Source organism: Lathyrus oleraceus, chromosome 5 (assembly GCF_024323335.1).
Source record: "Lathyrus oleraceus cultivar Zhongwan6 chromosome 5, CAAS_Psat_ZW6_1.0, whole genome shotgun sequence".
Lineage (NCBI taxonomy): Eukaryota > Viridiplantae > Streptophyta > Magnoliopsida > Fabales > Fabaceae > Lathyrus > Lathyrus oleraceus.
Genome location: NC_066583.1, coordinates 512594327 through 512666415, shown reverse-complemented (window position 1 = coordinate 512666415; position 72089 = coordinate 512594327). Strand labels below are relative to the sequence as shown.

The following is a 72089-nucleotide window of genomic DNA, read 5'->3' as shown; positions in this document are numbered from 1 at the left end:
TTAATTTTTTAATTTCATCTAACTCCCTCTGTACCCCATTAAAATGGAAAAAGTTCATTTTAAGAGTATATTTTGTATTTTCAATTAGAATAATCGTCAACTACAATTTCCTACATGAAATGATATAATTAAATAGTTTATGTGGTGCCCATAACAAATATTCGACCTTACAACCTTATTACGAATCCCATTAAGTGACTTCCTCAAATGAGATCATTGTTTTAAACGAGTTTTTAACGCCTTTTTTCTATTATTATCTTGTTTCTTAACCGGCAAATTGAATAATATAGCCTCCAACAAAATAGATTTAGAACTCCGTATGAATTCTACATGTTCTTTTTACATTAGTTTTTTTTCTTCATGTCAATAGAGAAAGCACTGTGAAGAAAGTTTAAATAGGTACGTAAAGTGGTCGCTTAAATAATTAAATATAAATAAGACAAAACAAGCAATATTAATTTCTATCACGATTTGGATCTAGAAAATAAGTATCTTATAGTTTTCATGATTATTACGTATCGAAGAAACAATTTTCTAAGGGACATTATATAACAATGCCACATGATAACTTTTTTCTTCTTCAACTAAAATGTGTACTTATTGTAAAATTATATTTGGAGGGTATTTAAATTTAATACTCATAAAAACAAAATATATGGACTTATCTCTTAAGCTTCAAATAAAATAATATGGTAGATTATAAAGTTAGAGGTCAAAATAGGAAAATAAAGCAGGTAAAAATAACATATTTTATATAATAAACTTTCATACATAAATGAAAAGTCCTCTTCTCCCTTTCCCATTAAATGACTTCCTTTCCCCGTGTTCTCTATACTCCCAACAAATTAATGTTAAAGTAAAATAAAAGAAATGTGTTATCTTATGTTTTCCATGCAAGAAATGAAGTCAAAATGAAAACTTATGAGATAGGGAGATATAGGGAGATTGTTGTAATATATTATTATGTACAAACCCACTCATCTCCAAGAGCAAAGTAAAATAAAACATAACCCAAACTATATGTGAATGTGTTTTCGATCTTTGCCTTACTAGAAACTTGCATAATATCATTTTATAAACGAACTAACATGCATATCTTAAATGAAAATGTATTAATACAGTTAATATATAATAATTTTCTATAATAAGTCTTAAAATTTTCTACTACAAAACATAAAATGGTTATTAACTTGCTTGTCAAATTCAGAGATGTTACAACATAAAATATCTACAATTTATTTGAATAATATATAGTCTTTACCTTAACAATTTTCATATTAACATTTAAATAATTATAAATAAAATAATATGTAATCATCGAAAATAGATCTATCAACATTAAGCAACTAAATAATTTTTTTCATTGCACTCTGAAGGAAAATAAATAGGACCAATATGCATTCTCTATTTAAACTATATCTATATTTATTTGGAAATTTTATAAATAAATAGAGAATATGAAAATGTTTAGAGCACACTTTGTAGCAATACATCCACATGTTTTATCTCCTAAAGAAGAATTAAGTATATATTTCAATTTTATAATGTTTTTAAATTATATTTTTTTACGTAAGGACAATGTCATGAATTTTAAATATAAAGTGTTTCCATCCAAGTTTAATTTTAATTTTTCAATTTCATTTTATTATTTTTAATTTAGTAACCAACAAGAAAATCATAATCGACAAACAAACTTTATAAGTAGCCACTAACAAGCAAAACTGAAGCGGCTGCACTTACCCATAAGCAGTTTAACACCGCTAACACATGATAACAGAAAAATAATTTTCTAAAAGAGGGGAATCGGTTTTAAATCCAAATATAATTTCCTTAATTGAAAAAATAAAAAATAAATTTATTTGGCCTAAAATTGTTTCGAAACAAATATAAGGTATAACTTAAACAAATTAGCAAGTTTTTAATAATCTTCACACCTTCCGCATGTAACTACCTCCTTAAATATCCAAGCTAACCGTGTTCCATTGAACTAACATAATACAATAAAAAATTGGTGTTTATATATAAATATCTCTCATTTAACAATCACTTTCAATAACAAAGTTACTTCACCATATTTCTCAATCTCTCTATTAAAACAAAATGCAGAAAACAAACTCAAATATAGACGTTAAGGGTGCAAGCACTATCAATCCTTTGTACACCTCACCCTTTCCTTGATTTTTCTTGCTTATCTCCTATTCAAGATAAAGTTGATCCATGTTGTGGCACAAATGACCAAATAAGTGACGATGCTTCTTTTGATTTTGATAACTTTGCTTTCATCCAAGATAATCTTGACCCATATTGTAGCACAAAAAACACATAAACAACGACACTGTATTAGATTTTGAAGTCTTTGCTCCCGCTCAAGATAACTCTCAATGCATTGTAGCACAAATCAACAAATTCAAAAAAGCGACGAAGAAAATGAAGAACAAGAATTTAGTTTTGCATGCACCATGTCAAAGGAATGCATATATTTGCCGATGACATATTTGAAAATGGAAAAATGAGAGCATTACTGCCTACTTTTGACCAATCGCTTCAATTATTCCCCACCATAAATAACAATGCTTCACATATTCGACATCCTCTAAAGAACATCTTTATTAAGAATTATTTAAGTCCACGGTCAATATCGAGTGGTATTTCTAAAGAAACTCAAAATGAGATATTGCAAAATATTACAATGAAGGCTTCAAGTGAGTGTTACGAGAAAAGCAACTCAACAGGATCATCAAATCTCTGGAGATTTAGACAAAATTTGGATCTTCGAAGTAACAGTGACCATAAGGATTCTTTTGTTATATTGAATCCTTCAGAGTCAAAAACGTCAATAAAGCCCAATGTAGAAAACATCATTATTAAAAAGAGGAAAGGTGAAAAACCCAAAAATACATTAACGGCTTATGAGAAGCTTTATGTGACAAATAAAGCAAGAAAAGGGAGCAATAAACGAAGATCACTTTTGCCATACAAACACGGGCTATTCGGATTCTTTACCAACATGCATGAATTGAGTAGAAACCTGCACCCCTTTTGAGATCGAATTACCAACTTTTTTCATTGTTGAGGATTCATCTTATTTTGACAATGTAGATTAATTTATATGTACATAATCATTAGGTAGTTATCATTAGGATTTATTTTTCTCTTGATAAAAATCAAGTGCTTGTACTTCCCCTTATGACAATGAGGAGAGAATGATTAAATCTTTTATGATAGAATCCATATTCGCATATGTGTATTATTAAAGGGTAACACTTGGTACACATATATTTTTCTCATTTCCAGTTATGATGGATCAAATCGTGAAACATGAGCATAAATTTTAATTTTTAATTTCATCTAACTCCCTCTGTACCCCATTAAAATGGAAAAAGTTCATTTTAAGAGTATATTTTGTATTTTCAATTAGAATAATCGTCAACTTCAATTTCCTACATGAAATGATATAATTAAATAGTTTATGTGGTGCCCATAACAAATATTCGACCTTACAACCTTATTACGAATCCCATTAAGTGACTTCCTCAAATGAGATCATTGTTTTAAACGAGTTTTTAACGCCTTTTTTCTATTATTATCTTGTTTCTTAACCGGCAAATTGAATAATATAGCCTCCAACAAAATAGATTTAGAACTCCTATGAATTCTACATGTTCTTTTTACATTAGTTTTTTTCTTCATGTCAATAGAGAAAGCACTGTGAAGAAAGTTTAAATAGGTACGTAAAGTGGTCGCTTAAATAATTAAATATAAATAAGACAAAACAAGCAATATTAATTTCTATCACGATTTGGATCTAGAAAATAAGTATCTTATAGTTTTCATGATTATTACGTATCGAAGAAACATTTTTCTAAGGGACATTATATAACAATGCCACATGATAACTTTTTTCTTCTTCAACTAAAATGTGTACTTATTGTAAAATTATATTTGGAGGGTATTTAAATTTAATACTCATAAAAACAAAATATATGGACTTATCTCTTAAGCTTCAAATAAAATAATATGGTAGATTATAAAGTTAGAGGTCAAAATAGGAAAATAAAGCAGGTAAAAATAACAAATATTTTATATAATAAACTTTCATACATAAATGAAAAGTCCTCTTCTCCCTTTCCCATTAAATGACTTCCTTTCCCCGTGTTCTCTATACTCCCAAACAAATTAATGTTAAAGTAAAATAAAAGAAAAATGTGTTATCTTATGTTTTCCATGCAAGAAATGAAGTCAAAATGAAAACTTATGAGATAGGGAGATATAGGGAGATTGTTGTAATATATTATTATGTACAAACCCACTCATCTCCAAGAGCAAAGTAAAATAAAACATAACCCAAACTATATGTGAATGTGTTTTCGATCTTTGCCTTACTAGAAACTTGCATAATATCATTTTATAAACGAACTAACATGCATATCTTAAATGAAAATGTATTAATACAGTTAATATATAATAATTTTCTATAATAAGTCTTAAAATTTTCTACTACAAAACATAAAATGGTTATTAACTTGCTTGTCAATTCAGAGATGTTACAACATAAAATATCTACAATTTATTTGAATAATATATAGTCTTTACCTTAACAATTTTCATATTAACATTTAAATAATTATAAATAAAATAATATGTAATCATCGAAAATAGATCTATCAACATTAAGCAACTAAATAATTTTTTCATTGCACTCTGAAGGAAAATAAATAGGACCAATATGCATTCTCTATTTAAACTATATCTATATTTATTTGGAAATTTTATAATAAATAGAGAATATGAAAATGTTTAGAGCACACTTTGTAGCAATACATCCACATGTTTTATCTCCTAAAGAAGAATTAAGTATATATTTCAATTTTATAATGTTTTTTAAATTATATTTTTTTACGTAAGGACAATGTCATGAATTTTAAATATAAAGTGTTTCCATCCAAGTTTAATTTTAATTTTTCAATTTCATTTTATTATTTTTAATTTAGTAACCAACAAGAAAATCATAATCGACAAACAAACTTTATAAGTAGCCACTAACAAGCAAAACTGAAGCGGCTGCACTTACCCATAAGCAGTTTAACACCGCTAACACATGATAACAGAAAATAATTTTCTAAAAGAGGGGAATCGGTTTTAAATCCAAATATAATTTCCTTAATTGAAAAAAAAAAAAATAAATTTATTTGGCCTAAAATTGTTTCGAAACAAATATAAGGTATAACTTAAACAAATTAGCAAGTTTTTAATAATCTTCACACCTTCCGCATGTAACTACCTCCTTAAATATCCAAGCTAACCGTGTTCCATTGAACTAACATAATACAATAAAAAATTGGTGTTTATATAAATATCTCTCATTTAACAATCACTTTCAATAACAAAGTTACTTCACCATATTTCTCAATCTCTCTATTAAAACAAAATGCAGAAAACAAACTCAAATATAGAGACGTTAAGGGTGCAAGCACTATCAATCCTTTGTACACCTCACCCTTTCCTTGATTTTTCTTGCTTATCTCCTATTCAAGATAAAGTTGATCCATGTTGTGGCACAAATGACCAAATAAGTGACGATGCTTCTTTTGATTTTGATAACTTTGCTTTCATCCAAGATAATCTTGATCCATATTGTAGCACAAAAAAACACATAAACAACGACACTGTATTAGATTTTGAAGTCTTTGCTCCCGCTCAAGATAACTCTCAATTGCATTGTAGCACAAATCAACAAATTCAAAAAAGCGACGAAGAAAAATGAAGAACAAGAATTTAGTTTTGCATGCACCAATGTCAAAGGAATGCATATATTTGCCGATGACATATTTGAAAATGGAAAAATGAGAGCATTACTGCCTACTTTTGACCAATCGCTTCAATTATTCCCCACCATAAATAACAATGCTTCACATATTCGACATCCTCTAAAGAACATCTTTATTAAGAATTATTTAAGTCCACAGTCAATATCGAGTGGTATTTCTAAAGAAACTCAAAATGAGATATTGCAAAATATTACAATGAAGGCTTCAAGTGAGTGTTACGAGAAAAGCAACTCAACAGGATCATCAAATCTCTGGAGATTTAGACAAAATTTGGATCTTCGAAGTAACAGTGACCATAAGGATTCTTTTGTTATATTGAATCCTTCAGAGTCAAAAACGTCAATAAAGCCCAATGTAGAAAACATCATTATTAAAAAGAGGAAAGGTGAAAAACCCAAAATACATTAACGGCTTATGAGAAGCTTTATGTGACAAATAAAGCAAGAAAAGGGAGCAATAAACAAAGATCACTTTTGCCATACAAACACGGGCTATTCGGATTCTTTACCAACATGCATGAATTGAGTAGAAACCTGCACCCCTTTTGAGATCGAATTACCAACTTTTTTCATTGTTGAGGATTCATCTTATTTTGACAATGTAGATTAATTTATATGTACATAATCATTAGGTAGTTATCATTAGGATTTATTTTTCTCTTGATAAAAATCAAGTGCTTGTACTTCCCCTTATGACAATGAGGAGAGAATGATTAAATCTTTTATGATAGAATCCATATTCGCATATGTGTATTATTAAAGGGTAACACTTGGTACACATATATTTTTCTCATTTCCAGTTATGATGGATCAAATCGTGAAACATGAGCATAAATTTTAATTTTTAATTTCATCTAACTCCCTCTGTACCCCATTAAAATGGAAAAAGTTCATTTTAAGAGTATATTTTGTATTTTCAATTAGAATAATCGTCAACTTCAATTTCCTACATGAAATGATATAATTAAATAGTTTATGTGGTGCCCATAACAAATATTCGACCTTACAACCTTATTATGAATCCCATTAAGTGACTTCCTCAAATGAGATCATTGTTTTAAACGAGTTTTTAATGCTTTTTTCTATTATTATCTTGTTTCTTAACCGAAAATTGAATAATATAGCCTCCAACAAAATAGATTTAGAACTCCTTATGAATTCTACATGTTCTTTTTACATTAGTTTTTTTTCTTCATGTCAATAGAGAAAGCACTGTGAAGAAAGTTTAAATAGGTACGTAAAGTGGTCGCTTAAATAATTAAATATAAATAAGACAAAAAGCAATATTAATTTCTATCACGATTTGGATCTAGAAAATAAGTATCTTATAGTTTTCATGATTATTACGTATCGAAGAAACATTTTTCTAAGGGACATTATATAACAATGCCACATGATAACTTTTTTCTTCTTCAACTAAAATGTGTACTTATTGTAAAATTATATTTGGAGGGTATTTAAATTTAATACTCATAAAAACAAAATATATGGACTTATCTCTTAAGCTTCAAATAAAATAATATGGTAGATTATAAAGTTAGAGGTCAAAATAGGAAAATAAAGCAGGTAAAAATAACAAATATTTTATATAATAAACTTTCATACATAAATGAAAAGTCCTCTTCTCCCTTTCCCATTAAATGACTTCCTTTCCCCGTGTTCTCTATACTCCCAAACAAATTAATGTTAAAGTAAAATAAAGAAAAATGTGTTATCTTATGTTTTCCATGCAAGAAATGAAGTCAAAATGAAAACTTATGAGATAGGGATATAGGGAGATTGTTGTAATATATTATTATGTACAAACCCACTCATCTCCAAGAGCAAAGTAAAATAAAACATAACCCAAACTATATGTGAATGTGTTTTCGATCTTTGCCTTACTAGAAACTTGCATAATATCATTTTATAAACGAACTAACATGCATATCTTAAATGAAAATGTATTAATACAGTTAATATATAATAATTTTCTATAATAAGTCTTAAAATTTTCTACTACAAAACATAAAATGGTTATTAACTTGCTTGTCAAATTCAGAGATGTTACAACATAAAATATCTACAATTTATTTGAATAATATATAGTCTTTACCTTAACAATTTTTCATATTAACATTTAAATAATTATAAATAAAATAATATGTAATCATCGAAAATAGATCTATCAACATTAAGCAACTAAATAATTTTTTTCATTGCACTCTGAAGGAAAATAAATAGGACCAATATGCATTCTCTATTTAAACTATATCTATATTTATTTGGAAATTTTATAAATAAATAGAGAATATGAAAATGTTTAGAGCACACTTTGTAGCAATACATCCACATGTTTTATCTCCTAAAGAAGAATTAAGTATATATTTCAATTTTATAATGTTTTTTAAATTATATTTTTTTACGTAAGGACAATGTCATGAATTTTAAATATAAAGTGTTTCCATCCAAGTTTAATTTTAATTTTTCAATTTCATTTTATTATTTTTAATTTAGTAACCAACAAGAAAATCATAATCGACAAACAAACTTTATAAGTAGCCACTAACAAGCAAAACTGAAGCGGCTGCACTTACCCATAAGCAGTTTAACACCGCTAACACATGATAACAGAAAAATAATTTTCTAAAAGAGGGGAATCGGTTTTAAATCCAAATATAATTTCCTTAATTGAAAAAAATAAAAAATAAATTTATTTGGCCTAAAATTGTTTCGAAACAAATATAAGGTATAACTTAAACAAATTAGCAAGTTTTTAATAATCTTCACACCTTCCGCATGTAACTACCTCCTTAAATATCCAAGCTAACCGTGTTCCATTGAACTAACATAATACAATAAAAAATTGGTGTTATATATAAATATCTCTCATTTAACAATCACTTTCAATAACAAAGTTACTTCACCATATTTCTCAATCTCTCTATTAAAACAAAATGCAGAAAACAAACTCAAATATAGAGACGTTAAGGGTGCAAGCACTATCAATCCTTTGTACACCTCACCCTTTCCTTGATTTTTCTTGCTTATCTCCTATTCAAGATAAAGTTGATCCATGTTGTGGCACAAATGACCAAATAAGTGACGATGCTTCTTTTGATTTTGATAACTTTGCTTTCATCCAAGATAATCTTGATCCATATTGTAGCACAAAAAAACACATAAACAACGACACTGTATTAGATTTTGAAGTCTTTGCTCCCGCTCAAGATAACTCTCAATTGCATTGTAGCACAAATCAACAAATTCAAAAAAGCGACGAAGAAAATAATGAAGAACAAGAATTTAGTTTTGCATGCACCAATGTCAAAGGAATGCATATATTTGCCGATGACATATTTGAAAATGGAAAAATGAGAGCATTACTGCCTACTTTTGACCAATCGCTTCAATTATTCCCCACCATAAATAACAATGCTTCACATATTCGACATCCTCTAAAGAACATCTTTATTAAGAATTATTTAAGTCCACGTCAATATCGAGTGGTATTTCTAAAGAAACTCAAAATGAGATATTGCAAAATATTACAATGAAGGCTTCAAGTGAGTGTTACGAGAAAAGCAACTCAACAGGATCATCAAATCTCTGGAGATTTAGACAAAATTTGGATCTTCGAAGTAACAGTGACCATAAGGATTCTTTTGTTATATTGAATCCTTCAGAGTCAAAAACGTCAATAAAGCCCAATGTAGAAAACATCATTATTAAAAAGAGGAAAGGTGAAAAACCAAAAATACATTAACGGCTTATGAGAAGCTTTATGTGACAAATAAAGCAAGAAAAGGGAGCAATAAACGAAGATCACTTTTGCCATACAAACACGGGCTATTCGGATTCTTTACCAACATGCATGAATTGAGTAGAAACCTGCACCCCTTTTGAGATCGAATTACCAACTTTTTTCATTGTTGAGGATTCATATTATTTTGACAACGTAGATTAATTTATATGTACATAATCATTAGGTAGTTATCATTAGGATTTATTTTTCTCTTGATAAAAATCAAGTGCTTGTACTTCCCCTTATGACAATGAGGAGAGAATGATTAAATCTTTTATGATAGAATCCATATTCGCATATGTGTATTATTAAAGGGTAACACTTGGTACACATATATTTTTCTCATTTCCAGTTATGATGGATCAAATCGTGAAACATGAGCATAAATTTTAATTTTTAATTTCATCTAACTCCCTCTGTACCCCATTAAAATGGAAAAAGTTCATTTTAAGAGTATATTTTGTATTTTCAATTAGAATAATCTTCAACTTCAATTTCCTACATGAAATGATATAATTAAATAGTTTATGTGGTGCCCATAACAAATATTCGACCTTACAACCTTATTATGAATCCCATTAAGTGACTTCCTCAAATGAGATCATTGTTTTAAACGAGTTTTTAATGCTTTTTTTCTATTATTATCTTGTTTCTTAACCGGCAAATTGAATAATATAGCCTCCAACAAAATAGATTTAGAACTCCTTATGAATTCTACATGTTATTTTTACATTAGTTTTTTTTCTTCATGTCAATAGAGAAAGCACTGTGAAGAAAGTTTAAATAGGTACGTAAAGTGGTCGCTTAAATAATTAAATATAAATAAGACAAAACAAGCAATATTAATTTCTATCACGATTTGGATCTAGAAAATAAGTATCTTATAGTTTTCATGATTATTACGTATCGAAGAAACATTTTTCTAAGGGACATTATATAACAATGCCACATGATAACTTTTTTCTTCTTCAACTAAAATGTGTACTTATTGTAAAATTATATTTGGAGGGTATTTAAATTTAATACTCATAAAAACAAAATATATGGAATTATCTCTTAAGCTTCAAATAAATTTAATATGGTAGATTATAAAGTTAGAGGTCAAAATAGGAAAATAAAGCAGGTAAAAATAACAAATATTTTATATAATAAACTTTCATACATAAATGAAAAGTCCTCTTCTCCCTTTCCCATTAAATGACTTCCTTTCCCCGTGTTCTCTATACTCCCAAACAAATTAATGTTAAAGTAAAATAAAAGAAAAATGTGTTATCTTATGTTTTCCATGCAAGAAATGAAGTCAAAATGAAAACTTATGAGATAGGGAGATATAGGGAGATTGTTGTAATATATTATTATGTACAAACCCACTCATCTCCAAGAGCAAAGTAAAATAAAACATAACCCAAACTATATGTGAATGTGTTTTCGATCTTTGCCTTACTAGAAACTTGCATAATATCATTTTATAAACGAACTAACATGCATATCTTAAATGAAAATGTATTAATACAGTTAATATATAATAATTTTCTATAATAAGTCTTAAAATTTTCTACTACAAAACATAAAATGGTTATTAACTTGCTTGTCAAATTCAGAGATGTTACAACATAAAATATCTACAATTTATTTGAATAATATATAGTCTTTACCTTAACAATTTTTCATATTAACATTTAAATAATTATAAATAAAATAATATGTAATCATCGAAAATAGATCTATCAACATTAAGCAACTAAATAATTTTTTCATTGCACTCTGAAGGAAAATAAATAGGACCAATATGCATTCTCTATTTAAACTATATCTATATTTATTTGGAAATTTTATAAATAAATAGAGAATATGAAAATGTTTAGAGCACACTTTGTAGCAATACATCCACATGTTTTATCTCCTAAAGAAGAATTAAGTATATATTTCAATTTTATAATGTTTTTTAAATTATATTTTTTTACGTAAGGACAATGTCATGAATTTTAAATATAAAGTGTTTCCATCCAAGTTTAATTTTAATTTTTCAATTTCATTTTATTATTTTTAATTTAGTAACCAACAAGAAAATCATAATCGACAAACAAACTTTATAAGTAGCCACTAACAAGCAAAACTGAAGCGGCTGCACTTACCCATAAGCAGTTTAACACCGCTAACACATGATAACAGAAAAATAATTTTCTAAAAGAGGGGAATCGGTTTTAAATCCAAATATAATTTCCTTAATTGAAAAAATAAAAAAATAAATTTATTTGGCCTAAAATTGTTTCGAAACAAATATAAGGTATAACTTAAACAAATTAGCAAGTTTTTAATAATCTTCACACCTTCCGCATGTAACTACCTCCTTAAATATCCAAGCTAACCGTGTTCCATTGAACTAACATAATACAATAAAAAATTGGTGTTTATATATAAATATCTCTCATTTAACAATCACTTTCAATAACAAAGTTACTTCACCATATTTCTCAATCTCTCTATTAAAACAAAATGCAGAAAACAAACTCAAATATAGAGACGTTAAGGGTGCAAGCACTATCAATCCTTTGTACACCTCACCCTTTCCTTGATTTTTCTTGCTTATCTCCTATTCAAGATAAAGTTGATCCATGTTGTGGCACAAATGACCAAATAAGTGACGATGCTTCTTTTGATTTTGATAACTTTGCTTTCATCCAAGATAATCTTGATCCATATTGTAGCACAAAAAAACACATAAACAACGACACTGTATTAGATTTTGATGTCTTTGCTCCCGCTCAAGATAAATCTCAATCGCATTGTAGCACAAATCAACAAATTCAAAAAAGCGACGAAGAGAATAATGAAGAACAAGAATTTAGTTTTGCATGCACCGATGTCAAAGGAATGCATATATTTGCCGATGACATATTTGAAAATGGAAAAATGAGAGCATTACTGCCTACTTTTGACCAATCGCTTCAATTATTCCCCACCATAAATAACAATGCTTCACATATTCGACATCCTCTAAAGAACATCTTTATTAAGAATTATTTAAGTCCACGGTCAATATCGAGTGGTATTTCTAAAGAAACTCAAAATGAGATATTGCAAAATATTACAATGAAGGCTTCAAGTGAGTGTTACGAGAAAAGCAACTCAACAGGATCATCAAATCTCTGGAGATTTAGACAAAATTTGGATCTTCGAAGTAACAGTGACCATAAGGATTCTTTTGTTATATTGAATCCTTCAGAGTCAAAAACGTCAATAAAGCCCAATGTAGAAAACATCATTATTAAAAAGAGGAAAGGTGAAAAACCCAAAAATACATTAACGGCTTATGAGAAGCTTTATGTGACAAATAAAGCAAGAAAAGGGAGCAATAAACGAAGATCACTTTTGCCATACAAACACGGGCTATTCGGATTCTTTACCAACATGCATGAATTGAGTAGAAACCTGCACCCCTTTTGAGATCGAATTACCAACTTTTTTCATTGTTGAGGATTCATCTTATTTTGACAATGTAGATTAATTTATATGTACATAATCATTAGGTAGTTATCATTAGGATTTATTTTTCTCTTGATAAAAATCAAGTGCTTGTACTTCCCCTTATGACAATGAGGAGAGAATGATTAAATCTTTTATGATAGAATCCATATTCTCATATGTGTATTATTAAAGAGTAACCCTTGGTACACATATATTTTTCTCATTTCCAGTTATGATGGATCAAATCGTGAAACATGAGCATAAATTTTAATTTTTAATTTCATCTACTCCCTCTGTACCCCATTAAAATGGAAAAAGTTCATTTTAAGAGTATATTTTGTATTTTCAATTAGAGTAATCGTCAACTTCAATTTCATACATGAAATGATATAATTAAATAGTTTATGTGGTGCCCATAACAAATATTCGACCTTACAACCTTATTATGAATCCCATTAAGTGACTTCCTCAAATGAGATCATTGTTTTAAACGAGTTTTTAATGCTTTTTTTCTATTATTATCTTGTTTCTTAACCGGCAAATTGAATAATATAGCCTCCAACAAAAAAGATTTAGAACTCCTTATGAATTCTACATGTTATTTTTACATTAGTTTTTTTTCTTCATGTCAATAGAGAAAGCACTGTGAAGAAAGTTTAAATAGGTACGTAAAGTGGTCGCTTAAATAATTAAATATAAATAAGACAAAACAAGCAATATTAATTTCTATCACAATTTGGATCTAGAAAATAAGTATCTTATAGTTTTCATGATTATTACGTATCAAAGAAACATTTTTCTAAGGGACATTATATAACAATGCCACATGATAACTTTTTTCTTCTTCAACTAAAATGTGTACTTATTGTAAAATTATATTTGGAGGGTATTTAAATTTAATACTCATAAAAACAAAATATATGGACTTATCTCTTAAGCTTCAAATAAATTAATATGGTAGATTATAAAGTTAGAGGTCAAAATAGGAAAATAAAGCAGGTAAAAATAACAAATATTTTATATAATAAACTTTCATACATAAATGAAAAGTCCTCTTCTCCCTTTCCCATTAAATGACTTCCTTTCCCCGTGTTCTCTATACTCCCAAACAATTTAATGTTAAAGTAAAATAAAAGAAAAATGTGTTATCTTATGTATTCCATGCAAGAAATGAACTCAAAATGAAAACTTATGAGATAGGGAGATATAGGGAGATTGTTGTAATATATTATTATGTACAAACCCACTCATCTCCAAGAGCAAAGTAAAATAAAACATAACCCAAACTATATGTGAATGTGTTTTCGATCTTTGCCTTACTAGAAACTTGCCTAATATCATTTTATAAACGAACTAACATGCATATCTTAAATGAAAATGTATTAATACAGTTAATATATAATAATTTTCTATAATAAGTCTTAAAATTTTCTACTACAAAACATAAAATGGTTATTAACTTGCTTGTCAATTTCAGAGATGTTAAAACATAAAAGATCTACAATTTATTTGAATAATATATAGTCTTTACCTTAACAATTTTTCATATTAAAATTTAAATAATTATAAATAAAATAATATGTAATCATCGAAAATAGATCTATCAACATTAAGCAACTAAATAATTTTTTTCATTGCACTCTGAAGGAAAATAAATAGGACCAATATGCATTCTCTATTTAAACTATATCTATATTTATTTGGAAATTTTACAAATAAATAGAGAATATGAAAATGTTTAGAGCACACTTTGTAACAATACATCCACATGTTTTATCTCCTAAAGAAGAATTAAGTATATATTTCAATTTTATAATGTTTTTTAAATTATATTTTTTTACGTAAGGACAATGTCATGGATTTTAAATATAAAGTGTTTCCATCCAAGTTTAATTTTAATTTATCAATTTTATTTATTTATTTTTAATTTAGTAACCAACAAGAAAATCATAATCGACAAACAAACTTTATAAGTAGCCACTAACAAGCAAAACTGAAGCGGCTGCACTTACCCATAAGCAGTTTAACACCGCTAACACATGATAACAGAAAAATAATTTTCTAAAAGAGGGGAATCGGTTTTAAATCCAAATATAATTTCCTTAATTGAAAAATAAAAAAATAAATTTATTTGGCCTAAAATTGTTTCGAAACAAATATAAGGTATAACTTAAACAAATAGCAAGTTTTTAATAATCTTCACACCTTCCGCATGTAACTACCTCCTTAAATATCCAAGCTAACCGTGTTCCATTGAACTAACATAATACAATAAAAAATTGGTGTTTATATATAAATATCTCTCATTTAACAATCACTTTCAATAACAAAGTTACTTCACCATATTTCTCAATCTCTCTATTAAAACAAAATGCAGAAAACAAACTCAAATATAGAGACGTTAAGGGTGCAAGCACTATCAATCCTTTGTACACCTCACCCTTTCCTTGATTTTTCTTCTTATCCTATTCAAGATAAAGTTGATCCATGTTGTGGCACAAATGACCAAATAAGTGACGATGCTTCTTTTGATTTTGATAACTTTGCTTTCATCCAAGATAATCTTGATCCATATTGTAGCACAAAAAAACACATTAACAACGACACTGTATTAGATTTTGATGTCTTTGCTCCCGCTCAAGATAAATCTCAATCGCATTGTAGCACAAATCAACAAATTCAAAAAAGCGACGAAGAGAATAATGAAGAACAAGAATTTAGTTTTGCATGCACCGATGTCAAAGGAATGCATATATTTGCCGATGACATATTTGAAAATGGAAAAATGAGAGCATTACTCCCTACTTTTGACCAATCGCTTCAATTATTCCCCACCATAAATAACAATGCTTCACATATTCGACATCCTCTAAAGAACATCTTTATTAAGAATTATGTAAGTCCACAATCAATATCGAGTGGTATTTCTAAAGAAACTCAAAATGAGATATTGCAAAATACTACAATGAAGGCTTCAAGTGAGTGTTACGAGAAAAGCAACTCAACAGGATCATCAAATCTCTGGAGATTTAGACAAAATTTGGATCTTCGAAGTAACAGTGACCATAAGGATTCTTTTGTTATATTGAATCCTTCAGAGTCAAAAACGTCAATAAAGCCCAATGTAGAAAACATCATTATTAAAAAGAGGAAAGGTGAAAAACCCAAAAATACATTAACGGCTTATTATGAGAAGCTTTATGTGACAAATAAAGCAAGAAAAGGGAGCAATAAACGAAGATCACTTTTGCCATACAAACACGGGCTATTCGGATTCTTTACCAATATGCATGAGTTGAGTAGAAACCTGCACCCCTTTTGAGATCGAATTACCAACTTTTTTCATTGTTGAGGATTCATCTTATTTTGACAATGTAGATTAATTTATATGTACATAATCATTAGGTAGTTATCATTAGGATTTACTTTTCTCTTTGATAAAAATCAAGTGCTTGTACTTCCCCTTATGACAATGAGGAGAGAATGATTAAATCTTTTATGATAGAATCCATATTCTCATATGTGTATTATTTAAGAGTAACCCTTGGTACACATATATTTTTCTCATTTCCAGTTATGATGGATCAAATCGTGAAACATGAGCATAAATTTTAATTTTTAATTTCATCTACTCCCTCTGTACCCCATTAAAATGGAAAAAGTTCATTTTAAGAGTATATTTTGTATTCTCAATTAGAGTAATCGTCAACTTCAATTTCATACATGAAATGATATAATTAAATAGTTTATGTGGTGCCCATAACAAATATTCGACCTTACAACCTTATTACGAATCCCATTAAGTGACTTCCTCAAATGAGATCATTGTTTTAAACGAGTTTTTAACGCCTTTTTTCTAGTATTATCTTGTTTCTTAACCGGCAAATTGAATAATATAGCCTCCAACAAAATAGATTCAGAACTCCTTATGAATTCTACATGTTCTTTTTACATTAGTTTTTTTTCTTCATGTCAATAGAGAAAGCACTGTGAAGAAAGTTTAAATAGGTACGTAAAGTGGTCGCTTAAATAATTAAATATAAATAAGACAAAACAAATAACATTAATTTCTATCACGATTTGGATCTAGAAAATAAGTATCTTATAGTTTTCATGATTATTACGTATCGAAGAAACATTTTTCTAAGGGACATTATATAACAATGCCACGTGATAACTTTTTTCTTCTTCAATTAAAATGTGTACTTATTGTAAAATTATATTTGGAGGGTATTTAAATTTAAGACTCATAAAAACAAAATAGATGGACTTATCTCTTAAGCTTCAAATAAAATAATATGGTAGATTATAAAGTTAGAGGTCAAAATAGGAAAATAAAGCAGGTAAAAATAACAAATATTTTATATAATAAACTTTCATACATAAATGAAAAGTCCTCTTCTCCCTTTCCCATTAAATGACTTCCTTTCCCCGTGTTCTCTATATTCCCAAACACAATAATGTTAAAGTAAAATAAAAGAAAAATGTGTTATCTTATGTTTTCCATGCAAGAAATGAACTCAAAATGAAAACTTATGAGATAGGGAGATATAGGGAGATTGTTGTAGTATATTATTATGTACAAACCCACTCATCTCCAAGAGCAAAGTAAAATAAAACATAACCCAAACTATATGTGAATGTGTTTTCGATCTTTGCCTTACTAGAAACTTGCATAATATCATTTTATAAACGAACTAACATGCATATCTTAAATGAAAATGTATTAATACAGTTAATATATAATAATTTTGTATAATAAGTCTTAAAATTTTCTACTACAAAACATAAAATGGTTATTAACTTGCTTCTCAATTTCAGAGATGTTACAACATAAAAAATCTACAATTTATTTGAATAATATATAGTCTTTACCTTAACAATTTTTCATATTAAAATTTAAATAATTATAAATAAAATAATATGTAATCATCGAAAATAGATCTATCAACATTAAGCAACTAAATAATTTTTTTTCATTGCACTCTGAAGGAAAATAAATAGGACCAATTTGCATTCTCTATTTAAACTATATCTATATTTATTTGGAAATTTTACAAATAAATAGACAATATGAAAATGTTTAGAGCACACTTTGTAACAATACATCCACATGTTTTATCTCCTAAAGAAGAATTAAGTATATATTTCAATTTTATAATGTTTTTTAAATTATATTTTTTTACGTAAGGACAATGTCATGAATTTTAAATATAAAGTGTTTCCATCCAAGTTTAATTTTAATTTTTCAATTTTATTTTATTATTTTTAATTTAGTAACCAACAAGAAAATCATAATCGACAAAATAAACTTTATAAGTATCCACTAACAAGCAAAACTGAAGTGGTTGCACTTACCCATAAGCAGTTTAACACCGCTAAAACATGATAACAAAAAAATATTTTTCTAAAAGAGGGGAATCGGTTTTAAATCCAAATATAGTTTCCTTAATTGAAAAAAATAAAAAAAATAAATTTATTTGGCCTAAAATTATTTCGAAACAAATATAAGGTATAACTTACACTACGCCAAAAACTGGAATAGACAGCGCACCTTAGAGGGCGCTTTCTTAAAGAAGCGCACTCTAAAGTGAAGAGAAAAATAAGGAGGAATAGACAGCGCACTTTAGAGGGCGCTTTTGTAACAAAGCGCCCTCTAAAGTGAAGCGAAAAAATAATGAGGAAATGGAGGGACACCAATAGAGGGCGCGTTTATGAAAGCGCCCTCTAAGGGTACCCTTAGAGGGCGCTTTTAAAAAAGCGCTCTCTAAGTCCATGTACATTTCCAGTTTATAAAGCGCTTTTGGAAAGCCTTAGAGAGCGCTTTTAGAAGCGCCCTCTTAGGCCCCCTTTAGAGGGCGCTTTTTTTACACAAGCGCCCTCTAAGGTCCCCTTTATTAAACATTAAAATTATAACATATATACTGCATGTCTCTTTATTTTCCCTCTCTATATGCTATTTCGTTTACGTAACTGGGTTTTCTCTCTACTGCGATTACTCTCTACTGCGATTACTCTCGTCCTCCGTTCGTTCTCCCTCCCTCACCGTCGTCGTCGCCGTCGCCTTTTTCTGCTGCTGCGTTCACGTTCACTGAGTTATCTGCGTCCACCGTCGCTGTTCACTTTCTTCTCCATCGTTACCGTCACCTTGAAGGTATTTCTCTTCTCCATCGTTACCGTTCACTTTCTTCAGGTGTTTGATTAGGGCATTTTCTAAACTGAGTTTTACATTTTGTGCATTATGTTGATTAATGTTGTTTAGGGCAAACGAGCACTATATGGTGTTCATGAGCACCTTGTTGTAAGGTTTTTTATTTCTGATTGAAAACTGATGTCATTTGGAGTGTGTTTGAGCTTGTGCTTGGAAGTTTGATGATTATGGATGCAAGTTTGTTCATGTTCCAAACACCATAAGTTTGCATTGGTCTTTTGTATGCAGTAGGTGTGTGTGAGTTTGTATTCAATAATGATGAAAAAAAGAGAGAGTTTAGATTGTTGTAACATGAGAGAAATGGAAGGTATATGAATGTGTTTTTTGTGTAGCTTCACGAATATGGTCATTATCTTACTTGGGTCTTATTGAATCATTTCTATATTACAGATAAAATGGCTAACCAAGACGATACCCATGACGCGAGTGGATCACGTAACAATGTTGAAAAAGAAATCAAACGAGGATTGACTGTTATGAAGTCAATCATTCGTGCAAGAGACAAGGGTGAAAAATTCGAAGTACATTGGAGTACTGAAGACCAACTAATTGAGCCTAACGGTTCAATGTTGGCAAGTTACATTGGTTCCCTTGTTCGATAACATATTCCGATTACATGTGATAATTGGAGAAGTCCGGAATTGAAGGTTGGCAAAGAAAAAATATGGTCCGAGATACAGGTACTTACCATATATTATTATATGTTTTTTTTTTGACTATTTGTTGACCATATATTGTTATAATATTACTTATAATAACACACTCCATTTGTATGTTTTTTAGAGATCCTTTCACATCGATGAAAGCCGGCAAAAATATTGTATTCAATTGGCCGGAAAAAGACTCCGAGGATTTCGATCCTTTTTGTCCAACAAATTTCTCAAGGATGAGGAAGGAAACTTTGTTGAAGCAGAACAGCCAATGAAGTATGCGGAGATTATTTCAGCCGAAGAATGGGATAACTTTGTCGCCAAACGAAGAAACGAAAAATTCCATGTAATGTCTATTAATTATGGTATTATACAATTGTTAAGTTACTTGGTTCTAATATGCCTTAAACTTTTTTATCCAGGAAGTAAGCGACAAAAATCGGAAAAGGGCATCAAAACCCGCGCATCCGTACAAAAAAGGGCGTACGGGATATGCACGGTTACAACAAAGAATTGTGAGTATATTCAAATGCTATGAGCTTATACATTGTCACAATATGTTATAATTGATGATCTTATAATCTGATTCAATTTGTAGCTAGCCGAGGAGAAAAGTGACGCAACATCTCTTCCGGAGCACGTATTGTGGAAGGCTGCTCGAGTTGGGAAGGATGGGGCTGTCGTTGAAGCGGTTCAAAATGTTTATGACGAATGTGTAAGTATATGTAACATTATTTCTTTAATTATATCGAAAATTTTGTTAGACATATAATTCATTTTTAATCTCCTCTAATAATATTTCAGGAGACTTTATCCCAAACCTTACCTTCAACCGAGGTCCAGGATTGCAGGAGCGTACTTAGTCGAGTACTAAATGTTCCTGAGTATTCCGGTCGTGTGAGGGGTAAGGGTTTTGGTGTGACTCCGTCGTCATTTTATAAAAAACCAAAAACAAAAAATCCTACCAACAAAGAGGTGATGGAGACCTTGGCGGAGTTAAGGGCACAAGTACTCAAACTGCAAAAGGAGAATGCAAGGTATAGAGAGGAAAGGTGTGGTTCCGAGGCAAAAGATACTAGTGACCGAGCTAGTATCAATTGTCAACCGAATTTCCCGAGGTAATTATATATGTTATTATGAAATTAAAATATCACTTTTTTACTTGACACATATACACGTTAACAATAACATTTATTATTGGTTTAGGGCATTACATCTTGTCAGTTGTATCTATCGTCACCAACTTATCGCATAGTTGGCAAGGGAAAAGTGCACAACACTTCGGGTGAATTACTTCACCATAATCCCCTCCCGGTGGGATATATGAAAGTTTCGGTTGACCTTGTATTAGATACCGACGCGCTTCTACCATTACCTGACGTTGTTTCAGAGACAACGTTGATGCGAGATGCAGTCGGATCCTTTGTTGGATGGCCGTCAGATCTAATTTTCTCAGATGCCGAGGTATATATGTTCTAAATGATTATGAATATTTAGTATTCACATTTCAATTCAGCTACAATTATGATATTTAATCAATCCTTATTACATGGTAATGTTAGACTCCTACAAGACCCACACATAAAGCTGGTAAAGGGATTTCAAGACACATCGAGTCGGTTGCATCTCAAAAAGAGGTACAAATATATATACCCATTGAATTATATACGCAACAATTCTGTTGCATCACAAAAAGTCATGATTTAATTTATATGAATTTTTAGGTTCCCGGTCGAAAGTTGAAAAAAGCTGGTAACGATATTCCAACGACGTCCGGGACAAAATCTCAAATTATTATGCGTCTTGATAAAATTGTGGAAGAGTCCGATATTATGCACGGCGTCATCCGTATTGTAGATTTTGATGAAGGTGTTTTCGGAATTGCTCATTCCAAAATAATTGCAAAGGAGGACATGCAACAACTTTTTGAACACGAAGAATTGGGCATCGTTGTCATTCATACATACATATGGTACTCCGATCAATCTATTATTTACTTAGTTGAACAATTTATTTACACATTTCAATGAGTAGTCTAATGTTTATTATGTTTCTATTTAAGGTATATGTATGTAACATTGATGCGGGGAACTGAATTGTGTAACTGATTCAATTTTATTGCTGCTTCCCGTATCAACACAACGTTTATAACGAAAAATCCAACATCCGTAAAGAATGAACTAGTCGATAGATTCATGGCGGCCGGCGATAATACTACACCCAGTTTGTATTTTTTACCGTTTAATTCTGGCAACGGGTTAGATTTTCTTTCTAATAATTTCATTCTAATCTATGTATATCTTTTACGTAGAAAATTTTCATGCATCTAAATTTTTGTTTTATTTTACAGTGGTCACTGGGTGTTGGTTGCTATGGATCTTTCGAGACTAATGGTGTATTATCTCGATTCGTTATCGGGTGATTGGAGTAAATATCCGAGTATGAAGAAGACGGTTGACGCGTAAGTGAAATTCCCCTAAATATTCGTGTGTATTTGTATATTTAATTATGTCTGTCAGATTGATCTCAATATACGTTTTTATTTTGTTAGGGCAATACTAAAATTTAGATCGAAAAAGAATTACCGTAATAGGAAGGACATTACCTGGGTCAGAGTTCAGGTATATATTAAGTATCTTATTTTTGCTTATAATAGTGTTTGTTTTTTTGCTTATAATAGTGTTTGTAAGAAATTAACTATATATATTTTGTTTGTTTTTCTGTGTAGTGTCCTCAGCAAAACAATTCGGTCGATTGCGGATTTTTTGTATTGAGATTTATGAGAGATATCATTGCGTTGAATCGTATAGACATCCCAAAAATGGTATGGAATAATAACTTAGGGTTTATTTTAATATTATCGGATATTTCATCTAATTTGTTACTAAATCATGAATATGTTTTATTCTCTTAATTGTAGTACTTTGAGGAATACAAATCTTACTCAAGAGCTCATTTGGATAAAATGAAGGATGAATTGTGTCAATTCATTGTTGATCAAAGAATCATATAGCTAGGTTGTATATTGTTGTACATATATGTATGGAATGTTGTTGTTGTATGCTGTTGTTGTATATATGTTGTATATTGTTGTTGTACTTTTACTAAATCATGAATATGTTGTTGTATATTGTTGATCAAAGAATCATATATTAATGTTGTATATATGGAGGATTAATGTTGTATATAAATGGATTCATGTTGTATATATCAATGGATTAATGGTGTATAACATTGGATTAAAGGATGAAATCAATATGAATTTTACACTTTTGCAGCATGCGAACAGGTTACCAATTAAATATCCACTGTTTTTCAAACAATTTTTTTTTAAAATAACTAACACTTTAGAGGGCGCTCTCTGTAGGAAGCGCCCTCTAAACACTTTACATTGACAACTTTAGAGGGCGCTTTGTCCAGAAAGCGCCCTCTAAACACTTTACATTGACAACTTTAGAGGGCGCTTTTTCTAGAAAGCGCCCTCTAAGGTGTCCCTTTATGGACCACTCCAGAGGGCGCTTTTTTTCTGAAAGCGCACTATAATGTGGCCCTTAAAGGGCCACTTTAGACAGCGCTTTCTCCAGGAAAACAAAGCGCTGTCTTTACCTATGCCAGCGCCACTTTAGAGGGCGCTTAAAAGCGCTGTTATAGGCCAAAATAAGCGCCCTCTTTTCCCTTATTTGGCGTAGTGTTAAACAAATTAGCAAGTTTTTAATAATCTTCACACCTTCCGCACGTAACTACCTCCTTAAATATCCAAGCTAACCGTGTCCCATTGAACTAACATAATACAATAAAAAATTGTTGTTTATATCTCATTTAACAATCACTTTCAATAACAAAGTTACTTCACCATATTTCTCAATCTCTCTATTAAAACAAAATGCAGAAAACAAACTCAAATATAGAGATGTTAAGGGTGCAAGCACTATCAATCCTTTGTACACCTCACCCTTTCCTTGATTTTTCTTGCTTATATCCTATTCAAGATAAAGTTGATCCATGTTGTGGCACAAATGACCAAATAAGTGACGATGCTTCTTTTGATTTTGATAACTTTGCTTTCATCCAAGATAATCTTGATCCATATTGTAGCACAAAAAAACACATTAACAACGACACTGTATTAGATTTTGATGTCTTTGCTCCCGCTCAAGATAAATCTCAATCGCATTGTAGCACAAATCAACAAATTCAAAAAAGCGACGAAGAAAATAATGAAGAACAAGAATTTAGTTTTGCATGCACCGATGTTAAAGGAATGCATATATTTGCCGATGACATATTTGAAAATGGAAAAATGAGAGCATTACTGCCTACTTTTGACCAATCGCTTCAATTATTCCCCACCATAAATAACAATGCTTCACATATTCGACATCCTCTAAAGAACATCTTTATTAAGAATTATGTAAGTCCACAATCAATATCGAGTGGTATTTCTAAAGAAACTCAAAATGAGATATTGCAAAATACTACAATGAAGGCTTCAAGTGAGTGTTACGAGAAAAGCAACTCAACAGGATCATCAAATCTCTGGAGATTTAGACAAAATTTGGATCTTCGAAGTAACAGTGACCATAAGGATTCTTTTGTTATATTGAATCCTTCAGAGTCAAAAACGTCAATAAAGCCCAATGTAGAAAACATCATTATTAAAAAGAGGAAAGGTGAAAAACCCAAAAATACATTAACGGCTTATTATGAGAAGCTTTATGTGACAAATAAAGCAAGAAAAGGGAGCAATAAACGAAGATCACTTTTGCCATACAAACACGGGCTATTCGGATTCTTTACCAATATGCATGAGTTGAGTAGAAACCTGCACCCCTTTTGAGATCGAATTACCAACTTTTTTCATTGTTGAGGATTCATCTTATTTTGACAATGTAGATTAATTTATATGTACATAATCATTAGGTAGTTATCATTAGGATTTACTTTTCTCTTTGATAAAAATCAAGTGCTTGTACTTCCCCTTATGACAATGAGGAGAGAATGATTAAATCTTTTATGATAGAATCCATATTCTCATATGTGTATTATTTAAGAGTAACCCTTGGTACACATATATTTTTCTCATTTCCAGTTATGATGGATCAAATCGTGAAACATGAGCATAAATTTTAAATTTTAATTTCATCTAACTCCCTCTGTACCTCATTAAAATGGAAAAGTTCATTTTAAGAGTATATTTTGTATTTTCAATTAGAATAATCGTCGACTTCAATTTCCTACATGAAATGATATAATTAAATAGTTTATGTGGTGCCCATAACAAATATTCGACCTTACAACCTTATTACGAATCCCATTAAGTGACTTCCTCAAATGATCATTGTTTTAAACGAGTTTTTAACGCCTTTTTTCTATTATTATCTTGTTTCTTAACCGACAAATTGAATAATATAGCCTCCAATAAAATAGATTTAGAACTCCTTATGAATTCTACATGTTCTTTTTACATTAGTTTTTTTCCTTCATGTCAATAGAGAATGCACTCTGAAGAAAGTTTAATCAGATACATCAAAGTGGTCGCTTGAATAATTAAATATAAATAAGACAAAACAAGCAATATTAATTTCTATCACGATTTGGATCAAGAAAATAAGTATCTTATAGTTTTCATGATTATCACATATCGAAGAAACATTTTTCTAAGCGACATTATATAACAATGCCACATGATAACTTTTTTCTTCTTCAATTAAAATGTGTACTTATTGTAAAATTATATTTGGAGTGTAGTTAAATTTAAGACTCAAAAAAACAAATTATATGGACTTATCTCTTAAAGCTTCAAATAAAATAATATGGTAGATTATAAAGTTAGAGGTCAAAATAGTAAAATAAAGCAGGTAAAAATAACAAATATTTTATATAATAAACTTTCATACATAAATGAAAAGTCCTCTTCTCCCTTTCCCATTAAATGACTTCCTTTCTCCGCGTTCTCTATACTTCCAAATACAATGTTAAAGTAAAATAAAAGAAAAATGTCAAGTATTTCTCCGCGTTCTCTATACTTCCAAATACAAGAATGTTAAAGTAAAATAAAAGAAAAATGTCAAGTATAATTTCATTCGGAATTTTCATTCAATTTTCAGCTAGAGGCAGCTTGGACAGTATGAAAGTATGAGGAGTGTCAAGTATAATTTGGTGGGGAAGTTAAATCAAGAAATTGTATTATTTCCATTTGGACCCAATTCTATTAAGCTCGAGAAAACCAAACTAGAAACCCAAACCCAAATAAACCCGAATTATTAATCCGGTCAGAATTGGATCAACCTTATTCACCCGGTTGGGTCCGTTTGGGGTTTTGGCCTCGTACCGCTCGATCCGCTGCCCAGCCCTATGAGGCAGTATCTAGTCATAATCAAGACAAAAATAGTATAAATAACTTGTAGAAATGGGTAAATTTGGTGACCAAAAACCTGAAACACTGTACTCATACAAGTCATTTGACGTGAACATACAAGTTATTTGATTAAAGTAAACTAAATTTTTAACAAGGCTAATGGAGACTCAAAAATGTTTTACTCTTCTTTTATGTAGGCTTAAAAGTTGACAAATTTTTATAATACTTCAACATGTTCAATAATTTGGACTCTTCCTTATCTCATTCACTTTTCAATATCAAAATTTCTCTGTTGCCTGGCCCACCCCAGACACGTTTTCTGATATGAATGAGACCCTTTCAATCTAAATAAGATTAATTAAATAAATCAGCACTTGCAAAGTTGAGTTTAGCAATATTATTATTATTATTATAAAGTCCAAGTTTAGCAATATTTTTCTGAGTTTCAAATTTATTATTCCATGGTCAGAAATTTTACCCTGCATGGCAGCCATTTTATGATTATTTTAACATAATAAAGTGTATGTTACATCCATATTAAATGTTTCATAAATTAATCACATACTATTATGAAATCAACACCTCTAAGGCACAAACAAGTATCATCATATATAAACTATAATGATCAGAAACAGTGATTGTAGCAGCAGAAGAATGTTTCATCTATTATGGTTATTTACCATCAAATTCACATACCTTTTCTATTTTGTTGTAGGCCAAAACAACACCAATTCACAAGAGCTACTTGATTATAGATATGCTTGTTTGGACCAATCTTCTATTGCTCCCTCTACAACATATCAGACAAACCTCAACAATTTAATCTCTTCATTATCATCAGATTCTGCAACAAGCAATGGTTTTGGAAATAGAACTTCAGGTAGTGATCAAAACAATATAGTTTACGGACAATACCTGTGTCGCGGCGATGTTAATACAAGTCTCTGTCATTCATGTGTCCAAAACTCTAGCAGATTGTTGAAACAACACTGTCCTAATAATGCTTCAGCAATTTTGTGGTACCCTTTTTGTCTTCTGAGGTACTCGAATCAGAACTTCTTCGGTAACCTTACTATAAGACCAAGGATTCCTATGTTTGATGCAACACAGAATTTGACTAGTGCTGGTGAATTTGATAGTGATGCGAGGATTTTGATGAACGGTTTGATACAAATGGGGTCACAGACACCTTTGATGTTTGGTATGCATATGTTTAACATAAATGGTACTCAGAGACGGTACGGTTGGGTGCAGTGTAGTAGAGATATTACTAGTGAGGAATGCGGAACTTGTTTGAGTAATATGCTCGAGGATGTTGAGAATTGTTGCGAGGAGAAGAAAGTGTGGAGAGTTTTTTCTCCAAGTTGTATTATGATGTATGAAACTCAGCCGTTTTTTATAAATGATACAGTTTCTAATGCTCCTGTGCCTCAACAAGGTATGGTTTTTATTTCTTTTTCTTTGAATTCACCTCATATTTGCACTTCATTTAACATTGGTCTGTCTTGTTATTGCAGCCAAAGAAAAGGACGGAACGAAGTCATGGATCATAATAGTCATTGTAGTAATCGGAACAGTAGTAGCAGCTATACTGGCTTTGAGCACATACTACTTATGCTGCTTAAAGCATAGAAAAAGTAAGCTCTAAATCTCAACAGTTCTTAAATCTAAGATTATCAACAATTGTAGGTGGCTTTTAGGGTGGAAAATATCTCACATGGTCTATATGGACCGATGCTTGAAAGTTATTTGAAACTCTAAGAATGATCAATGCTGGTCTCCGCAAGTAAAACCTCATGGTATTATCCGTTTTTAGGATCGAGAGGGTAATCCAATCGGTGCAGGTTCAGCAAAAAAACAAGGAAACCATCTTGATTTTTTGAATTAGCATCGATCTGATGACTCTCTTTCCTAAAGACGTGGAGAACCCCGAACTTGAGTTCAAAGGTGCCGAAATTTTGATCGATTTTCAAGTATCAATTCACCATAGATTACATGTGACACTTCCCCTTCCTAACAATTCCCTTATTCCTGTACTTATTCTAATAACTCCATCTTTTCAGATAGAAGAAATTATATGCAAAACCTTAGTCCAATCTTTCCTCAAGATCAGTCTGATATCGAGGAGACAGGAAATACTGACCTATCAATAATGCCTTTGAATACCATTCTGAAAAGTACTAATAATTTTAGTGATGAATATAAATTAGGGAAAGGTGGATTTGGAACTGTCTACAAGGTAACAAATTCGATTAACATACATATAATACTTGATATATTTTATTTGTTAGATTTCCTCCCTTACAAGTTTCTTACAGAGAAAATTTGAAAAATTATTTAGGGTGTTTTAGCTGATGGAAGGGAAATTGCTGTTAAAAGGCTTTCAAAAACATCAGTTCAAGGTGTGGAGGAATTAAAAAATGAAATAATATTGATTGCCAAATTGCAGCATCGAAACCTTGTGAGACTATTGGCTTGCTGCATTGAGCAAAATGAAAAGCTTCTTATCTATGAATACTTGCCTAATTCAAGCCTTGATTTCCACCTATTTGGTATGAGCCCCCGACAACGAACCTGCTTTTTACTACCCTTCTCTTCATTTTTGAACAGATTATAAGTTCCACAATGTTTACTCTTTGAATATATGGATACTACTTAAATTTCAGTCATATTTCTTAGAGTTGCATTGCTTTATATTTTTTCATCAGATACGGTGAAGGGAGCACAACTAGATTGGAAACAGCGATTAAATATTATTAATGGGATTGCAAAAGGGCTTCTATATCTTCATGAAGACTCTAGGCTCAGAGTTATTCATAGAGACCTGAAGGCTAGCAATATACTGTTAGATCATGAAATGAATCCAAAAATATCAGACTTTGGACTGGCGAGAACATTTGGAGGAGACCAGGATGAAGCAAGTACAATCAGAATCGTAGGAACTTAGTAAGTATAAACTAGTTTGCTTTCTTTCAATAGTACAATAATGCATACTTCCTCACATGAATTATAGCATCAAATTTAATAGCCTACTTCACATGGCCTAATAAGAAAGGCGAGTTTTATCAAATGAAACCCTACAGTCAAAGTATTACATCTTAACAAAAAATTATCTTCTCTTGCTAAAAGATGTTATGTTTTTATCGGAAGGAAAGGAAAAAAGTGACGGGTAATTTCAATTCGAGTCAGTTGAATTTTACTGATACATTGATTTTATGAGCAGTGGATACATGGCTCCAGAATATGCTATGGAAGGATTATTTTCAGTGAAGTCAGATGTTTTCAGCTTTGGAGTTCTTTTGCTAGAGATCATAAGTGGAAGAAAATGCAGCAAATTCTATCTTTCAGAGGATGGACCAAGCCTTCTCATATATGTAAGTATATGCTTGTATTCATTCTTTTCTAAAGAAAAAAATACTCACTTATAACTTAAATCTAATGCATGTATAATTATAGGCATGGAACCTTTGGCGTGAAAGAAAAGAAATAGAGTTGATGGATCCTTTGATAGAAAAGACATGTGTACCTGATGAATATCTGAAGTGTATACAGATTGCACTATTGTGTGTACAAGAAGATGCAGCAGACAGACCTACAATGTCAAGTGTTGTTCACATGCTTGTAAGTGACACACAGACTCTTCCCGGCCCTACACGCCCTGCATTTTCTATTGGAAGAGCTGTCGCCGAACGGGCTGTTGTTGACCGAGAGTCTTCATCAAATACTTCTATCTCTGCCAATGAAGTAACCTTGTCTGAATTGAGTCCTAGATGAACAATGAAATTAGACATGTTTTACATCTTAGCTTGTATAGGATTCAGAAAACTTGTAGGGAACTGTTGGTTACTTAAAACACAGAACATCATGTTTAAAAAGATTGCATAAATTTTTGGTGTGTAAAAATGATTGAGTCTTGAAAGTATATATCTTAGGTGTTTGTTATGGCTTATACTATTTTGTACAGCACTCTTCTATTTTTCAGACAAAACTTTGTTCATTCCTGACAAAAGCTTTGGGCCGTTGCCATTTAAGAACCGCGCACAACTCAAATAAGATATTTTTTACGAGACAGAGGGAGTATCAAATAAAACTATGCTCATTACTTATACGGCACTGAAATCAAAACAATTGTTGAGCCAATCGGAATTCTCATTTTCTCTTAAATGCACAAAGAAAATGCTTAGGAGCACGTAAATTTCATCCTTTTTATCATGATTCTCGTCTGCTTTAAGAAAGGCGTGAACTTTGCCGCTGACTTCAATCCAACTGCTACCTGGAATCCTCATCATCCCTTTTTCCTTCATCTCTGTCCTTAATCTTGACACATCTGACCACCTGCCTGCCGCAGAATAAGCATTTGACAACATAACATATGACGATACATCGTCAGGATCCAACGCCAAAATACTTCTTGCAGCAAGCTCCCCTAAATCCAGGTTATTGTGGATTTGGCATCCCCCAAGTATTGCCTTCCAAAATCCGATTCCTGGATTGAAAGGCATACGATGAATGAAGCCCTGAGCTTCTGTAAAACGTCCAGAGCGAGCAAGCATGTCAACCATGCAAGCATAATGCTCAGGTTTTAACAAATCGGGACTCTCAATCGTAGCTTTATTGAAATACGAGTAACCCTCGTCAACAAGACCGGCATGATTACAAGCCAAGAGTAGTCCTAATAGGGATACCCTATTCGGTTTGATGCCTACAGAACGCATTCTTTCGAACAAGCTTATTGCCTCAACACCTCTTCCATTGTGCGCATAACCACATATCACAGCATTCCACGACACTACATTCCTTTTATAAATCTTATCAAACACCAAGAGACTTTCTTCCATGCTTCCACACTTTGCATAAAAGCTAATAAGCGAATTACCAACAAATTCATTAAGTTTACCCAAAAACTTGATTGCACACGCATGAAAACTTCTCCCAATTCCAAGTGAAGCAATACTAGAAGCTGCAGAAATCACACAAGGAAACGTAGATTCATTCGGAACAAACCCTTCTCTAAGCATGTCAATAAAAAACTTCACAGCCTCTTCATTATGTCCTGTTTTACTATACCCACCAACCATCGCATTCCACGAGACAACATTTCTCTCTGGCATCTCGTGGAAAACCCGCAAAGCATCTTCAAACTTTTCCGTCTTCAAATAACCACCAATCAACGTCGTATAAGACACCACATTAGGATACCGAGTATCCTCAAAAGCCATTTGCGCTTCCTCTATAGTACTCAACTTCACATACAAATCAACAAGTGCACTACCAACAAACACATTACTGCCAAGCCCAGTTTTAATAGCACAGCCATGAAGCTGTTTACCAACAACAACATTTCCAAGCCGGGTCGAAGAATGAAGCACAGTTCCAAAAGTGAACTCACTTGGCCTGATCGTCGATGCAAACATTCTGGAAAAAAGATAAATAGCATCTTCATGGAAATGCCGCCTGGAGAAACCACTTATTATATTAGTAGCTGATTGAACAGTTAACTCAGACATTTCATCAAACATGTTGCAGGCAACATCGAAAGTGGTTGAATCAAACCCATTTGGTTGAAACTCTGTTTGTAAAACATTGATTTTATGATGGGCATGAATGGTTTTAGTTGTATAGCCACAGGAAAGAAAATTGGGTGTGATCCATGGAGGTATATAGAATCTAGAAACTATGTTTTTCATGTGAGATTTTGTATGGTTTTGGATTGGTGTTTTCTTATCACTGGTGTGTTATTGTTTGAAAAAAACTGAGAATTTGTTACAAAGCTAAACGGGTTTCGTGTACAATACGAGGTGGCTGTCGGGGCTGGCTATGATAGGTGCAAAATTATGAGTTGAAAAGAAATTTGGTGAAAAGGAATGATATAAGGTAAAATATAATTTAAAGAAAAATGTTTATATTATTTGAAATGAAAAAAAAAATGTTATTTATGGTAAAAATGTTCAAATAATAAAAGTAAATTTGTATTGTATTTTATTTCACTCCACTATATTCTTTTTTATTAAATTAAGTTAACCAAACAACTTTCCAAGCTTTTTAACAACTGAAATGTAAGGAGATATGCAAATAGTTGATTCACATAAATCAGCATTTAACTTGTTTTCCTCGTTAATCTGGCACCTCCAAGACGACACTACTTTTGTAAAATTATTTTTAAAAAATTTAAAATTTACAGTCTACAGATGCGAATTTGAAATTACTTGAGCGATATTGGAAATTTGGAGCAAGTATCAGAAATTTCAAAAACAATGAGTAAATATACCGAATTTTTCAAAATTTTGGTATTTTGTACCAAATATTTCAAAATTTCCGATGTTTCCCGGAAATTTTAATATTTTTGGTACAAAATCTCATTGAATATATCGAAAATTTCATAATTTCCGGTAGTTATAAAAACCTGATTTTGTATCAAAAATTCTGAAATTTCCAATATATATACCATGGAAATTTATGCCAAAAATTTTAAAAATTTTGGTATGTACCAAAACATTGTTTTATACCATAAATTATAAAATTTTCGATAGTTGCTAATTTTTTATTTTTATTTTTCCTTTGAAATACAAAGGCAGAGACGACACTATTGCAAAGGGTGTTAAGGCTAAGTCTTCCTAGATACGAGTTGGACAAGTGACCCCAATCAATTCACACCGAAAGCGGTTGGCTGAGCAGGGTCAATTTCGGGCACCTCGTAGCACTTGATGCCGACTGATATGCTCAATAGAGCAGCCTAGAGATAAGGTGGTGTCAGATGTTGCTCTTGTTGATGAAGTTGTTGATTCGATGGTTGAGGATGTTGTAGATCTGATTGTTGTTGAGGAGGTTGTTGAAGAGACTGGTCTGGAAGAGGTTGATCTGGTGGTCCAGCCAGATGTTGATGTTGTTGATTCGATTCCATCTATTACTACTGACACGGAGGTTACAACTCCTTCTACCGAGCCCTTTGTTCACACTGATGGAGGATTCCCTAGAGAACTCATTGATCGGTCAGTGATTACTGAGTATGTTGACCACGGGAGAAAAGATGAAAGGTCGGGAAATAAATCTTGGTGATGTTGTTGAGTACAGGAGGAGGCTCGATACGTTGACTGTAGATGATGTCATTTGGACACCATACACTGGTTATATAGTCCATTGTGAGTTCGAGGAGCCGTCATTATATTCATGTTATATGTGGTGGGAGACCATGGTTGCTAGACATTTTCCCGAGAGGTATCTGCGACAGTATAGTTATATTTAGAGTATCTTATGACCAGTTCTAGATATACCATCTGCGAGCATTGATTGGTGGTTTCAGAGTAACTTCATCAGCTCCGGTTATGCCATTAGAGATCAGGCAGTTAGGGTTCAGCATTCATCATAGTGTGAGGATGGTTACTTAGAGTAGTATCTCAATGTATCACACCCTCACATCATCCCGCCTATTGCTAATGTGGGGCCTTCTGGTGTTGGGGTACCTGTTGATAAGGTGTCATCGTCGCCTCCTGCAGCTGATGCAGATGCCCGGCAGCGCCTCCAGATGATTGCAGTTATTATGGATAACCTCATGGGTTTGGTTAACCCAAATGGCGAGGTTTATACTGGATTATCTCGAGCTGCAGACATAACTCGTGGGAGGCCTATTTAGACATCTTTTGTATATCATGAATTTCGTATATTATGTATTATTTGTATACTATTAGACTTTTTCATCATAACTTTTTATGGCATAATATTTTTTATGACATAACTTAAACACCAACATTAACTGAAAGACAAAATCAACATCAACATTAACTTAAACATAACTTAAGAAAAAAATAATAAATAAGAAAAACCTAAACATTGCCAGATGATTCTGGATGTTTCAACATCTCTATTATGTCGTCAACAGATCTTGGAAGCATAGCATCTAACTCGATCGGCCCCTTTGTTAACCTACGGCGAAATGATCTCCATATTTCCTTCACATCTTCGTCGGTCTTCAACTCAATAAGGTTATATTTCACCCCCATGTTAGTATCAGTCTAATTTTCATGAAATTCGATCTTTCTCACCTTCCTAGTTTCAGTATTAAACAATAATTCATTCAACTTGGACGTCAAGCTGGCGAGAGATTTGGTGCCATCTGGAAGTCGGAACTCTACGGGAGGTGAAACTCCGTTAAAGTACACTTCTGCCTTAACAAAAAATTGAGCAAGATGCATTTTTTGAGATGTTTTTATCAAATATGTGATCCCATATTTATACAAATTTGCATTTACTTTGGATCACACAAAATTGTCGATGCAATCACATTCATTCAAAACTATCGGCAAAATCCTAAACATCCAAAAAATAACAAAAAATAACCCTACCAGAAATTTTATTTAGGCTGCAATTTCTGGTAGCCACATGTAAATTTTAAATTTCTGGAAATTAATGAAACAAATCAGATATTTTGAAATATCTGGTATACCAGAAATTTAAAATATACTACCGGAAATTTTGTTAAGACTACCAAAAATTTCGTTTAGAATTTTCATTTAATTTTCAGTCAGGGACAGTTTGGGCAATATGAAAGTATAGGGGTGTCAGGTATAATTTGGGGGGTGGCAGGAAGAATTCTCCACATAAACAACCTAATGACCCAATGGTGAGTGCAATTACTAGGAACAGTCCAATAATTTTGTCTCAGTCTAAATTTCAAAGTATTTGGACATTACATGATCATTTAGAGAGTTCATAAGAGACATTTGGGAAGCATAAACTTAATATTTAATTTGAGGGAATTTGCAACTATTTTGATCTCATCGGCTTATTTATCATATAAATCGTCTCTCACATGCATCAACACACATTCACATGCATCAACATACATACAAAATGAAACAGTTATGACCCTTAGCGCAATTGCTCTCCCAAGACAATGAGAGAACCTATGTTAACCTAATAACGATCTAAGTTTATCCAAGCAAGATCTTAAAGGTTGTCCTCCTTTGATATTGTATTCTTCTCTTTCTTCATAATATTACATTGCATAAAAAAGCTCGTTTTACATACGAGGGAATGGGATGAGAAAAAAAGTTACATTAAGAGATTAAAAGAGAGGCACGACACGCAAGCCGTATTTTAAAATCTCAAAAACAAAATAAAGAAAAACTAAGATCATAACTGATCACCACAAGAAAATAATAATAAACACATTATTATTATTAATTTAAATTATGTTAATTAAATAAACCAAATTAAACTTTGGCGATTGATTACACTATGCAGAGTTAGTCGGGGGTTCCGAAGCAAATGAAGATTGATCGCTCAAAGGAATAACAATCATTAAGTGTTTGAATGAACAAAATAGGAACAGTATACCATATATACCATATTTTGCATCAAAATTACTTATATCATATATATAAATTGATCGATCTCATTTGTGTAACCTATGGATGATCGATGTATCACTGCTTCACCATACTAACGTCGGATTCCGAAGCATAGTCAACATCAATCATCCAAATCGTACACACATAATGTCAAATTTAATTACTTGTTTATTATTTAATTCATTCTATCTTTTAATCGTATTAATACAGAAAATAAACAGCTATCAGATGCATGGTTTCGTAAGTGGCTCTGATACCACTGAAGGAAAATTGTGATCCAAAACGCAACAGAAATTAAACTTTTTCCTTTAGTGATCCTTATGAATAGGCATGACCAGTGATAGAAACGGTTACCTCTTGTGGCGATTGAAACCTTTGATGCAGATCTAAGGAGTGATCACGAGCGTTGAATGGTGACAATGCCTCTACTCAGTCCATACGAGCGGATTCCTTCAGTCTCAGTGCTAGCTGCTACAAATGAAGGTTTTGAGTGAGTGGGTGAGAGAGAGAGAGAGAGAGAGAGAGAGAGAAAAGAAATCTCATCAAGTCAAATGCTTATGCACAAGGGTTCTATTTATAGAACCACTTGTGTGGGCTACAAGCTAAAAAGTCCACTTAAGTGTATGTGGCCTATATCTTATGGTATACCGAAAATCACTTAAGCGCGTGGTACCTTACCATATTTCGTATTCAACTTAAGTGCATCGTACCTTACGATGTTCTACAATTCACTTAAGTGCACCATACCTTATGTGTTCCTTATTTACTCAGTCTCTCATCAATCCTTCCTTTTGTGTGTGACCCTGTAGGTTTTCGCGATAATGGCAATTACATTAAATCACGTATTTAACATAATAAACAGTGAGCGGTATCTAGTAACACATCACTACTATCCAAGACACGAAAATGTTATGTGATCTGACAAATCCCTTTTTGTGTGAATACTTGTGTGTACAATTACCCTTTTTCCCTTATATCTATATTAAACGTAAGGCATAGACCGTGTCATCCTTTTCCAGTTCAATATTCGACCCTTAGACATTTATCTTGTTATGCAGGATGGGAAAATTCCATCTAGGTCACTCATTTCCCTCAGCATGCTTCGTGGAGTACCCATAAACTGTCTTTATGGTTATTGTAACACCCCAAAATTTGCCCTCCTCATTCATGCATTCATTTAGCATTTCATATTGCATTTCAACATGTCAATCAGAATTAGATCCAAGAAACTTAAAAAAAATAAAAAAAATAAAAAAAAATAAAACGAAAAAAAAATGAAAAAAAAAAATAATAATAATAATAAAATAAATAAAATATAATAGAAAAACTTGGACTTGGACATCTCTCATTTGAGCCCACAAAGCCATGAAAATCAGGTTATAAAAGAGGGAGATCAGATAGAAAAAGGAAGAGAAGCAAAATACTCTGAGGTTTCCTTGGAACAAAACCCTGGACAAAACCTGAAGAGAAACCTGACAGAGAACTCAGAGCAACCCCCAGGCAGCTCTGAAAAATTCAATCTGACTCACACACTTTCATCTCACGCAAACCCTAACATTGCCTTGTAAACCCAGCCGTGCCATTTGATTTCAACCGGTCTCTCCCATCAGGTTTGCCTCATTCCCATGATTTTATGCTCTTAATTTGGATCATCTGAATGTATGAGGTATGATGGATGAATTTCATTATGTTTTTGCCCACGGGTTTAATTATACATGAATGGGTGAAACCTATGCCTTGAATGTTTAATCACATGATTTCTGAAATGTATGCCACAGGGTTTGAGGTTTCTGAAACCATACTGTTATCCATGAAAAAAATGCTTATCGTGTTTCACTAACCCTTTTGTTGAGTTTTTTGTGAGGGCTCACAGACTCTTGCAGAGATGGTTTGCGTGGTTTTCCCACTTTATTTGTGGGTTACCCCCTGGAGGTTCATTCCGATTACCTGTACTGACTCACCTTTCTTTGATGGCATTAGCTTGGGAGATCCCTGGGTTTCTTACTCCTTTAATTGCTGTTACTTCGGATCTTTATCCGTGTGGTACTTTTACCTCTTTTCCGCATTTTATCGCTTTCTTAGCTAGAAGACCTCGATAGGAGGCATTTGTTTTCTTTTGTTTATTTACTTCTGAGCCCCTTGTTGGCATATTTACTTTATACATGTTTGTTTTGTATGTGTTCGTATCCCTGCAGGTAGCGCAGTTCCTTCGTCAAGGACTGCCTATTTGCCCTTGAGCATCCCAAACCCTAAAACCCAAAGCAACACGTTAACTCCTTCTACTACAGGCGAGTAAGTCTCCAAAGGTCGAGCATCCGGTAGATTGCGTAGTGACGTCGTTCGTCCAAAACCCAATCCATAACCCCATAGTTAGCCGAACTACGTTTTGCTCTGATTCTCAGGCCAGATGAGATACGTAGGCATAAGACGCGATGTCTTAGCGAGCACAATTACCCTTAACCCCTAGGTAGCCGAGCTACGAAGACTCTGATTCTCATACTCAGATGAGATACGTATGCAGTGGATGCGACATCTGCGCGAGTCATTTTCATTTAACCCCCTTTTTTAGTAAATAACACATTAGATAAACCCACACCCTTTAGACAAGAACTACAAAAGTGGATCCCGTAGAGTACTACGGATGCGTAGGGGTGCTAATACCTTCCCTTCGCATAACCGACTTCCGAACCCAAGATTTGGTTGCGAGACCCCGTCTTGTCCTTTCCTTTTTCAGGTTTACTTCGAGCGTTTCCTTTCCCTCCTTTGGGACGAATAACGCACGGTGGCGACTCTTCTGTCATTTTTGTTCGCCGGTTGTTTTTTCGCGCACTGTATTTTTCAGGTTGCGACAGCTGGCGACTCTGCTGGGGATTGAAAGAAGTTGACCTCTTGATGGTCCATCTTCCCTAAGCGAGTCCCTCCTAGCTTGTGTGATTTCTTATTTATTGGGTGTTCATGCTTTTGTACATTTATTTGCTTACCTGCTTGCATGCATCTGTTGTATCTGTTGGATCTGTTTGTTTGTTTGTTGGGATGGGGTGTTGTAACACCCCGATAAAATATGATAATTATTTAAATTAAGTTAATAGTATATTTATTAATTTAATTAAATAATTGGATTATTATTGGGATATTATTTGGATTATTATTATTGGAATAATATAAATTGGAATAATAAGTTGGAATATATATAAAGAGTTCCATTTGGTAAAAAGGGTTTTTTTCACGTGAAAACCAGAGAAGCGACAGAAAGTGAGAAAAGGGCAAGGAGGAAGAGCAAGAGAACGAGGGTTGAAGAAGGGAAAAGCTTGAAGCTAAAGGATTGCCGGATTAACTCAGGTAAGGGGGGTTTATCGTCGTTTAATGGGTATTATGGGTTAACATGTAATGGGTAGTAATAAGCCGTTGAATTGACCCTAATTGGGATGATGAGTGTTGAAAAATTGTGATGAATAAGTTATGTTAAAGCTGTGATTGAATCTATATTTGGGTGAGTTGTGATTTTCCGAACGTGTAGCTTTTTACGGAATTGGAATCGGAGGTCCGGAAGTCCTCCAACGGCGGAAAATGCGGAGAATTCTGCATTCTGCTTCGTGTTAGCGCAGGAACAGCTTTCTGTCTTGCGTTAACCGGTTAACCCAGGGCGTTAACCGGTTAACACTGTTATGATTTGTGAAATATTGTTGTCTGTCTTGCGTTAACCGGTTAACCCAGGGCGTTAACCGGTTAACACTGTTAAAATGTGCCAGGAAGCGTGTTCTGTGTTGCGTTAACCGGTTAACCCAGGGCGTTAACCGGTTAACACTGTTGGAAAAGTGGAAATTTGATATTTAAATATTGTGAACATATTTGATGATTGGCCTATATTGGTGTATGATATAGTAGGGATCATTTCCCGTTGTTTTGAGCAGTATAGGTATTAGTAGAGTGTGCTAATACTGTGATTTATTATTTGACATGATATGATTATGTGATAAATATACTGATGATGTATGGTGGTATGCATAATGCTGTGAATATATCTATTATGTATGCAATTGTGGATGGACTGTTTATGGCTTAGAGTGTGAGCATATGTCCATTGTAGATTGTTGTTGATGTTGCATGCTAGGTGATGTAGCGTGCATAGTATGGCCTTTATGGTGGTAGCTAATTCCCATGGTGAGGAATTAGTGATGAATTATTGTGGATTGTTGTTGATGTTTGCATGCTAGGTGATTTAGCGTGCATAGCATAGCCCTTGGGGTGGTAGCTAATTCCCATGGTGAGGAATTAGTGATGTGAGTCACTAGGTCTCAAATGAGTGGGACTAGTGAGCTTGGTAGCCGTATCTGGATTTGATCGGTGAGGTTGAACTATATGTTCACGAATAGTCGGTACCGCATGCATGGAGTCTCATTGCATAATGTATGTATGGTGTATAATATGAATGGATGTATTCCAATATTATACGTGTGTTTTGTGTTTGTGTTGAATATAATTGTGATTATGAGTTGGTGTTGCCGTTACTGAATGGGTGATCTGATTAGGGTGATGAAATGTGTTAATTTACTTAGCATTACATGATATTTTATAATGCTTATTATATCGATTGAGGAACTCACCCTTACAACTATGTTTTCAGGTAACGAGCAGTGATTGAGTAGAAGCTAGTGATTGGAGTCTAGCGTAGTTCATTAGTGAGTCATGCTCTGGTAGATGTAACATCGGGACGGGATGTTTTACTTGTTTTCTTTTGGTTGTTGAACAACTGTACATGTAATGTGTTACATGGTTTGCATGATTGATTTGATCTTTATCCGCTGCGAATTATGCAATGTTTTATTTTGATGAATAAATGAGCATGACAAGTTATTATGGTGAATGGTGTGAAGTGTCAAGTGTGACACCCTTAAATTGCATATCTACTCTGATTTATATTTGTTGAATTAATTAATTATTGGGGTATTTTAGAAGGGTGTTACAGGTGTTCTATGAGAGATAAGCCCATTACCCAGGCTTGAGTGTACACACAGGTTTTAGAGTGGATAATCATGAGGCTTGTGTGGCGTGTTGCTACGTTAAGTCGTTCGTGAAGAACCACACCCAGACGAGGTTTCTTTTGGATATATTATGTCTTACGGGTGTTCCGTAACGGCAGGATGTTCCTCTAGAAATCGTCGACTCTGGTGACCATTTCCCGAGAACTCAGTCGAGGCCTCTCCTCCGAGACGTGATTATGTTAGCTCTGGTGGGCGCATTCTCGCCGCTCAATCCGAGGATCCCGAGACTGGGAACTTGCTATTAGGATGTCCTGTTGAGGGGAGTCAATGGAGGTCTTTTGTCCCGTAATAATACCAAACCTTCAGTTGTAAATGTATTATTCGCGACTGAAGGGCTGAAGCTGACGAACTTCTGTTCTTAGAACCTACCAGTGAGGGGCGGGCTAAATTCAGGAAACCTTAACCTCCAACCAACCCGGTTTTCTGGAGCAGAGTTTTGGTCTTGTATTATATTCCTCAGTGAATTTCTCTCCAGGCAGTGCAACCTGACAGATGTTCAAGCGGATCCATCAATTCTGATTGACATGCCTTTGCATTGCATAACATCATCTGCATATTTGCATCCAACATCTCATGCTTATTCATTTGCAGGGTATTCCCTTTCAAAACGGGGGTGCCTTAAAACTGAACAAGCAGTGCATCGCATACCATGCATATTAACCCTTGTCTGTTTTACAGGTGTCACCGCAGTGTCTAATGTTTGTTCCCTGTATCAGGTAGTTATTGGTCCCAAACGAGTCCACAGGTACCCGACAAAGGAAAATCGTCCACAGCTAGCGATGGACCAAGTACAGAAAGAGCTGGCTGATATGCGTGAAAGGATGGATCAGTTCATGACACTGATGACTGGTATGGCAGAAGGCCAGGAAAAGCTGAGGGAATTCGTTGAGCAACCGAGACCCGATCCGGAGGTGGAGATACCAAATGCTGAGGGAAACCCTGGTAACCCTGGGAACGCTGATAACCCTGTGAACACTGGTAACATGGGTAACGCAAATGCTGATGGAAACCCGGGTAATGTTGGCAACACAGAGAATGTTGGAAATGGTATTGGCGGAAGGTACAATGTGAATCAAGGAATTTGGATTAACGGGCGCCCCGTTACTGAAGATTATCAGTATGATCAATTTTCTTTGCACGACGAGGCCCTCGAGACCACTCGCCGTATGGATGAGCTTGCTGAGAAGCTCAAATCTTTGGAGTCTCAAAATTCCTTAGGCTTTGATGTCACAAATCTTGGTCTGGTTCAGGGAGTAAGGATTCCTCACAAGTTCAAACCCCCTACTTTTGAGAAATACAACGGGGCTTCTTGCCCACGCACTCATCTCCAATCTTATCTGGGAAGGTTGGGAGCTCACACGGAAGATGAAAAGCTGTGGATGTACTATTTTGAAGACAGCCTAACTGGAGCTTCTCGTGAATGGTATTCTCATTTGTCTCGTACTACCATCAAGAGCTGGAAAGACTTGGCAGAGGCTTTTGTCAAGCAATATCAATACAACTTGGACATGGCTCCAAATCGGACCTTGTTGCAAGGTATGTCTCAGACTGCCAAGGAAACCTTTAGAGATTATGCTCAGCGTTGGAGACAGATTGTTGCGTCCGTCCAACCCCCTATGTCTGAAAGGGAGATGGCGGACATGTTCATGAACACTCTTCAAGGCAATTATATTGAGAGATTGGCTGCTTGCCCGTCAATCAGCTTTGCAGAGATAGTAATTGCTGGAGAAAGAATCGAGAGTCTGTTGAAGATGGGCCGAATTCAAGACAATAGTGCTTCCAACTCATCAGGTTCCAAGAGACCATTTGCTGGTAACGGTCAGTGAAGAAAAGAAGGCGAGGCAAGCGTTGTGTATGCCAGCAGAGGCAGGGGTAGAGGACGCCCTAATTATTATCAAGATCAAGTGGCCGCAGTCACTATTCCAACACCTGTTCCTCAACCGCAATATCATCCGCAACAACAACCCAGGTACAACAATCAACAACAAGGAGGTAATCCGGGTCAGCAAAGACACTATCCACAACGTCCAAGGCAGACGGACCGGGTCATCAAGCCAATCCCAATGCCTTATTCAGCATTACTTCCCAAGTTGATTAACATGAATCTGGTTACATTGAGAACTTTGGCCCCACCAATCGATCCCAATAATTTGCCTAGAGGTTATGATGTCAATGCCAGATGTGCTTTTCACTCCAACGCACCTGGCCATACTACAGATAATTGCAAGGCTCTCCAGTTAAAGGTACAAGATTTGAGAGATGCCCAAGCTATCAATTTTGCTCCGGTGCCTAATGTTATCCAGAACCCGATGCCGGCGCACGGCGGGCAGAGGATTAATGCTGTTGATAGTGGGGAAACTTTGAATTTGGTTTCTGATGTGACTAAGGTGAAGACTTCGCTATCGGTGGTTAAAGACCGACTTCTAAAAGGACAGATTTTCCCGGGCTGTGGGGAAGAATGCAGAAATTGTCAAGCTGCCGAAAACGGATGTGACAGTTTGAGAAGGGGTATTCAGCAACTGATAGATGAAGGTCGTCTTCAGTTCGATCAGGCCCGTCCAGTGAAGAATGATGTATCGATGGTGACGTTTTATTTCACTCCTGAAGAAATATATGTTCCCGAGAGACTCGCTCCGACAACAATATATTTCCCAGAAAGTACAGAACCAGCAGCGGTGAACATCGAAAGTTCAGCACCAGTGGCAATTTACTCTGACAGTCCTCAACCGACTTTGGTTGGTCCGATCACCATCACAATACCAGGACCCGTTCCGTGTGAGAAAGACAGCGCTATCCTGTGGCACTATGGGGCTGATATCTACTGCCAGGGGCAGAAAGTTAATGAAGAAGACATTGACATTGGTAGCTCCGTTGTAGACAATGTTGGAGGGGTTGGTGGCTTCACTCGCAGTGGACGCCTATTTGCACCATCAACTTTACGCGCGAATACTGAAGCCGAGGCAGCTGCCAAGGCTAAAGGGAAACAGATGGCCGCCGAAGAGGTTACTACTGAGGAAGATCCTCCTAAGACCGCATTCGAGAAAGAAGTGGATGATTTTATGAGGATTATCAAGAAAAGTGACTACAAGGTAGTCGACCAGCTAAATCAGACACCCTCAAAGATCTCTATTCTCTCACTATTGCTGTGCTCTGAGGCGCACAGAGCAGCCTTGTTGAAAGTACTGAATATAGCCTATGTTCCACCGGAGATAACTGTTAACCAGCTGGAGTCGGTAGTTTCCAATGTAAACGCTAGCTGGGGGGCTAGGTTTCACCGATAATGACCTGACATCTGAGGGCAGCAATTACAACAAAGTCTTGCATATCACAATGGAGTGCAAAGGGGTGATGCTTTCTCATGTTTTGGTTGATACAGGCTCTTCTCTGAATGTTCTTCCAAAGAAAGCCTTAATGAAGTTGGATTGCGATGACACCATCCTGAGGCCAAGTAACTTAGTTGTGAGGGCTTTTGATGGCTCTAAGAGAGCTGTCTTTGGCAAAGTTGAGTTGCCAGTTAAGATTGGACCGCATGTATTCAAGAGTACCTTTTATGTGATGGATATCCAGCCTGTCTATAGCTGTCTGCTAGGTCGGCCTTGGATTCATGTTGCCGGTGTTGTTACTTCTACCCTCCACCAGAAGCTAAAATATGAACTAGAAGGTCAGGTCGTCACTGTCTGTGGTGAAGAGGATATTTTTGTTAGCCACCTGTCTACATTTAAGTATGTAGAGATGGACGGCGAGATGCACGAGATGCTGTGTCAGGGCTTCGAAGCCATAAACATCAATGAGGTCGCGCCCGAAGTTGTCTTTTCACCTGAGTTTGAGGAGGTCGGGACTTCTACCTCTTCATACAAGCAAGCTGTCGAAGTGGTTAAAGCTGGTAATGCCCAAGGCTGGGGAAAATTTGTGGAGCCAGTCATCAAAGAAGACAAGTTTGGATTGGGGTATGCTCTGGGATCTCAGAAGAATGAAATCGGTACTCTCTCCAGCGGGGGTTTGGTTTCTCCCCACACCGTCAATGTTGCAGATGAAGACAAGGCTGACGGTGACTGTGACTTAGATAGCTGGATTCGCCCGTGTGTCCCAGGAGAAAAGCTCGACAATTGGTCGTCTGGAAAAGTCGTCCGGTTTACTCTACTGAAGGAGTAATTTTTATTGTTTTCCTTTATTACATGCATAATAAAGTCTTACACTTTGCCCAAGGTGTAACGGCTCATTTGTAGGGCCATCCATTTAGTTACATTTCGCAATTATTTTTATCATCAATAAAGGACGGCTTTTGCAAACAATTTTGTGTTCTCTTTCTTTCAGTTTTTTTCTACTTTTACAAAAAAAATGGCAATGTTTCTTTTTTCGTTTTTTCTTTCTTTCCAAAAAAAAATCTCTCATTCTAAGGTAAAGCGTGATCCTCCATCATACAGAGGTGACCACCCAGATCTCACTACTAACGACACTGCTATGGCCAAGTATGACTTCGACAATCCTATCTATTAAGCCGAAGAAGGGGTTGAGGAAGATTGTGAATTGCCTGAAGGGTTAGCCAGATTGTTGAAACAGGAGGACCGAGCTATTACACCTTATCAGGAGGTGATTGAGACCGTCAACATCGGTACCGTAGACGACAAGAAAGAGATCAAGATCGGGGCAAGTCTACAGGCCGAGAGGAAAGACCGTTGATCATGTACTTGACTGTGTTAGAAAGGTCAATGGGTTGTGTGCTCGGTCAGCATGACGAGTCAGGTCGAAAAGAGCATGCAATATACTACCTTAGCAAAAGTTTACCGACTGTGAACAAAGATACTCATTGCTCGAGAAAACTTGTCGCGCTTTGGCATGGGCTGCTCGCCGACTAAGACAGTATATGTTGACTCACACGACTCTATTGATATCAAAAATGGATCCAGTCAAGTATATTTTTGAAAAGCCAACACTTACCGGAAAGGTTACTAGGTGACAAATGATACTGACAGAGTATGACATCCAATACACTTCACAAAAAGCCATCAAGGGAAGTGTCTTGTCAGACTATCTTGCAGAACAACCGATTGATGATTACCAACCTATGAGGTTTGACTTTCCTGATGAGGACATCATGTTTCTCAAATCGAAAGATTGAGAGGAACCACTCCCGGAGGAGGGGCCTGACCCTGAATCCAAATGGGTTATGATGTTTGATAGGGCGGTCCACATCAATGGTCACGGAGTTGGTATAGTGTTGATCACACCGGAAGGGGGTTCATATGCCATTTGGTGCCAGAATAACTTTTCCCTGCACCAACAATGGAGCCGAATACAAAGCTTGTATCCTAAGACTTGAGGAAGCCGTCAATATACAGATTAAAACCCTGGATGTATATGGGGATTCAGCTTTGGTCATCAATCAAACCAACGGGAAATGGTATACACCTCAGCCTCATCTGGCTCCTTACAGAGACTACACGAGAAGATTGTTGACTTTCTTTTGAAGAAAACCAATTTGCTGATGCTTTGTTTACCTTGTCTTCGATGATTAAGGTGCTATGCTGGAACTACGTACCCAGAATTGACGTATCTCGGTCAGAGACGAATGAAGAAAGCATTTGGTCAGAAAGTGCGCCCTCGGGGGTATCAAGTCGGTGAATTGGTACTCAAAAGATTTCTTCCTCCCAACATAAATCACAGGGGCAAATGGACACCGAACTATGAGGGTCCGTACGTGGTTAAAAGGATTTTCTATGGCGGAGCTTTGATGCTAACAACCATGGATGGCGAAGGATTCCCGTCCCCTATTAACTCAAACGCAGTTAAAAAAAAATACTTCGCATAAAATAGACCCGCTAGACGATAAAAAGAATAGTCCAGGCAAAAAAAGGGCATCCCGACGAACCAAAAAAAAAGAATAAAGAGGTTCGGGCAAAAATTAGGGATATAAAAAAGAGTACACCCGGTGAGTCGAAAACCCAAAAGGGCGGCTCAGGCAAAAATGGGTATCCCGGTGGATTGAAAACCCGAAAAGGGGGCGATCCATGCAAAAGTTAGGGAATAAGCGAATGACTGTGATCTGAGTTCATCAGTGTTATATCACCGTTTCATTCAATCCGGCAATCTTCGAAGGTTAAAGATCGACTAATCATCCACTTCAGAAAGCAAGATGAGCAGAGCGTCTTGAGGACATACGAGCCATAGCAGAGTCGAAACTCGGTGGGACCCCGTATCCCCATTGCCATTAGGATAGTTCTCTTTTTATAGCGATCACCTCTTTTCAGGGATCAGCTTCCTGATACCCTCGCCTATTCCTGGCACAAATTTTCTCCCCAGTAAGAGTCGAATAATTCAGTTAAAGAGCCTCTTTATTTTTCATTTATCAGTTTGTTTGCAAAAATGTCCGAATTTTTGATAAAACATATTGCATATGAACATAATGGTGGCTTTTGCAGATGATTTGCACAGGAAAACATTTAAAATTGCTTTGAATGTGCTTAATCCCGGACGGTGAATTCAACCCGAGTAATTCCCCTGAGGCATACGTGTATTTTGGTTGCAGGTCACAGGAACCGGATGCCAAGTCATGAATCCTCATCCCCAAGCGGTTGACAAAGTCTCTCCTCAGCAGAGCATGTTCCCCAGCGGAGTTGACAGTGTCAGACTGTATCTTCCTAGCAACAGCGGAGTGGTTGCATAACCAACAGATGAGAGGGTGGTGTTCCCACTGTTCATCTCATTCCCCAGCAGATTATTTTTAACAGATTTGTTAATCCCCAGCTTGAGGGCGATTAGCAAGTTCATATCCCCAGCAAAGGTCGTTTCCTATAACATTTCCCCAGGAAGTGTTTTCCCCACAGACTCTCCTCACAGAGCCTCGCCGAACAAAGTTTCCATAGTTGATACTCCCCCCGCAAGGTCAACTTTTCAAGCAGCCAATTTATTTTTGGTGGCTCATTGGTCCCGGCAGACGGATCATTCCCCATAGAGCATTCAAGGATTGATACAGCGATTTGTTCCCTACCGGAGTTTGCTTCCCCAAGCAGATTTATTTTTACACCATGCATAACATTTGCATTTGCATGCATATCATATCAAGCATACACATAAGCTGATAAACAGGTTCTTCCAAGCAGACTGAAGAATTACTTTACAACCAAGGTCATGAGATCCAGCCAGAGGATCAAGCGTGAGTGATCCAGCCTGGGGGTCGTTTTGAAGATTCAGCCTGAGAATCGTTTTCCAGTGATCCAGCCTGAGGGTCATTTCGAAGATTCAGCCTGAGAATCGTTTTCCAGTGATCCGGCCTGAGGTTCATTTTGAAGATTCAGCCTGAGAATCGTGTTCCTGTGATCTAGCCTGAGGGTCATTTCGAAGATTCAGCCTGAGAATCGTGTTCCAGTGATCCAGCCTGAGGGTCATTTCGAAGATTCAGCCTGAGAATCGTGTTCCAGTAAGCCAGCCTAAGGCTCAATTTGAAGATTCCCCAATGAAGTCGCCTACAAGCTTTATTTCCCCAGCAAGCCCAAGTCTAATTGAGGAGTCGTTACAACATGTTCTAGCCCGAAGAATATGTACGAAGCCCAAAAGTGGAATATTCTCGAAGCTGCATATCTAATATGAAGGTTAGGTGTAGATTTCAAAAGAGGGTCAACCAGCGCATGCCTCAGATGCGGGATCCTAATGATGGGAATTTATCATCAAAACAATCCAGATCTAGCCAAAAGATTGAAGTAGATTCAGCCAGAGAATCGAAACAAAGAAGATCTAGCCAGAAGATCGAAAATCGAAACAATTCAGATCTAGCTAGAAGATCGAAGTAGATTCAGCCAGAGAATCAAAGGAAATAGATTCAGCCAGAGAATCGAAACGAATGAGATCTAGCCAGAAGATCGAAGAAGATCTAGCCAGAAGATCAAAATCGTATCCAGCCCGAGGATCAAAATTAATATCCAACCAGAGGACTAAATTGAGTATAGGTTCAGCCAGAGGATCGAAACTCCAGATTAAGCCAGAAGACTGATTCAGATCCAGCCAGAGGATCGGAAGAAAAATAAACAGCGCGGTGTATTTCCGCGTTTTTGTGGTGTTCTCGGAGCGCAAATTTTCGGTCTGTCTTTGGTATTCAATCACAGCTCACCCCGTTTGCCTGATAAGTTGTTCGCTTTCATCCTACTTGGGTTAGCTGATGATTGAATAGGGGCAGCTGTAACACCCCAAAATTTGCCCTCCTCATTCATACATTCATTTAGCATTTCATATTGCATTTTATCATGTCAATCAGAATTAGATCTAAGAAACTTTAAAAAAAAAATATTTTTTTACAAAATAAATAAATAAATAAAAATAATAATAATAAAATAAATAAAATATAATAGAAAAACTTGGACTTGGACCTCTCTCATTTGAGCCCACAAAGCCATGAAAATCAGGTTATAAAAGAGGGAGATCAGACAGAAAAAGGAAGAGAAGCAAAATACTCTGAGGTTTCCTTGGAACAAAACCCTGGACAAAACCTGAAGAGAAACCTGACAGAGAACTCAAAGCAACCCCCAGGCAGCTCTGAAAAATTCAATCTGACTCACACACTTTCATCTCACGCAAACCCTAACATTGCCTTGCAAACCCAGCCGTGCCATTTGATTTCAACCGGTCTCTCCCATCAGGTTTGCCTCATTCCCATGATTTTATGCTCTTAATTTGGATCATCTGAATGTATGAGGTATGATGGATGAATTTCATTATGTTTTTGCCCACGGGTTTAATTATGCATGAATGGGTGAAACCTATGCCTTGAATGTTTAATCACATGATTTCTGAAATGTATGCCACAGGGTTTGAGGTTTTTGAGACCATACTGTTATCCATGAAAAAAATGCTTATCGTGTTTCACTAACCCTTTTGTTGAGTTTTTTGTGAGGGCTCACAGACTCTTGCAGAGATGGTTTGCGTGGTTTTCCCACTTTATTTGTGGGGTACCCCTTGGAGGTTCATTCCGATTACCTGTACTGACTCACCTTTCTTTGATGGCATTAGCTTGGGAGATCCCTGGGTTTCTTACTCCTTTAATTGCTGTTACTTCGGATCTTTATCCGTGTGGTACTTTTACCTCTTTTCCGCATTTTATCGCTTTCTTAGCTGGAAGACCTCGATAGGAGGCATTTGTTTTCTTTTGTTTATTTACTTCTGAGCCCCTTGTTGGCACATTTACTTTATACATGTTTGTTTTGTATGTGTTCGTATCCCTGCAGGTAGCGCGGTTCCTTCGTCAAGGACTGCCTTTTTGCCCTTGAGCATCCCAAACCCTAAAACCCAAAGCAACACGTTAACTCCTTCTACTACAGGCGAGTAAGTCTCCAAAGGTCGAGCATCCGGTAGATTGCGTAGTGACGTCGTTCGTCCAAAACCCAATCCATAACCCCATAGTTAGCCGAACTACGTTTTGCTCTGATTCTCAGGCCAGATGAGATACGTAGGCATAAGACGCGATGTCTTAGCGAGCACAATTACCCTTAACCCCTAGGTAGCCGAGCTACGAAGACTCTGATTCTCATACTCAGATGAGATACGTATGCAGTGGATGCGACATCCGCGCGAGTCATTTTCATTTAACCCCCTTTTTTAGTAAATAACACATTAGATAAACTCACACCCTTCAGACAAGAACTACAAAAGTGGATCCCGTAGAGTACTACGGATGCGTAGGGGTGCTAATACCTTCCCTTCGCATAACCGACTCCCGAACCCAAGATTTGGTTGCAAGACCCCGTCTTGTCCTTTCCTTTTTCAGGTTTACTTCGAGCATTTCCTTTCCCTCCGTTGGGATGAATAACGCACGGTGGCGACTCTTCTGTCATTTTCTTTCGCCGGTTGTTTTTTCGCGCACTGTATTTTTCAAGTTGCGACAGCTATCCAGTTATGGATAATGTTTGATCAGCAATAAAGCACTCGACTCTATATCTAGGGTCCATAGTAGTTTCAGGTCGAAGGGTGGTATACACCACTATCACCATGAGAATAACTTATGACACTTTGCATAACATTCTATGTAGTATTCTCATAGCGGGTCAATCTAGTATAAATATTACTCCTAATATTCATACATATCTTTAAAACTAGATAACTCCTTATCCATGATCCATGAGATGTGATCATCAGTCTATATGCATAATAGTCTTAATGATTTAATGTTTCTCGTCACCTACTAACATTGGCATCTCTATGTACCCGCATGGATGTGTCATCGTCCAATTAAATGCCTACAACTCTGAGCTTTCATACGACCACAACCATCCCCTTTTGAGGTTCAGCTTTTCAAAAAGCTCAGAGTGCATTATGTCGTAGGAACTGCCGCCGTCAATAAATGTTTGGGAGGCGTCAAACTTCTCGATAGTGGCTATGATTACCAAAGGAAACATTTCATTAGGGATATCTCCCTCCTTTTTAAATTCCCAACATCCTAGCATAAGTCAGTTAGTAACCTTTACCGATGTGCTTCCATCCTTTTAGTGGACGATATATGGGCGCTTGTCTTTTCTGGCCTCTTTGCTCTTACCGCTGGTTCTGACATCTACAGTTTTCGAGAGAGATTTTCCTTTAGGTGATTCTTCCTGGTCTCTTTTGCCTATTTTCATGTATTCTCCTAATCGACCCCTCTTGATCAAAGTTTCATTGGCATCATTTACCTGGATGCAGTCGTCAGTGTTATGGTTGTGACTTTTATAAAAGTGGTAGTACTTTGACTTGTCATTCCGATGTGTTTCTCTGATGGGGTAAGGGGGTGGAATTTCTCCCTTCCAAAAATATTTGTTAACACAGTATTGGTAGATCTTCACTCGAGAAACAATCAGAGGAGTGTATTTGTCGTATTGTCCTTGCATACCTCGGTCAGAGTCGTCCTTCCTTCGATAGGACTCCTTACATGCGAGTCGACTAAAGTTGATGTCAGCGAAGACAAGGTTTCCAAAGCGTGTGCTCAACTTCTCTTAGAATACCATGTACGACTCTGTCATGCATGAGTGGTTCTCACGTTCTTCCTTTCTATCTTCAATCTGAAGGGATGGTCATTCAGAAGGCCATTTTTGAAGACCTAACACTTAAGGCCTTCTTCGGCTCCCTCGACTTCAATAACAAATTGAGTTAATCGGTCAATTAAAGACTTCATAATTTATTTCTTACCTTGGACAATTCCGCTCAAAGCGGATTTAGTCACCGACCGCCGCTTCCAGGAAGTATGCATGAGGAGGACTTTGATGTTTCCTGCTCCTATGTTGATCTCTTTATTTAGGAGCTTCATCTTTCTTTGTGGCGGTTAACTATGAGACGACTGATCAGTGCATTTTAATGCACTTTCTTCTACTATTGTACTTAGGAAAATCTATAGTTTATTATATTATTTTTAATATTTTAGTGTGTTTTAATATTTAAGTTTATTTTTGGCTTTATTTTATTTTCGTACTTTATTTTCAGCATAAATAGTTATTTGATATCTTATCACTATACAGATCATAACTTGGGTTATAGGAGTCGGATTGACACGTTATAATATGAGTTGGAAAGCTAAGAGAAAGAGCTACATGTTTCATGTTGAAGTCAAAAGATGATTCTAAGTGAAGAAGGGTCGAATAATTCATTGAAGTTCCAGACTTAATTGAAATAGTTAGTTTGTGCCAGTTTTTGTAATTTTCGGGCTGAATCCTATAAGGGCCCTTCCTTTTATTATATTAGGTCTTTCACTACTATAGTAATCTTAATTCTGAATTTTGATGATACAATATTGCTTAGAAGATTCCATGGAGAGCTAATCCCCAAAGAGTTGATCTGTTGTATTCGAATTCCACTTTGAGGTTTTTATTAATTTCAGTTTAATTTCGATCTCTTTTTAATTCTTCCTATAAACTCGTTTGCTTAATTCGATTACTTTCGTTTGCTTAATTCGATTGTTTCTTATAGGATAGAGTTGATTAAATTTAATTGTTTGTATGATCCTTAACTATAATCACGTTAGCGTAGCTTTTTCGTTATCATGTTTGATTAAGTCGGGTGTGCTTAATCCGCGTCTGCTTAAATCCGTTTGCTTAATTCGTAAATTAGGAACATACATCATATAATACCAATTTGCGCTTGTCAGTGGATATTGTAATCGAATGGGATTGAATCCGCTAGGAAATTGAAATTATAAGAATCGATGATAAGTCGGAAATCGATACAATAGATTAGCTTATTTATCAATTTTGCTTTTACCTTTAATCATCTTCGATTTAAGTTTTAAACCTTAAAAAATCCCCTTCTTTTCATTTGTTTGGTTATAACATTCAAGAGTCTTTGTGATACGACATTCGAGTGTCGCTTCTGTTTTGCTACACTTTTAAACTCATTTTTGACCCGTGTGCGACAACGAATCAAATTGGCGTTGTTGTCAGGGACTCTTGTAGATCTTAATCATTATTATAGTCTAACAATCATTATAGTTTTAGGTGTTGTGTTTTAGCATTTTTTTGCCCTAACTTTCTTGTGTTTTGGTCTTTTTGCATTTTAGGATTAAAAAAATCTGTTTTTTAAGAAAATTATCTCAAATTATTCTGATTCTTTGTCGATTAACTAGGAAAAAATCAAGGATCAAAAGCCTTCTATTTAGGAAGCGGAAGTCGTTCTAAAAATCCGAAATTCCTTATTTTTCTATTTTTTATGATTTATTTTCTATTTTGATAGTTTCAGAAAATTCTGAAAAAAATCTCAAAATTTTTAATTGACTTTATTAGATTAATTTTCGTGTTTTTGTATTTTTTTCCTTTTATTTTAATAGTTTTTTTTTTCGTATTTCAATTATTTTTTCTTATAAGGGATATTGTCGGCATTTTCCTATTTGTTGTTGCATTGTTGAATTAGTTATGTGTTTTTTCATTGTTTGTTGATTTTTTTTCTATTGAGTTTAACATGGCTGAACAAGAACTCTGAGAGAACTTGTTGTCCCTGATGTTGATTATAATGCTTTGTGTATTGAATATCTTGTTGCTGCCAAATCCTTGATTGGAAACATGTCACTTAACTCCCAACAGTTCATAACAATGGATAATTTTATGATCCAAGCAAAAGGTGTGAATGAGATTCAGGTTTCTTCTTCCAACAAGGCTCTAGAAACCAGAATTGATGAACTTACCTCTTTAGTGAAACGATTGGTGTTACCCCTTCCACCACCACCACCATATAACCCTCCACAAGTAACCACCACTACGCCAAATAAGGGAAAAGAGGGCGCTTATTTTGGCCTATAACAGCGCTTTTAAGCGCCCTCTAAAGTGGCGCTGGCATAGGTAAAGACAACGCTTTGTTTTCCTGGAGAAAGCGCTGTCTAAAGTGGCCCTTTAAGGGCCACATTATAGTGCGCTTTCAGAAAAAAGCGCCCTCTGGAGTGGTCCATAAAGGGACACCTTAGAGGGCGCTTTCTGGAAAAACGCCCTCTAAAGTTGTCAATGTAAAGTGTTTAGAGGGCGCTTTCTGGAAAAAGCGCCCTCTAAAGTTGTCAATGTAAAGTGTTTAGAGGGCGCTTTCTGGACAAAGCGCCCTCTAAAGTTGTCAATGTAAAATGTTTAGAGGGCGCTTCCTACAGAAAGTGTCCTCTAAAGTGTTAAGCGCCCTCTAAAGTTGTCAATGTAAAGTGTTTAGAGGGCGCTTTCTGGACAAAGCGCCCTCTAAAGTTGTCAATGTAAAATGCTTAGAGGGCGCTTCCTACAGAAAGCGCCCTCTAAAGTGTTAGTTATTTTAAAAAAATTTGTTTGAAAAACAGTGGATATTTAATTGGTAACCTGTTCGGATGCTGCAAAAGTGTAAAATTCATATTGATTTCATCCTTTAATCCAATGTTATACACCATTAATCCATTGATATATACAACATGAATCCATTTATATACAACATTAATCCTCCATATATACAACATAATATATGATTCTTTGATCAACAATATACAACAACATATTCATGATTTAGTAAAAGTACAACAACAATATACAACATATATACAACAACAGCATACAACAACAACATTCCATACATATATGTACAACAATATACAACCTAGCTATATGATTCTTTGATCAACAATGAATTGACACAATTCATCCTTCATTTCATCCAAATGAGCTCTTGAGTAAGATTTGTATTCCTCAAAGTACTACAATTAAGAGAATAAAACATATTCATGATTTAGTAACAAATTAGATGAAATATCCGATAATATTAAAATAAACCCTAAGTTATTATTCCATACCATTTTTGGGATGTCTATACGATTCAACGCAATGATATCTCTCATAAATCTCAATACAAAAAATCCGCAATCGACCGAATTATTTTGCTGAGGACACTACACAGAAAAACAAACAATATATATATAGTTAATTTCTTACAAACACTATTATAAGCAAAAAAACAAACACTATTATAAGCAAAAATAAGATACTTAATATATACCTGAACTCTGATCCAGGTAATGTCCTTCCTATTGCGATAATTCTTTTTCGATCTAAATTTTATTATTACCCTAACAAAATAAAAACGTATATTGAGATCAATCTGACAGACATAATTAAATATACAAATACACACGAATATTTAGGGGAATTTCACTTACGCGTCAACCGTCTTCTTCATACTCGGATATTTACTCCAATCACCCGATAACGAATCGAGATAATACACTATTAGTCTCGAAAGATCCATAGCAACCAACACCCAGTGACCACTGTAAAATAAAACAAAAATTTAGATGAATGAAAATTTTCTACGTAAAAGATATACATAGATTAGAATGAAATTATTAGAAAGAAAATCTAACCCGTTGCCAGAATTAAACGGTAAAAAATACAAATTGGGTGTAGTATTATCGCCGGCCGCCATGAATCTATCGACTAGATCATTCTTTACGGATGTTGGATTTTTCGTTATTAACGTTGCGTTGATACGGGAAGCAACAATAAAATTGAAACGGTTACACAATTCAGTTCCCCGCAGCAATGTTACATACATATACCTTAAATAGAAACATAATAAACATTAGACTACTCATTGAAATGTGTAAATAAATTGTTCAACTAAGTAAATTATAGATTGATCGGAGTACCATATGTATGTATGAATGACAGCGATGCCCAATTCGTCGTGCATAATATCGGACTCATTCACCATTTTCTCAAGACGCATCATAATTTGAGATTTTGTCCCGGACGTCGTTGGAGGAATATCGTTACCAGCTTTTTTCAACTTTCGACCGGGAACCTAAAAATTCATATAAATTAAATCATGACTTTTTGTGATGCAACAGAATCGTTGCGTATATAATTCAATAGGTATATATATTTGTACCTCTTTTAGAGATGCAACCGACTCGATGCGTCTTGAAATCCCTTTACCAGCTTTATGCGTGGGTCTTGTAGGAGTCTAACATTACCATGTAATAAGGATTGATTAAATATCATAATTGTAGCTGAATTGAAATGTGAATACTAAATATTCATAATCATTTAGAATATATATACCTCGGCATCTGGGAAAATTAGATCTGACGGCCATCCAACAAAGGATTCGACTGCTTCTCGCATCAACGTTGTCTCTGAAACAACGTCAGGTAATGGTAGAAGCGCGTCGGTATCTAATACAAGGTCAACCGAAACTTTCATATATCCCACCGGGAGGGGATTATGGTGAAGTAATTCACCCGAAGTGTTGTGCACTTTTCCCTTGCCAACCATGCGATAAGTTGGTGACGATAGATACAGCTGACAAGGTGAAATGCCCTAAACCAATAATAAATGTTATTGTTAACGTGTATATGTGTCAAGTAAAAAAGTGCTATTTTAATTTCATAATAACATATATAATTACCTCGGGAAATTTCGGTTGACAATTGATACTAGCTCGGTCACTAGTATCTTTTGCCTCGGAGGCGCACCTTTCCTCTCTATACCTTGCATTCTCGTTTTGCAGTTGGAGTACTTGTGCCCTTAACTCCGCCAAGGTCTCCATCACCTCTTTGTTGGTAGGATTTTTTGTTTTTGGTTTTTTATAAAATGACGACGGAGTCACACCAAAACCCTTACCCCCCACACGACCGGAATACTCAGGAACATTTAGTACTCGACTAAGTACGCTCCTGCAATCCTGAACCTCGGTTGAAGGTAAGGTTTGGGACAAAGTCTCCTGAAATATTATTAGAGGAGATTAAAAATGAATTATATGTCTAACAAAATTTTCGATATAATTAAAGAAATAATGTTACATATACTTACACATTCGTCATAAATAGTTTGGACCGCTTCAACGACAGCCCCATCCTTCCCAACCCGAGCAGCCTTCCATAATACGTGCTCCGGAAGAGATGTTGCGTCACTTTTCTCCTCGGCTAGCTACACATTGAATTAGATTATAAGATCATCAATTATAACATATTGTGACAATGTATAAGCTCATAGCATTTGAATATACTCACAATTCTTTGTTGTAACCGTGCATATCCCGTACGCCCTTTTTTGTACGGATACGCGGGTTTTGATGCCCTTTTCCGATTTATGTCGCTTACTTCCTGGATAAAAAAGTTTAAGGCATATTAGAACCAAGTAACTTAACAATTGTATAATACCATAATTAATAGACATTACATGGAATTTTTCGTTTCTTCGTTTGGCGACAAAGTTATCCCATTCATCGGCTGAAATAATCTCGGCATACTTCATTGGCCGTTCTGCTTCAACAAATTTTCCTTCCTCATCCTTGAGAAATTTGTTGGACAAAAAGGATTGAAATCCTCAGAGTCTTTTTCCGGCCAATTGAATACAATATTTTTGCCGGCTTTCATCGATGTGAAAGGATCTCTAAAAAACATACACATGGAGTGTGTTATTATAAAGTAATATTATAACAATATATGGTCAACAAATAGTCAACAAAAAAAACATATAACAATATATGGTAAGTACCTGTATCTCCGACCATATTTTTTCTTTGCCAACCTTCAAGTCCGGACTTCTCCAATTATCACATGTAATCGAAATATGTTGTCGAACAAGGAAACCAATGTAACTTGCCAACATTGAACCGTTAGGCTCAATTAGTTGGTCTTCAGCACTCCAATGTACTTCAAATTTTACACCCTTGTCTCTTGCACGAATGATTGACTTCATAACAGTCAATCCTCGTTTGATTTCTTTTTCAACATTGTTACGTGATCCATTCGCGTCATGGGTATCGTCTTGGTTAGCCATTTTATCTGTAATATAGAAATGATTCAATAAGACCCAAGTAAGACAATGATTCAATACGTGAACACATTCATATACCTTCCATTTCTCTCATGTTACAACAATCTAAACTCTTTTTTTTTTATCATTATTGAATACAAACTCACACACACCTACTGCATGCAAAAGACCAATGCAAACTTATGGTGTTTGGAACATGAACAAACTTGCATCCATAATCATCAAACTTCCAAGCACAAGCTCAAACACACTTCAAATGATATCAGTTTTCAATCAGAAATAAAAAACTCAGTTTGCCCTAAACAACATTAATCAACATAATGCACAAAATGTAAAACTAAGTTTAGAAAATGCCCTAATCAAACACATGAAGAAAGTGAACGGTAACGATGGAGAAGAGAAATACCTTCAAGGTGACGGTAACGATGGAGAAGAAAGTGAACAGTGACGGTGGACGTGGACGTGAACGCAGCAGCAGAAAAAGGCGACGGCGACGATGACGGTGAGGGAGGGAGAACGAACGGAGGACGAGAGTAATCGCAGTAGAGAGTAATCGCAGTAGAGAGAAAACCCAGTTACATAAACGAAATAGCTTATAGAGAGGGAAAATAAAGAGACATGCAGTATATGTTATAATTTTAATGTTTACTAAAGGGGACCTTAGAGGGCGCTTTTGTAAAAAAAGCGCCCTCTAAAGGGGGCCTAAGAGGGCGCTTCTGAAAGCGCTCTCTAAGGCTTTCCAAAAGCGCCTTCTAAACTGGAAATGTACATGGACTTAGAGAGCGCTTTTTTAAAAGCGCCCTCTAAGGGTAACCTTAGAGGGCGCTTTCACTAAAGCGCCCTCTATTGTTATCCCTCCATTTCCTCATTATTTTTTTTTTGGCTTCACTTTAGAGGGCGCTTTGTTACAAAAGCGCCCTCTAAAGGGGGCCTAAGAGGGCGCTTCTAAAAGCGCTCTCTAAGGCTTTCCAAAAGCGCCTTATAAACTGGAAATGTACATGGAAATAGAGAGCGCTTTTTTAAAAGCGCCCTCTAAGGTTACCCTTAGAGGGCGCTTTCAATAAAGCGTCCTCTATTGGTGTCCCTCCATTTCTTCATTATTTTTTCGCTTCACTTTAGAGTGCGCTTTGTTACAAAAGCGCCCTCTAAAGTGCGCTGTCTATTCCAATAGTATGCTCCTTATTTTTTCTCTTCACTTTAGAGTGCGCTTTTGTAATAAAGCGCCCTCTAAGGGGCGCTGTCTATTCCAGTTTTTGGCGTAGTGCACCACTTCACCTTCTGAACCTTCACTAGAGGAACTTGTCAAGCAAATGACTGTAAATAATCTTCAATTTCAATAACGAACAGATTATAGTATTCAGACTTTGCAAACACAAATTGGAAAACTTGCCACTTCAATGAATGTCATGCAACAAGCTCAAGGATCAAACCAACTACATGCCCAAACAGTAGTTAATCCAAAAGACTCTAATGTGAGTGCAATTTCCTTGAGATCCGAAAAAGTTACAGAACCAGCCCCAGGAAAAAAAATTGTTAGTGTAACACCTGAAAATGAACCTGAACCTTCTATTGTTGTTGAGGTTGAAAAAAAGTATGTATCACCAATCCCTTTCCCACAAAGAGTACTGAAAAATAAGATGATTGACGAGGAAGAGCATTCTGTTTTTCAAATAGAGTTGCTTTCTGAAGTTGTTGATGAAGCTTATTCTTATTTGTTTTCAGATTTTCCAATTTTATCTGGTTTTGATGATATTTACTCATGTGATGATTGTACTAACACTAACCTTTGTGTTGTTTGTGCTAAGATTGGTGTTGCCTTGCAAGGTGACAGTGTAAATGAAGTTGTTTATGTAGCTGAAAATCTTGACATTCCGGCTGCCCCAAACATACCATCCATTGAACAACCATATTCTATAGAGCCTAAACCACTTCTCAATGATTCATATTATTCATCAAAGCTTCAACTTAAGCAGAAAAATAAGAAGGGAATTGGATGAACCTTGGCTGACACTCGTGATATTAGCCCATCCATATATATGCATAAGATCTCACTTAAAGATGAAATAAAAGTAATGAGGCAGCCCCGTAATCCTTTGATTCTTGATTTTGTGAAAAAGGAGATCACTTTCACGGACCCATTCAACATTTTTACTTATCGAAGATTCTTCTTTGATCCTGGAATAAAAGGCGAAACACACTAATCAAAATTTCAAGGTCAATGTACACTACCCAAAGCTACTCCATGAGAACCCGACTTTTGAAGAAGATACTGTAGAAGAGCTCTCTTTGGAAAAGGCTACTTATGCAATCATTTATCCGCCTTGACTCCTCGGGTGTGTTCTTTCATTTCTTTCACTTTTATTTTATATTTATGATCTTTCATTGAGGACAATGTATGTTTTAAGTGTGGGGAGGGAACCATTTATTTGTTTTGTTTTCTTTGTTTTGTTTTCAGTTTTTCTCTATTTTGGTTTTTGTTTGTTTTCTTAAAAAAAAATTGCATGATTTTTCCTTTGGTTTTTGAGTTACAATTATGAGTATTTTTCTTAGTTCTCTTGACTAAAGTCTTGTGGTGTGATGTCAAAAATTGGCTATACATTTTTAGTATGATAGGTATGACTAAATTCTAAATTGTACATCATTTGTGGTAGATCAATTAACCTTGTGAGATTTTGAGCCTTATATGAATAACATACAAAAATCCATCTCTTTCTTTCTTGTGTGATTCACTCATGTCTGTTAGTCTCTAGAACTTGAATTGACTCTTGTTGATGATGTTGTTTACTTGTGCACACTGATATGATAAAGACAGTTTTATTTTTTTGTTTTTTAGCCAGTTAGCCAAAAAGTCAACCCTGAAATAATATCATCCCTTGTTTGAAACCTCCTTGAGCATATTATCCTTTTTTTTGTTTAAAACTCATTACAAACCCAGAAGTGAAAAACAATATTATATCACCCTATTCAAAGGGTTGAAAGAGTCTTGTTTGGAGTTGTGTGGGGGTTGAATAATTATGTTTGTAATATTTCAGAAGTTGGTAGAAAAAGAAAAGAAAAATATAAAAGAAAAAAATGAATGAAAAAAAAATAGAAGGATGTATACATGTCAATACATACTCCTTATGAAAAAAAAAGAAAAAAAAAGAGAAAGGAGAAGAAAAATATGAATGAAAACTGTAATATCTCATATTCCCTTAAATGCTCAATTAGTTGTCAGAGAGGGAAAAAAATGAAAAAAAAAAAAAGAGAAAGGAGAAGAAAAATATGAATGAAGATACTTTCACGGACCCATTCAACATTTTTACTTATCGAAGATTCTTCTTTGATCCTGGAATAAAAGGCGAAATACACTAATCAAAATTTCAAGGTCAATGTACACTACCCAAAGCTACTCCATGAGAACCCGACTTTTGAAGAAGATACTGTAGAAGAGCTCTCTTTGGAAAAGGCTACTTATGCAATCATTTATCCGCCTTGACTCCTCGGGTGTGTTCTTTCATTTCTTTCACTTTTATTTTATATTTATGATCTTTCATTGAGGATAATGTATGTTTTAAGTGTGGGGAGGGAACCATTTATTTGTTTTGTTTTCTTTGTTTTGTTTTCAGTTTTTCTCTGTTTTGGTTTTTATTTGTTTCCTTAAAAAAAAATTGCATGCTTTTTTGAGTTACAATTATGAGTATTTTTCTTAGTTCTCTTGACTAAAGTCTTGTGGTGTGATGTCAAAAATTGGCTATACATTTTTAGTATGATAGGTAGGACTAAATTCTAAATTGTACATCATTTGTGGTAGATCAATTAACCTTGTGAGATTTTGAGCCTTATATGAATAACATGCAAAAATCCATCTCTTTCTTTCTTGTGTGATTCACTCATGTGTTAGCCAAAAAGTCAACCCTGAAATAATATCATCCCTTGTTTGAAACCTCCTTAAATGCTCAATTAGTTGTCAGAGGACATTTTATATATGTAATGTAGCAAAATTCACTTTCTGGACAATTCTGTGAGTGGAATGCTCAATTAGTTGTCAGAGGACATTTTATATATGTAATGTAGCAAAATTCACTTTCTGGGCAATTCTGTGAGTGGTTAACCGGTTAACACTGAAACAGAATTTAATTTTATATCTGGGCAGAATTTGTCACCAATGGGGTTTAAACCCAAGACCTTCTTGAAATTGTACATGCCTTACCACTAGGCCAAAGAGGTTGTTGTTGAATACTTATGCAATGAATAAATATTAATCTAAATCTGGATTAAGATAGATTAATGAATTAATTGAGTGGTGTAACTCCGTTTTGGACACGGCCGGATGCGTTAGAAAGATAACGTAAAGGGCTATTATTATTGTTCCATGTTATAAAAAATCATGTGATTTATAAATGCCATGAATTTTATCATGATAAAAATTAAATATTGTTGTTATGTGGAAGGTGAAATAACATGATTAAAAACCTTACAAAGATGAGTGAGGAAACCTAGAAGAATAATTTGATTAATAACTTAGAAAGATAATCTAGGTTATGGAACATGTGAGATACATGTATGAGAATACGGTATTCATTCGTACGACGCTTATGTGAGGTCGTGGACGAATTGTTACCATGATTGAGAATGAGACGCATTGTATGGAACATGCCATATTATTATTTGTGTATTAGGGTGAATGAAGTCACATATGATTGATGAATTTGTTATGGTTCGTGGAACCAATGTTTTGTGGAACCGATCATGTATTCAGAATGTGTGTTTTCTGTGGTGGTACACATCTCTATTGGTATGCTTAGATGAGTAAGCATTGGGATGTGGGACCAATGATTCGAGCCTCAATTGGGTTTGAGCCCCAACCATGGCGGACATGGGGGAAAGGTGGACACCTATGTGGGTTAGAGTCCCATACGGTGAAAGATACCCTAGGTGGGTTAGAGTCCCATACGGGTGATGGTTCTTAAAAGTGGGTTTAAGTCCCATAGGGGAACCGGATATCCACCGCGAAAGTCGAATCATACGGACATGCGTGAACCAAGCCTTGGCCTAGACGTAGGTCCGGTTGGGGATCGATGTTGCGTGAATCTGAATAATGATCGTGGTTGAGTTATGAGAACTCAGATGCATGTTGCCATACAATTGCGAGATAGTTTCCCCATCGCTCAAGTCTTCGTTCCCTTGTTGACTTGAGTTGGATATGAGCTGAATATTGATTAGAAACCCTGTAGAGCCGAGTGGACCCATAGGATAGGAGAACTCACTGAGATTATTATCTCATCCCATCATTGTTGTTATTTTTCAGGTAATTCTTTACAGGTTGAATCTAAGAGAAGCTGTTTTGGATGTTTCAAGGGTTGTTGTTCATTATGATCTTCCGCTGTGGAGTTGTGTGCAATGAAGATATTGTATATAGTTCTTAGATTTTTATTGTTTAGGAATTATTGTATAACATGTTCCATTGATGTTTTTAGTTTGGACATGTATATATATATTAATGCCATTAGGCACTTATGTTGTGACAGTACCAAAATTTAACACTTGCATGATATTATTCTAGATATATATTATACGGGTTGTTACAAAAACAGTTACTATAGAGTTGTTGAAGTGAATGAAATATTTTGTAAATTCAACTCCCACGGTTTCTTTCAAGTCTCTTTTATCTCTTTGTATTTTATTCTAGTCCCTTAGGATTTATCTCACCCTTACCTTGGTCACGTTACAACCAAATAAAAGTCATTTTGATCTTTATGTGCATGTATTTCAATTGTGGATGTTAGAGTCTTTTCAAGCTTATGATAGTACTAACTTTCATGTTGTGCTTTGAGTGTAAACAGTTAATCTAAACACTTGAGAGTTGAGTGAATTATATCCTGTGAGAATCTTACTTCTTTTGGATGTACTCTTTAGTAACCTATTTTTCTATCTGCTTTGAATGTCATAAAAAGTTGCTTACTAACACTAAATTCTTAAAACTTAGACTTAGAACTTTGCTTGCACCTTGTATCTTGATAACCTTTGGAATTTCATGTTTTGTTTGTTCTTTTTTTTCTATTTTGAGTTTTGAATTTATAATTTTGCTCGGAGTGCAAAAGTTCAAGTGTGGGGGAATTTGATCAGTACATTTTGATGCATTTTCTTCTACTATTGTACTTAGGCAAATCTATAGTTTATTATATTATTTTTAATATTTTAGTATGTGTTAATATTTAAGTTTATTTTTGGCTTTATTTTATTTTCGTACTTTATTTTCAGCATAAATAGTTATTTGATATTTTATCACTATGTAGATCATAACTTGGGTTATATGAGTCGGATTGACGCGTTTTAATATGAGTTAGAAAGCTAAGATAAAGAGCTACATGTTTCATGTTGAAGTCAAAAGTTGATTCTAAGTGAAGGAATGTCGAATAATTCATTGAAGTTCCATACTTAATTAAAATAGTTAGTTTGGGTCAGTTTTTGTAATTTTTGGGCCGGATCCTATAAGGGCCCGAATTTTCCTTTTATTATATTAGGACTTTCACTACTATAGTAATCTTAATTCTTAATTTTAATGATACAATATTGCTTAGAAGATTCCATGGAGAGCTAATTCCCAAAGAACTGATCTGTTGTATTCGAATTCCACTTTGAGGTTTTTATTAATTTCAGTTTAATTTCAACCTCTTTTCAATTCTTCCTATAAACTCGTTTGCTTAATTTGATTACTTTCGTTTGCTTAATTCGACTGTTTCTTATAGGATAGAGTTGATTAAATTTGATTGTTTGTATGATCCTTAACTATAATCACGTTAGCGTAGCTTTTTCGTTATCGTGTTTGATTAAGTCGCATTTGCTTAATCCACATCTGCTTAAATCCGTTTGCTTAATTCGGAAATTAGGAACATACATCATATAATACCAATTTGCGCTTGTTAGTGGGTATTGTAATTGAATGAGATTGAATCCGCTAGGGAATTGAAATTATAAGAATCGATGATAAGTCAGAAATCGATACAATAAATTAGTTTATTTATCAATTTTGCTTTTACCTTTAATCATCTTTGATTTAAGTTTTGAACCTTAAAAAATCCTCTTCTTTTAATTTGTTTGGTTATAACATTCAAGAGTCCTTGTGATACGACATTCGAGTGTCGCTTCCATTTTACTACACTTTTAAACTCGTTTTTGACCCGTGTGCGACAACGGATCAACGACATTATGAGTTCTCCTTGAAACAACCTTCTGAACTATGTTTCCACATGGAGTAGCATTATTGAGGCTTTCTTCGAGGTGTTGTAACCTTTCCTTGACCGTGCGTGAATTGTGCTTCCAAGCGATGTTATATATATTGTTTAGCAGCTCGTTCGCACCTTGCAATCCAATGTTTGCTTGCAACAAATTAAGACTAGGTAAGGCTTCAGACTACGAGAATGAAGGTGGAATTGGAGGCGTCTAGACAAATTTGGTTATCTGAAGAGCCTGGACTATATCCGAATGCAATGTGTTTCAGGACTTGCGATGCCTTGCAGAGGAGGTAGAGCTTGGTTAATTGATCGTTGCTAGAGCAACAACAACAATTTTACGTGCAACAGTGAATCAGACTCTTTGGATCCATCCATCACTTGAAATCGTAGAAACTAGAGATCTGAATTTCGAAGAATCAAAGTTGAAATGATGCTTAACTGGATCGAACACGATTGATCTTCATGTTCGATTCTAAACGCTCCTGATTCGGTGACCTGAGGAGGTTATAAAGTGATGAATCAGAGAGTGAACATGAAATCATGGAAATCATAGGAATAAGATGTTGGTTACCATAGACAGCATCACAGTTCCGTTCAGGAACCGTAAATGGAATGATGATGGAAGTGATGGTGGTTCTGAGCTTCCGGTGCGGTGGTGAGAGAGAACATGTAAGATTATCATTTCAACGCTCAAATGAATATGTGAGGAAGAAGAGTGAATTTGAATTGTGTTTGAACCTTGTTACTTAAATTTGGTACCTTTTATATATATATATATATATATATATATATATATATATATATTAGAGAGAGAATAATAAATTTGTTATTTATTATGAGTGAATTGCGAAGAATCGTCGAGTGCACTTGCAGTTGAGATCTTTGTAATTATGATGATTAACATTCTTGCATGCTAAAAAGATTTTGAAAAAATTACTCCTCTCTTAGAGAGTGTTCAACCAAGATCGATATGGCCGACCCAGAACAAAAACTAATCTAAAAGAGTCATAAGAGAGAATAATTAATTGAATATATGAATTATATTTTTTGGTATAGTAGTTTATTAATTAAACTTTCATCCTTATAAAAATTGAATATATGAATAAAAAATATTAGTAGTTTATTAATTAAAGTTTCATCTTTATCGAATCAATTAAATTAAAAGTTTTATTAAGTTGTATACGAATCTCATATCTAAAAAAATAAATAAATAACTGATAATGTATTTTCACTTATACATCTTATACTTATCCGATGGGGAGACAAATGATACAATTTTTTTTATGTTAAATTCATGGTTTTAACGTTTTTTTTATCACATTCCAGAAATTAATCGTTTTTATTTTAAACAATGAATTTTGGTTTTTCATTTATATTTTGACACTTAAATTTGATGACATATCCATTTTTAATAATATATCATATAAAATTTAATTGAAATATACTGACAGTGTAAAAAGATTTTATACTGTCAGTTAATAATAGACGTTGGATCAATGGCGGAGCCAGATAAAAAAATTTGGGATGACCGCTAACGTAAAATAAAGATTATAAATAAAATATAAATAGTATTTTAAATAAGACATTAAAGTTAAAATAAATACAAAGTTAATTACTAAAAATTTAAATTACATGACTTAAAACTACCTTAAAGTAATGCTTTACGCGTTCCGAGTGACTTGAAATCGTCAATAATTGACTCCGAACTAATGCTTGCACTAATCTCCCTTTCAATATATACTGTCATGCTATCTCCAAGAAACCCATCATCCATCTTGTTTCTCAACTTAATCTTAATAATTTTCATTGCTGAAAAAGACGTCTCAGTTGTGGCCGTAGAAACGGGAAGAGTCATGATAAAACGAAGTAGTCTATCAATCAACAAGTAAGTTTCAGCCTGTCCAGATGCAACCAAACATGAACATAGTTCTTGAATAGTTGATAAATTATTCAAGTTTGATGCTTGACGAGCAACAAATAGAAAATGTTGGAGTTGAAATTGCAAATTATTCTTCTCTTGATCACTAAAATCCATAGGATAATATTTTTCAACTAAAGAACAAATAGTATCAATGTTAAAAGCTTTATATCCATCCTTAGGAGATAAAGAACAAGAAAGAGTTAACAAATTCATTGTCTGCTCACTGAATCTGCTATTCAACTCTTGTAACTGTTTGTCAATGGTAGTGAAAAAGATTTCAACTTTAAAGTAATGTTGAATTGTGACTTGATTCTCTTCAAGACGGAAGCGTCCAAATCTTGTTGTTGAATGAATATCATTAAGATCAGGAATCTCAATACCATGCTTTTCACAAAAAGATACCACTTTAGTAAACAATATATCCCAACCATTTTCTCTCAAACCTTGAATAAGATGTTTTGTTGAACGAACCAAGTTCATAGCATTAACTACATCTTGATTTTTTTTTTGTAAGGCTTGACAAAGCATATCTGTTATTCCCATTATTTCTTTCATCAAGTGCAAAATAAATATAAAATCAAATGTCTTCAAGTAATTGTAACAACTATCTACATCCCCACGTGTAGCATAACTCCCTTTATCTTTTGCAATTTTTTTAAAACTAAACAAGTTGCTTCATACATGTTTATCAAGCTAGAAATTGAATTGTAATGTGATCCCCAACGAGTATCTCCAGCTCATTTCAATGTACCAACTTGATTTGCACCTTTACCAGTTACAATCTCATCAATCTCTAACAAATAAGCAATTTCTTCTAATTGGGCAACTTGTAACTCATCATGACGCTTTGTAGAAGAACAAACAACATTCACAACAAAGATCAGCTTCTCAAAAAAATTATGAACATGTTTGACTTCTCTTGATGATGTAACTAATGCAAGTTGCAATCAATGAGCAAAACAATGAACATAGTATGCATAAGGATAATCCTTCATAAAGAGGGCTTGTAAACCATTCCATTCTCCTCTCATATTGCTAGCACCATCATACCCTTGACCACGAATGTTAGAAACATCAAGGTTATGTCGAGAAAGTATATCACATATTGCTTCCTTAAGAGTTAAAGATGTGGTGTCTTTAACATGTGCCACATCAAAAAATCTCTCTTGTATTAAACCAAATTTATCAACAAATCTTAATACAAGAGCCATTTGTTCCTTTTTTGACTCATCACGAGCTTTATCAACAACGATACAAAATTTGGAATCACCAATTTTCTCACGAATACTCTTTTTCACCCTACTAGAAAGAATTCGCAAGAGCTCTTTTTGAATTTGATGTGAAGTATACTTGCAATTTTGTGGAGCATTTTCCAACACAACTTTTGCAACTTCATCATTGTAAGATGCTAAAAGTTTCAATAACTCAAGAAAGTTACCTTGATTTCTTGATTTGCTACTATCGTCGTGACCCCTAAAAGCACAAGCTTGTAGTGTTAACCAACGAACAGTGTCAATTGAAGTCTTGAGTCGTAACCGATTATTCATTCTTTGACTTGAACTTTGCACTTGAATAACATTTCTAATATGACCATCTTGATTCAACAAGTCTTGACAAGCTTTCATTGCATTGTTGTGTGGTGAGCAAGGATCCTTCCCTATGTGTTTAAGAAAGGAACAATGTTTTCCATTCCTAACTTTCTTCCAATTTCTAAAACCCATAGAAATAAAGACAAGTGATCCGGGACGTCCACTTAGTTTTTTGCTAAAAAGATAACATGGTAAACAATATGCGGCATCTTCAGATGGTGAATATTCTAACCATGATTGAAATATGTTAAACCAAGTATGTTGAAACCTTCTCGGATGATCCTCGTTACCGGACAAAGGACAGTTTTCTAAATGAATTTGATATGGACTCCATTTTAGATAAGCTATTCGTATTGCATCCACTTGATTTGGTGGATATTGCCAAATCGGAGGGCGCTTTCCAGGATCGCGTTCCAAAGAATTTTCAAAACCATGATGCTCTTCAATTGTTGGATTCTCAAGAACTGTTTCAGATTCGGATGTCGGGATTATAATTTCTTCATCTCTCTATTCTCTTTCAATTTCACATGCTTTCCTTTTGAAAAAAGAATCAATTTTCCTATTATTTATCTTTACTCTTCCTATAATATCATATCAGATCCAAAAATCAATTTAGAGAACATAAAAATTAAAAGAGAAAAAAATTAATAAACTTAATTAATCAACTTTAATCCGTTTTCAAATACCGGTAACTTCACTATTAGAAATTGACAGCAACAATGATTAAATAAACCTTATTACAGTGTATAACTATATTTGTAAATTACAGTGTTATGAATTGACTTAATAAACCTCATATAAATTGTTTTAACACATCAATAAAGAAGAATCCTAAAAATCTCAAAAACACAAATCAAACAATCACTTTAATTTGTTACTTTTTATAAAAGAAGAATGAATAAAGTTTTTTACCTGTTAGATGCCGATCACTTTAATCTGTTTCGATTCCGATGCCGGTAGCAAACCCATATGAGAAAGAAAGGAAAAGTATGAGCTTTCTATCTTATATGTATTTTAACCTAACTTTGAATGAAAAAGAAAAAATAAAAATTAATTTTAATTTTAAATAAGGATGTTTTAGTAATTTAATATATATGAATTAAAAAAAATAAAAAGTTGAGGGGTGGCCGTGGCCTTCCCACGTCCCCCTCAGTTCCGCCACTGCATTGGATATTGAAACAAGTTTACTTTTATTCAAAAAACCTATAAAATAATGCAAACGGGTGATGATGATAAATCGATAGTGTAAAACTTTTTACACTGACAGTGCATAGTAATTAATCCCTATCATATATATTTAATTGATGATTTCCCACATTCATTAAAAAAATTTATAAGATTTTTTATTTTACACAAATAATATATTATTAAAAGATAAATACATTATTAATTTTGAATACAAATACATGAAAGGAGATTAAAACTATTTAAATTTGTAGTAAAAAAATTAATTTCATAATTAAAATAAGAGAAACAAAAACTTTAATTAAATCATTTTAGTTTTAAAGCAATATTCTACAATTAAAATCACAAATTTAATTGTTTTTATAATTCAAATTAATGTCTTGAAATGAATATTTATTTAGTGCAAGAGTCTTTTATCAAAGAAAAATTATTATATAAAAATTGCAAAACTCAATTTAAACTTTAAAAAAATAAAAATAACTTAGTTAACCGTTAGAGACAATGTGTCCCCAAAACATTGAAAAAGACAATATTATCCTTAAAAAAATCTAAATAATGTATTTTTCCTTCTTTTTTTTTCATCTTTAACATACAAGCATTTAAAATGCAAACTTATAATTGTATCATTGTATTTCGATTTAATATGTATTTCTTTTAGTAGTTTAATAATTAAAAATTTATTAAAGAATAAATAAAATGTTGCAGATTCAAAATTATATTTTTATTATTAAATATTTTTGTATAGTTATTTATAATACAAAGGCGGTTTTATTTTTTAATATATACTATGATTTTATTTTAGAATTGTGAAGTATTGTGTATATTTAATTAGTTAATTATTACCATTAACTTGACTTAATTTGAATGTTAAAGATGGAAAAGAATTAAAAAAAGGTTAATTCGATAAATTTTTGAGACTTTTTTAAATTTATATTAAGGATTAAATTGTCTCTATTTAATTATTTTAGAATAAGTTTTTTATTGACAATTTAGACATCACAGGTTTTCTATTGACAAATTAGGCATCACAGTTTTTTATAGACTAAAATGAGTTTTTATTATTTATTCAATTAATTATTTGGATTTCTTTTGCATATACTATATTTTTATCAAATTATAAATTATTTTGACAATTTTAAATATATTTAAAAATTAACTATTATTGTAGAGAAAATTTTACAAGTTATTTTATAAAATTACAGTTTAGACTCTCTATTTTATTTGATTCACAAAATTAATCTTCTTATTTTAAAATCAAACGGTTTTTGTTCTCCTCTCACTCTCTTACACTACAAACCGATGAAATGTTAATTTTTAAATTATGTTTTTTATTTATAATGTTCTAAAAAAAATTCATATGATAATTTGTTAAGTTTCACGAGTAACACATCATTTACAAATAAAAATAAAATCGTCAATTTTAAGTGCAATGTGAAAGAAAAACGGTTTGATTTTGAAATAGAGTGATTGATTCCGTGAATTAGATAAAATATGAGGATTAAGACTGTAATTAAGTTTTAAAAAATAGATTTAATTGAAATACATGAACAGTGTAAAGAGATTTTAAACCGTCAGTTAATCCTAGACGTTAGATATTGAAATAAGTTTGACTTTTATTTTAAAAATCTATAAAGTAATGCAAACGGGTGATGGTGATGAATCGACCGTGTAAATCTTTTTACATTGACAGTGCATAATAATTAATCCCCAAAAAATATATTTAAAAAAATAAAAAAAATAATATCAATATTTTATTGGTATTGTACCGTTTTTAAAACATTTTTTCTACAAATCAATTTATAAATAAAATCAAAGATAATAATCTATTTAAAATATTAATTTATATTATAAATTATAATTATAATTTTTTTGTTTTGACCAGTTATTTCTTTGAGAGTATATCTTATATTTCATTTTGCATCGAATTGAACAAAGAAAGAAAATACCTTCATATTTTTAATCTTTTACTCTCTCTCTATTTGTTTATTATGAACCCCATTTTTTATAAATTTTATTTTAATTTATTTTTTCATTTTTAAAAACGAATTACAAATAATTTTTTTCAAAGAATTAATAGAAAGTCTAAGACACTAAAGAAAAAATACATATAATTTTATAAAAAAATAAAATAATTTATTAATTTTCTTAGTATTTGTAATTAATTTTAAAACAATAATTAAAAAATAAAAATATTTTATTTTTTTTACTCTCTCTATATATCTATTTATTATAAACCCCGTTTTTTATAAATTTAATTTATTTTAATTTTTT

General features: G+C 34.0%; 4 protein-coding genes and 1 long non-coding RNA gene across 5 annotated transcripts; 3 read left to right on the top strand and 2 right to left on the bottom strand.

Moving 5' to 3' along the window:
- Positions 1–5428: 5428 nt before the first annotated feature.
- Positions 5429–9712, top strand: LOC127081690 (uncharacterized). The gene is made up of 3 exons (XM_051021916.1): positions 5429–5636; positions 5725–6213; positions 9570–9712. Exons 1-3 carry the CDS (start codon positions 5429–5431, stop codon positions 9710–9712), a joined length of 840 nt encoding a protein of 279 aa, XP_050877873.1.
- A 14138-nt stretch (positions 9713–23850) lies between these two features.
- On the top strand, positions 23851–24777 carry LOC127081689 (uncharacterized). The gene has a single exon (XM_051021915.1). The coding sequence runs from the start codon at positions 23851–23853 to the stop codon at positions 24775–24777; it is 927 nt and encodes a 308-aa protein (XP_050877872.1).
- Positions 24778–25805: 1028 nt separating this feature from the next.
- Positions 25806–29955, bottom strand: LOC127085931 (uncharacterized). Its single transcript, XR_007789318.1, has 4 exons — positions 29825–29955; positions 27214–27798; positions 26995–27088; positions 25806–26306 (listed from the first exon to the last, which is right to left on the bottom strand). It is a non-coding gene; the product is annotated as an uncharacterized LOC127085931 (long non-coding RNA).
- LOC127085929 (cysteine-rich receptor-like protein kinase 10) lies at positions 26812–30222 on the top strand. Its single transcript, XM_051026475.1, has 7 exons — positions 26812–27736; positions 27816–27935; positions 28362–28537; positions 28640–28850; positions 29007–29244; positions 29522–29672; positions 29755–30222. The coding sequence occupies exons 1-7, from the start codon at positions 26920–26922 to the stop codon at positions 30070–30072; spliced, it is 2031 nt and encodes a 676-aa protein (XP_050882432.1). The 5' UTR covers positions 26812–26919; the 3' UTR covers positions 30073–30222.
- Positions 30223–30378: 156 nt separating this feature from the next.
- LOC127085930 (pentatricopeptide repeat-containing protein At5g42450, mitochondrial) lies at positions 30379–32154 on the bottom strand. Its single transcript, XM_051026476.1, has one exon. The coding sequence runs from the start codon at positions 31983–31985 to the stop codon at positions 30402–30404; it is 1584 nt and encodes a 527-aa protein (XP_050882433.1). The 5' UTR covers positions 31986–32154; the 3' UTR covers positions 30379–30401.
- Between the last annotated feature and the right edge of the window lie 39935 nt (positions 32155–72089).

What these genes read in the sequence shown, in the direction of transcription:
- LOC127081690 (XM_051021916.1), top strand. Translation starts at nt 5,429, where the DNA reads ATGCAGAAAACAAACTCAAATATAGAGACGTTAAGGGTGCAAGCACTA. An exon ending in AGATAATCTTGATCCATATT is followed by an intron (nt 5,637 to 5,724) that starts GTAGCACAAAAA and finishes ATTGCATTGTAG; the next exon opens with CACAAATCAACAAATTCAAA. An exon ending in CATTATTAAAAAGAGGAAAG is followed by an intron (nt 6,214 to 9,569) that starts GTGAAAAACCCA and finishes CCAAAAATACAT; the next exon opens with TAACGGCTTATGAGAAGCTT.
- LOC127081689 (XM_051021915.1), top strand. Translation starts at nt 23,851, where the DNA reads ATGTTAAGGGTGCAAGCACTATCAATCCTTTGTACACCTCACCCTTTC.
- LOC127085929 (XM_051026475.1), top strand. Translation starts at nt 26,920, where the DNA reads ATGATCAGAAACAGTGATTGTAGCAGCAGAAGAATGTTTCATCTATTA. An exon ending in CTGCTTAAAGCATAGAAAAA is followed by an intron (nt 27,936 to 28,361) that starts GTAAGCTCTAAA and finishes CCATCTTTTCAG; the next exon opens with ATAGAAGAAATTATATGCAA. An exon ending in GATTTGGAACTGTCTACAAG is followed by an intron (nt 28,538 to 28,639) that starts GTAACAAATTCG and finishes AAAATTATTTAG; the next exon opens with GGTGTTTTAGCTGATGGAAG.
- LOC127085930 (XM_051026476.1), bottom strand. Translation starts at nt 31,985, where the DNA reads ATGAAAAACATAGTTTCTAGATTCTATATACCTCCATGGATCACACCC.